This window comes from Tachyglossus aculeatus, chromosome X1 (genome assembly GCF_015852505.1).
Source record: "Tachyglossus aculeatus isolate mTacAcu1 chromosome X1, mTacAcu1.pri, whole genome shotgun sequence".
NCBI lineage: Eukaryota > Metazoa > Chordata > Mammalia > Monotremata > Tachyglossidae > Tachyglossus > Tachyglossus aculeatus.
This window is the reverse complement of record NC_052101.1, coordinates 28,252,970-28,325,058: the sequence shown is the minus strand read 5'-3', so window position 1 is coordinate 28,325,058 and position 72,089 is coordinate 28,252,970.

Below are 72,089 nucleotides of genomic sequence, written 5' to 3'. Positions count from 1 at the left end.
GCACTGCAGCACAGGTATAAATGATCATTAACTATCAAACTGTTAGAGCACCTGAGGGTGCTTTGGGAAAATACTGAAAAATGACATATTTTAAAAAATTCCGTGTATGAATCATACTCATTTTTCAGCCTTATCCATTATATAAAGGAGACATTTACATGAAAACAGGATCATCGTTTGCCAGGAATTTGTCTGTTTCCTGCTGTTCATTTTTCACCTAAAGTTATAATTCTCAGTTTTTGTTCTGATAATCCTCTCCACAGTAGCTAATTGTGAAATCATATACAGAACATTATGGCTTGAGATAAGGAATAATAAACCAAAGGTCCTATGCAATGTTTATGGAAATACACTCTACTAGGTTTTTGGGAAATACAGAATAAAGAAGTTTGGAACTGGTAAACTGGTTGAAGTGCTAAATTAAACAAACATGCCCTTTCATCACTATAAACAGTTCTAATGCTGTTAGAAGAATTTTCATCAAAGTAAAAATCTCATTGCTATATATGTAATTGACCACAAAGGTGGACTACAGAGAATCAACTCAATAGACCTAAAAAAATAGCACCAAGGACAGTTTCCCCCAGTTTTTATTTTCAGTTAATTTGGTACATGACTTAAAAATATTGATTATTGACATGATTTTCACATTATTTGGAAAATAGGCCCTTCATTTTAACATGATAGAGATTTGGTATAATGTATGCCAGTTTAGGCCATGAGGTAAGGAAAGAGAGAAACAGCTCTTAAAACAAACAAAAAACTACAACTTTGGGATGTCACATCATATCATTCACTGTGATCAGAAATTGACCTCTAAGTAGCATGTCCTGGGGAATGAGCATTGTGTGTGTGCATATGTGTGCTCAGACTTATTTGGAGAAAAGTTTGTGCTTTAAACAGCAGAGGAGAAAATGAATTCCTTGACAGCTGAGTACCAACCCTGCCTTCTGTTTAGATAATAATAATAATAATAATAATAATGGCACTTATTAAGTGCTTACTATGTGCAAAGCACTGTTCTAAGTGCTGGGGAGGTTACAAGGTGATCAGGTTGTCCCACCAGGGGCTCACAGTCTTAGTCCCCATTTTACAGATGAGGTAACTGAGGCCCAGAGAAGTTAAGTGACTTGTCCAAAGTCACACAGCTGACAATTAGTGGAGTGGGATTTGATCCCACGACCTCTAACTCCAAAGTCCATGCTCTTTCCACTGAGCCACACTGCTTCAAAATGATGGTATTTGTTAAGCTTACTATGTGCAAAGCACTGTTCTAAGCATCGGGGAGGTTACAAGGTGATCAGGGTGTCCCATGGGGGTTTCACAGTCTTAATTCCCATTTTACAAATGAGGGAACTGAGGCCCAGAGAAGTTAAGTGACTTGCCCAAAGTCACACAGCTGACAGTTGGCGGAGCCGGGATTTGAACTGATGACCTCTGACTCCAAGGCCCGAGCTCTTTCCACTGAGCCACGCTGCTTCTCCAGCTGCTTAGATGTGCTGGAAGATTCAACAGGAGATCTGAATTTTGTTGTGAAACTACACTTATGCTCGTCTGTTAAACTCTTCCAATTCAACAGTCTCTAGGCATCATCCAAAGTCCTTGACAGCCATTCAAAAATTATTGTGTGCACAAATCAACGCAGCAAGAAACCATCACTGGCTTGACAAAATGGAGTCAGACTCTGCCCTTTTCAGTGATGTGCATAAATATGTAGAGAGTGGAAAGGAAGGAAAAGGTTTTCACTGATGTTTCTTCTTGGCTTTCCCTGCTGCTTTGGGGTAAGACAAAGTGGTGTGAGATATTTCAAAATAGACCACCATCAGTCATTTAATGATAATAATTGTGGTATTTGTTAAGCACTTACTATGTGCAAAGGACTATATTAAACCCTGGGATAGATGGCTTTTGAAGATGATGGAATGAATGAAGTCAAGTGACTTGCTCAAGGTCACACAGCAGATACGTGGTGGAGCTGGGATTAGAACTCAGGTCCTCTGGATCCCAGGCCCAGTATATTTCCCTAGGCCACACTCCTTCCCTAATGATATTCACTGAGCTCCTACGGTGTGTGTGCACAGAGTTCCATAGTAAGCACTTGTATGAATGGAAGGACGTGGCCCTTACCCTTTAAGAGTGTATAGTATAATGGGAAGACAAGTGGAGACAATTATTTACATGTCGTGGAAACAGGAAAAGCCAAGATACAGCTGATAGTATCCTTAGTATGGAATGATGAACATGTGAATGAATACAATGTGTAGACCAATTTGTTCACAAACATTGAGGATGTTTGTTGGATTGATATGACCAGGAGAGGTGAAAATTAATTGGAGAAAACTGGAAGGAGATGGAATTTCAGAAAGACTTTGAAGATGGGAAAAGCTGTGGTCTGGGCTTTTTGAAATGGGCGGGGGCGAGGGCGACAAAGGAAGGTTTAAGGTGAAATAGTTGAGATCAAGGTACAATAAGAAAGCTTGGTGTGAGATGGAGTGTGGCAAATGAACAGAAATGATAATATAGGAAATAGCAGAGGAGATTGTGGAGATCCTTGAAGCCAGTTGTCAGGAATTTTGGCTGTTTGTGAAGGGGTTTGAGGAGTGAAGAGACTGGGTCTCCTATTCTTTTTTTTTTTTTTAACTCGTTTCACCCTCTGTGCTTCCATTATTACCATTCAATTGAGTAATGCCGGACATATTTTGAAAAAAGAAGTCAGTGACATGCTTTGGGAAAGACAGCCCCTAAGTTTTTCCTATATTGAGAGACTGAATGCTTCTTGAGCCCGAAGTGATTTCTTTACCCATGCCCAATTGAAACAGGGCATTTGATCTTCTTAGACATATAGGGAATTGAATGTAAAATTGACTTCATTTTATAAATGAGTGAACATGAGCTTTGTAAAAGACCACTCACATGAACAATTTATGCTGGAATTCAGAGTGCAGCTTAATTATTCCAGAGCTATCAAAATGATCTTTTCCATTTGAATCAAATACTTTTGAGGAGAGATGGGCCTCTGTGAATTGTGATGCTTAGAAACCTGTTAGGCTTTTTACTCCCCATAAATCCACAATCCTGAACTCTCCTAAGCTTCCTGAACAATAAGCAGTGCAGCAACCAAATTTAGGTAGCATCTGCATTCTGAACAAACCCAGCATATGTTCTGTAATGGCTTTCCTAGGACCATATGCCTCTAGAGAACTGTCCCCAGGCTGGTCTGCATCAGGTGTAGATTCTGCATCAGTGTGCGGGGAATTAAGCAGGTTCATCCCTCGGCACCAGAAAGCATAAACATCTGTTACAAAGAAAGAATTTTCAAGTAGAAGGCCACTTTCCAGCAGAAGAGGGATAATCAAAGGGGAGTTTGAAGTTGATAGAATTTATGTAGTCTAGCTGAGCTGTTAGCTGAGCTGTTATATTAAAAATTAAAAGGTGCACAGCATATTGAAGTCAGATCTATTGAGATTTAACTCCCAGAAAATGCCCTTCCCGTCTTCTGCAGTAACTGAACTGGCTTTCTAGTTGTGACACTGAACTAGGAGCAGAGTCAGGATCCTAGGGCTAGCTTCTTAGTGAGTCTGGAATAGAAAGTTCCTTCCTTCTTCCTAAGATCATTTCCATTGAGACTGTCCAGATTCTCCTTCAGTAGTTGTGTTTTGTTCTTCCTCCTTGGGGCCAACAAATCTACCCTTATATTTTCTAAAGCACAAAACTAAAGCTCTCTTCCATGAATGCCAACTTGAATTGTTTGTCACACTTTTTTGTTGCAGTGTTCGTGGGTCACACACAGTTTTCTGCTAAAATAGCAGTTTTGTCTGAGGAGCTTAAGATGCCAAAAAAGCATTTACTGAACTCAACTTTGCCTTATCTTGAAGGGCATTTAAGTTCTAGTGAGCAGTAAAGATACCATAAGCAAGAGCTTGGTTGTGATTGGTTTTGGTTTATTATTCCTTTGTTTCCGTACTTAATTTGTAATGAAACAGGTGCTGGGGCTCCCATGAGTGGTAGCACAAGGATCCAGACACATAATGTGTAATAGCAACCCAGAGGTGCGAGTGCTGTGAACTGCCAAGTCCAGATTCCCAGCAGAAATTAAACAATTCTTTGCTTCATACAAACCCATAGCGCTGAATTTAAACAAACCATTATGGGAGAATCAGCCCCACTGATTTATGCAGCTCACCAGAGTTCACATAGATTTGAAGCAGGAGAGCCAAGATCCTAGTTCCCCGTTTTCCCTAGAGACAATTTCCTCTGAGATTGGTAGTTGGAATAAATTGCATAAGTACTTTCATCCAGTGTAATTTTTCAAGTTAGTCTACGGTATCATAATATCCTTGACCTCCCTCTGTAATTTTGTACACAATCTGATGAATACACTTATGTTCATTTTGTAACATTGATAAGAGAAACAACAATTTCTCTCCCAACTACTCCTTCATGCCTTTAAGAAAGGCAATTTGTATTCAGGTTTATAGAGAACCTATCAGAAAAGACTTCTTCCCCTCTCTATCATTGAAGTCTGTCACAGCAGGGGTGTATTTCAGAGTGACTTGGATGGGACAAAAATCCTGCCAAATGCTTTTTGTGTGAAGCAGTGCAATCCATAGACTTCTCAGAGCAACTGTCTCCCTCATTATTTTTTCTTTCCCTTTTTTCTGTTTCATAATGTACTTTTCCAGCCTTATTTTCTCCACTCCCTCTGCATCTTACCCTTCTTTTCCCCGTCTTACCTTAGTTTTACACCAAACTTAAGGTTCCATCCACCAGGAACTGTATAAGTGTCTAAGCAAAAATAGCATGTGATTTTTGATAACATCAAGATTTTAAATGAATACCCTATGTTGATTTCTATAACCACTCATTCTGTTCCCTGAAGTCACTTTCCTTGTCCCCATCTTGCTATCAGTTATACTGTATGCACTGGTGACGCTTAGTATTTGTTTGAGCATTCTGATCTGATCTAATCTGTTCTGTCTTCATATATTGAAATTAACAAGCCGTATACCCTGAGGCATAGGCCATATCTACAACAGTGAAGCACAAATGAACTTGAACACGAGGTCAATCAACTGCGCAAAATACATCACACAGTTATTCCAAGACTCACGCTGTGTCTATAATTGCCCCTTGTTCTGTCATTAGAGCTCCCCTACAAGTCATTATTTTGAGTCAGAGCTGCAGGGAGTATTCAGCCTGATGGTTAGTACAAAACTGAATTGATAACATAAATATCTCCCAGCACAAAAATACAAGGAGCAGGTATTTAGATTAGATCTAATAAAGTGAGCAGCTGTTCAGTCTCTTTATGAATTCCAACTAAAACAATAATCACAACTTTCAATATGGGTTCTTCTTCAGTAGTCCCATGAAAAAGAAACTATGCATTTCTAAATGACTGGGCATATGCCCTATTAGGCCTTGCCAATATGTTCTCAAAACAGACTTTGGTCTGGCAGAGGTCAAAGTCATTCAAATTCCATGGGAGCTTTGCCTTAGCATCATGTAAGAACTGCTTCATTTAAAAGAAAGATTCATTTATTTTAGAGATAGAGGTTTTGTGTGTTTCTTACTGGAAAAGTATTAACAAGCCAGCAGCTGCAAGCACATTTAAGAAGGAGCACCTTTCCCGAGGAAAGGGGGAATTCAAATTCACTGCCCACATGGGACTATTACTAATAGGACTCAGCTGGCTGCAGTTACTACAAATGACTATTTGAAAGGAGACACCCTTGGGAAATAAAACTAAGGCTAGGACAATTCTGACAGAGCTAAGCACAGTGTGGGGGGAGAGAGGAAGTACAATTTTCCAGGAGTTGAAATTATCCAGGCATAAAAAAAAATCTACCCATGTGAGGTCATTAATTTGATTTTTAACAATTGCTTACATTTGCAGGAATATTTCTCCCAAGGACCCCAGATCCAGGAGTATCCACTCCATTCTCCATGCTTTATTTTTTTTTCCTGTTATGGATGAGAAGGCTTAATCAGTTCAAGTATTCAACCACACTGAAGAAACTTGGATTTTCGGTTCCATTTTCCATTCAAAATTTTACTTAACACTCCAGTCAATCAATAGTATTTATAGAATGCTAACTGTGTGCAAGGAAATAGACTAAGTGCTTGAGAAAGTGCAATGCAGTAGAGTAGGTAACATAAATCCTGCCCACAAAGAGATACAGCCCATACATATACATATATACTTATGTAACTGCTGAGGATAGGAATAAAATTATTCAGAGAAGGCTGTCTGAAGGAGTTTGGATTTTAGGAAGGTTTTAAAGATGGAGAGATCTGTGGTCTAATAGATTTAGGGGGTAAGAGATGCAGGCTGGGAGGAAAGTGTGACTAAAAATTTGGAGATGGGAGAATCAATGAGTCGGTATTTATTAAGCACTTATTTGCAATATAATACAGTAGAGTTGGTAGACATGATCCCTGCCTTCAAGGAACTTCTAATCTATTGAGGAGCCTACAATGTATTGTAAGTTGAAAGCAACATTCATTTAAGAGGAGGAATCCATTCATTCATTCAGTTGTATTTATTGAGCGCTTACTGCTTGCAGAGCACTGTACTAAGCACTTGGGAAGTACAAGTTGGCAACATATAGAGATGGTCCCTACCCAACAATGGGCTCGTGAAAAGCGCAAGCTACCAATTAGCATAATGATTAGAGAAGCAGTCTTACCTAGTGTTTAAAGCGTAGACCTGTGAGTCAGAATGACCTGGGTTCTAATCCGGCTCTGCCACTTGTCTATTGTGTGATCTTGGGCAAGTCACTTAACTTACTGATGCTTCGGGTACCTCATCTGTAAAATTGGGATAAATACTGTGAACTCCATGTGGGACAGGGACTGTATCCAACCTGATTAGCTTGTCTCTATCCCAGGATTTAGTACAGTGCCTGGCACATAGTAAGCACCTAACAAATACCACAAAAAATTACTAACTTCTAGTCAAAAACAATATAGAACCCCATGAATTTTGGGCTTCACTTATGTGTGAACATATGTGTACAATGAGGGCATTTGATAACCTTTTTTATGCAATTACAATTAATACAATTTATAGTACAATTAATTAATACAGTTAATAGTATTGTGGAATGTTATGCTGTGAAGAGGAATAAATAACTCTTATTATCTTCCATTTCAGTTTCATTTCCAACAATTTCTCAGTTCCTTTGTGCTCGAGCTTTTATTTCTTAAGAACAAGAAAGACTGGCCTTAGGTAATGAACCTTTCGTATGACAAAAGCAGTTTGCCAAGTCTTTTTTTATTAAAATTTCAAATATAAAGAAATTCTTCTCTGATTATGACAGTTTTCCACTAATCCCTTCTAGTTACTATGAAATTACAGAGCCTGTGATTGAAAGGACCCTCCTGTAATCCAGTCCTGGCTTTTGCTATCGGGTTATATAATCTTTTCTAACAAGCATCAAGTCTTTGACCATCATTTCTTTAGTAGAAATAGTGTTCCAATGCCACTTTTCATCTGTACCCCAAGGATGTTCTAATATGGATTCTGTTTTTGAACCCATAAAATGCATGAACCAAGAATAGGTCTGGTTAATGTAGCACTCCTTTGGTAGTTTTAATGTGCCTTAAAATGAGAACTTTCTTAAATCTGAGGCAATCTAGAGATATGAATTTGCTCAACATTTCTTTGTATTCATCTGTGTAGCTGAAGTCTAGCAATTCTTCTTAATCACATTTTACTACTTTAGATAATTTTAGGGATTTATGGCTAATAGCCAGAAACCAAATTTTACTGCCATCTTTTAATAATGTTGTAATATGTTATTCCCTTTAACCAGCAACAAAACATATAATGTTTGTAATGTATGCATACTGTATCACTTTGACCTTTTAAATATTCCATTTTGTATTCACCTTCACAGTTTATTTTATGGCCGACCTGAATAGCCAGCCAATCAAAATGGAGACTACTGAAAAGGTCAAAACCCTATAGTTCATTGCTATAATTTATATCTCAGACCAATGGAGAAAGTGTCTGGAAGGAAAGAGACAGTATTTATTTATTCACATGATAAAGATGGCAAAGGAATAGGAAATGATGTAAACATTACCTTCAAACTCAAATATTATTACTGCCCAACCGTCATTTTAAATATGTGGAGATTAAATTTACCCCAGGCCTCTGTCGGTAAGAACTAAAGCCATAAACATAATAAAGATTGAGCTATGTCATTTTGTTATACCTATTGAGGGATTTGTTCAAGCCTAGAAATCCAACTAACTCTTCGTTGAATCTTGAGTGTGTCTGGGTCACAGGTAAAGGAAATTGGTGTTCTAGGGGAGCAGTTTGACAGCATTTCGCTTTCTATTCCTTGGTTCTTTGTATTGTTCTCTTTGGTTTTCTCTCAAGACTTTAAGCTGTATATTTCTACATGTGCACGGAGGTTTTTCTATGTCAAGTTATTAGGAGGAAAAAAAAAGAGTGAATACAGCCCATGTAGAGAACTGAGAATCTTCTACATTTTCTTTCAATCCTTTGTGTTCATGATGAGCTAGAATAACCTCACTGAACTGAATTATCCTTCCGTAGTATGGTTCAGTGAATATCATTATATTTCAGCACAGCTTGAGTGATTTTTAATGCCAAAAACATCAGCAAGAAATACAAATGTTACAGAAATATCGAAACAATTCCATAAAAAAAGCCCAGGATCATAAATACTTTAGTTTGCAAGGTCTCCAAGGTCAACATAGCAATCCTGTGGAAAATTAAAATGCTCTCCGTGTGAGTGCCTTTGGAAAAAATACAGTGCTTTACTTTCAAAATGCAGAATGCCATTCTCCAAATCTATTTTAGGCTGATTAACAATAAAAAAGCTATTTTCCCAGCATTCTGAACTGATGAAGTTATTCATCTGTGATTGTTCTGCATGTTTCCCTGTTTGGTATTAAATACAATTTAATTAAAAGAGAATTACAGCATGTGAAAATCAGAGGAGGCTTTTGTGTGAATTATATATTTAGCCATTCAAAGAGGCATGGAAGGCAGGCGGAAGTCAACAAAGGTTTTGGCAGTGGAAATGTATCAAAACACTGTCACCTCAAAATATGGACATGCAACTTTCTTTTGAACTGCGATTGTAAAAATACACTTTTGATATGCCACACAGGTTTATGTAAAGTGCAGGATATTAAAAATTGTTCTTTATTCCCTCACATTGCTACACCAGAGTAGAATAGACAATACTAATAATAAAATTAATAGAATAAATGATCGCCCTTAGTAAAATTGCATCTCTGAGAGATGAGTTGGGTAGCTTCTCACCAGAGAGAAACTGGAAACTCAGAAATGAAGACCATAACCTTGGTGTCATCCTTAACTCTTCACTGTCTTTCAGGCTTTGTGTTCAAATAGCTGCTAAATTCTTAGGCTTTTCATCCACTTTTCCAAGATCTGATCCTTTCCTCCTATTTAAATAGTGACAACCTTGGTCCAAGTTCCTGAGTTTTCTATCAGCCTTCTCACTGGTCTTCCTAACTTCAACCTCTTTCCCCTTCAGTCTGTACCACCACCAATCAATCAATCAGTGGTATTCATTGAGCACTTATTGTGTTCAGAGCACTGTACTAGGTGCTTGGGAGAGTACAACGGAGTTGATAGACACAAACCCTGCCTTCTAGGAGTTTGTAGGTAATACATGCTACTGCCCCAATCATCTTCTTGAAAGGTAATTTGGCACACACTCCTCAAAAACCTCCAAAGTCTATCCGTTGTCCTCAAAGTTGGCATCAAGGCTCTCCATCACTTATCCCAGTCTTACATATTGATTCACTGTTCCACCATAGGTCAGTTTGTACTCTTCACTCCTCTTTCACATTCTCACATTCTATTTGAACCTCATTTTTAATTCTGTTATCTCTGTATTCTCAACTCACACTGTTTCCACAGCCTGGAGCCCCATTCACTCTGGCAGAACACAGATCTCCCCATCTTTAATAATCTTCTAAATGTTCATCTTCTTCAGGAAGCGTTCCCTGACTAATGTAACTAGTATTATGAGTATTTATATAGTTTTATCTGGATTTTTTTCCTTTGCATATTTTACTTTTTTGCTGCCTCAGGTTGATACGGCTGAACTACTTCCTGAAATAGTCTCCTACTTACTGCTTTGAAATCATTCTTCATCTAGCTCTCCCTTTAGATTATGAGCTCATTGAGGGTATGTTTTCTTTCTTCTGTTATACTCTTTGGAGGGTACTACAGTGCTTTGCACTCACAAGGAATAAAATAAATCCCACACATTTATTAATTGATTAATTCAAGCTTTTTAGTGGCTTAGGCAGTTCCTTGTACTCCCTGTAATTCTACAGTGGTTCCTAGTGCATTCTACTTCTCTAACTTTCCCTGTGAATTCTCCTGAATTTGTTTTTTAGGTACTGAATTGTGGAAGCAGGTAAGGAGGAACAATATAACTAACAGACCCCCAGTACATACCTGCCTCTGTGAAAGGTTCTGGGAGGGGAGAATGGACAATTATTTTTCTTTTCTTAGTTTTTGTGGGTGCATTATTTCACCCACAAAAGAAGAAGCTTGGCTTAGTGGAAAGAGCATGGGTTTGGGAATCAGAGGATGTGGGTTCTAATCCTGGCTCTGCCACTTATCTTCTGTGTGACCTTGGGTAAGTCACCTAACTTCTCTGTGCCTCCGTTATCTCATCTGTAAAATGGGGATTAAAATGTGAACCCCAAGTGGGACAACCTGATTATCCTGTATCTACCCCAGTGCTTAGAACAGAGCTTGGCACATAGTAAACACTTGACAAATACCGTAATTATTATTATTATTATTATTATTATCATTATCCTCAGGTACTCCAGGAAAAATATTGCATCTTTGGGCATTACTAATGCAATGATAAGGACAAAAGTGCTTTTCCAATATTTTAAAAAGCAAGTAAATTTAGTTCTAGGTATTTTATGGTGTAAAGTTGTCAACACACACAAAAGGCTAAATTTCCATCTTGCAACAATGTGGCCACGTGAATTCACATCGTTCAAAACATACATGAAATACTTTATATCACTTTGCAACTTCCAGAAAAAAGACTCCTTAACATGGAGAAGCAGAGGGTGGGGTATCCAAACCACATAAAGAGAAGAATAGCAACCCCCACCCCCCCAAGTCTGGCCAAATGTGGCAGATCAAAAAAAGATTCTTTAAAAATGGAATGGCAAGCGGCCTTCTCAGGGATGAATGCAAGCAGATGACAGAAAGCAGTGTGCCCAGGGTGGGGATGTGCCCAGGGTGGGGATTGGTGGTAAGCCATAGTGTGTAAATGGACAGCTGGGTCAACAGAAGGGGATAGGTAACACACCCAGGTGATGCGTGGCTCAGTGGAAAGAGCCCGGGTTTTGGAGTAGAGGTCATGGGTTCAAATCCCTGTGCCGCCACTTGCCAGCTGTGTGACTTTGGACAAGTCACTTCACTTCTCTGTGCCTCAGTTCCCTCATCTGTACAATGGGGATTAAGACTGCGAGCCCCCCATGGGACAACTTGATCACATTGTAACTTCCCCAGCGCTTTGAACAGTGCTTTGCACATAGTAAGTGCTTAATAAATGCCATTATTATTATTATTATTATTATGCACCCAGCCTGGGACCCAGCCTCCTCTGCCCAAAGGGCTGCAGCAGAGGCACATTGCAGCCCGCTGCTGTCAGAACAGAAGAATAAATGAAAAAAAAAAAATATGTGCTCAGCCCCCACAGAAAGTGAAGCAGGATTACAGGTGGCTCGAGGGCTTCAGTTTGTAGGACCCCCAACCCCACTTAAAGGCTTACCTCTTCCCCTTGGGCAAAAGAGGGTTTTGTCTGTCTTTTGAAATTCACAAGGAAATGGATGTCTGGCACTCAGTGAAAATGAAACCTTTTTTGTAGACAAGCTGTAAAAGAAAATTCCAGAGACCTTGAGAAACATCCTTTCACCCATTTTTTAGAGGAAAGGATGAAAAACGAGGAAAGCATTTATTAATGGTATTTGTTACAGGTAGTTCAAACTTTTGTATATGTTAAGAAGTGACTGAAAAGATGCATGTACAAGCATGTGCTTACTATGTGCCAGGCACTGTACTAAGTGCTGGGTTAGATACAAGGTTGGATATAGTTTATGTCCCACATGGGGCTAATAATTTTAATTATCATTTTACAGATGAGGTAACTGAGGCATAGAGACGTTATGACTTTCCCAAGGTCACACAGCAGATATCCCAGCTCTGCCAATTGCCAGCTGTGTGACTTTGGGCAAGTCACTTCACTTCTCTGGGCCTCAGTTCCCTCATCTGTAAAATGGGGATGAAGACTGTGAGCCCCCCGTGGGACAACCTGATCACCTTGTAACCTCCCCAGCACTTAGAACAGTGCTTTGCACACAGTAATCACTTAATAAATGCTATTATTATTATTATTAATATATTTGTCAGAGGTGGGATTAGAACCCAGGCCCGTGTTCCTTGCATTAGGCCATGCTGCTTCTCAATTGAAAACTTGTTATGGTCAGGGAACATTTCTACCACTCTGTTGTACTCTCCCAACCACTTAGAATAGTGGTCTGCACACAATATGGGTTCAATAAATATCACAGATTGAGAGATAAGAGAGGGCATGATCATTTCCCCTAATAATACAACAGTTTCAGGTGAAAATCCTTATCCCTTCAGTATTTACTTGCTTACTCTGAGGCATGCCGAAAAGAAACTTGGTGTGGTTTATCATTTGCGAGGTAAGATGCTTCTCAGTTACGGTCTGGAAAGTATCATAAACCATTTTGTTGTTGAAGAGAAACAAGTAGTTGCCTTCTCTTTAATCTCCTTGAGTATAAGTAGGAAACTAAAGAACTACTTAAAGATGAAAATACAATTCCATATGGAAAGTAGGGTGTATTAATGGTTACCATCAAATGATACAGTGTTTCTGAACTAAAAGGAGAGTCCAATCTAAGCAGATTGTTTTCACTTGATTCTTTTCATTGCTGATTTAGGAGAATGAACACTCTGAAGGGTTGACAGCCATTGACTGGTGGTCATTACTAATTTAATAAGAAGTCCTCAAAGCTCTTGCAGATACAAAGGAATCTGTCTTTACATGTGTAATATGCAGCGTGCGTGAAATACTTAGTTCTGTTCTCTTTGAAACCTAGAGGACAGTTATTAAAATTTTATGGTGCAAATTAAAATTTAAGATTAAAATACAAGATCAAAAGAATCAATTTTTTTTCTCAGTGCTATTAGGAATAAGGCTTTTGGAAGAGAGAGTCAATGTCTTAATGTCATGTCCTTTCCCTCTGGAGCATTAGATTAGAGTTAATCATAGCTGACTTGAGAAACATATCTTTCTGATTTTTTTTTTCAAGTAAGAACAAGCTTTCATTGCTTTTTAAAATATCATGTCACTGTAGTCATACAGTTGAGTATGCCAGTCAGGAAGTGGCCAGTTATGTTTTGGTGATAAAATGAAAAATATAATCCCCATTTTACAGTTGAGATAACTGAAGCACAGAGAAGTTACCCGAAGTCACACAGCTGATGATTGGTGGAGCTGGGATTTGATCCCATGACTTCTGACTCTAAAGCCCATGCTCTTTCCACTGAGCCATGCTGCTTCTCTACTACGTCCTTAATATCGAATAGTATCAATTGTTTTCCTTCTAAAACGTGGGCCATCTAGCATAACTGTGATTGGATGAGTATAGCTTTGTGTTAGTGAGCTGAGTCCATTCTCGACATTTCTCTCCTCCAAACTGCTCCTACACTAATCCAAGCAATTCTAGACAATTTCATCTGCCTCCTCGCTGACCCCCCTGCTTCCTGTCTATCTTGTTGTGGGTCCATACTTCACACTGCAATCTAGATCGTTTTTCTAAAAAAAAATCCCGAGTCTACTTCTCCCCAGTCTTAATAATAATAATAATAATGATGATGACATTTGTTAAGCGCTTCCTATGTGCAAAGCACTGTTCTAAGCTCTGGGGGTGATACAAGGTGATCAGGTTGTCCCACGTGGGGCTCACAGTCTTAATCCCCATTTTACAGATGAGGTAAGTGAGGCTCAGAGAAGTCAAGTGACTTGCCCAAGCACCAAATATCCAATGGTTGCCCACCCATCTCCTCTGCCGCTAATCTCCTCACCGTACCTCGTTCTCTCCTGTCCCACCATCGACCCCCGGCCCACGTCCTCCCCCGGGCCTGGAATGCCCTCCCTCTGCCCATCCACCAAGCTAGCTCTCTTCCTCCCTTCAAGGCCCTACTGAGAGCTCACCTCCTCCAGGAGGCCTTCCCAGACTGAGCCCCTTCTTTCCTCTCCCCCTCGTTCCCCCTCCATCCCCCCATCTTACCTCCTTCCCTTCCCCACAGCACCTGTATATATGTATATATGTTTGTACATATTTATTACTCTATTCATTTATTTTACTTGTGTATATGTATTCTATTTATTTTCTTTTGTTAGTATGTTTGGTTTTGTTCTCTGTCTCCCCCTTTTAGACTGTGAGCCCTCTGTTGGGTAGGGACTGTCTCTATATGCTGCCAACTTGTACTTCCCAAGCACTTAGTACAGTGCTCTGCACACAGTAAGCGCTCAATAAATACGATTGATTGATTGATTGATTAACTCCTTACCATCAGCTCTCCTATGCCTACCTTATCTTGCTGATTTCTTACTACAACTCACACTGCACATCTTGCTCCTCTAATGCCAAAGTACTCACGGTACCCCAATCTCATTTGCCTTGCCTGTGACCCCTTGCCCATAGCCTCCCTCTGGCTTGGATCTCTTTCCCACTTAATATCCAACAGCTCACCTTTCTCCCCACCTATGCTCTACTAAAGGTCATCCCTTCTAAGCCCTCATTTCCCCTGTTTGCCTATGCACTTGGATCTGCATCCCTTAATCATTTGACATTCATCTTCCTGACCCCCTAGCCTTACATCGGTTTTGAACACATCCATTTCTCAGTCTGTAATTTATTTGAATGTCTGTCTTCCCATCTAGACCGTAAGCTCTTGGTGGGCAGAGATTTTTCTTACCGACTTGATTATATTGTGTTCTACCAGGGTCCAAGACAGTACTAAGCCCAGAGTAAGTGCTCAATATATACCTCTGATTGCTTGAACCTCATTTTTAGTTTAGTTTTTTTAATCATATTTGTTAAATGCTAAACTATGCCAGGCACTGTACTATGCACTAGGGCTTATGAAAGCTAATCACACAGTCCATGTCCCATATTGGGCTCTGAGTCCTAATCCCCATTTTACATATGAGATAACTGAGCCACAGGAAGTGATTTTTTTCAAGGTCAAACAGCAGACATGAGGAGGAGCCAGGATTAGACACCAGCTCTGACTCTGATTTGGTGGGTACTGTTGGGGGAAGGCACTTTGGACTTCCCTTTACTTTACTATTAATGAGAAAACTAAAGGAATACAGAGGCAATGCAGAGTTGACAATTCATTTACTCTTTCCCTACCTGTTTCTATGCAGCACTGTGACTCCTTGAACTTGCAAAAAAAAAAAAAGACCCATTTTCCAAAAGCAAGAATCACAGAACTGCCCTGTTGTAGTTCTTCAAATGATCAAGCGACTACAGCTAACCTTAAAAAGGGCAGTCTCTTCGTATTTTCCTTTTCATCAACATGTTCAAGTTGATTCCTTCCTGTTTGCATGCAGATGGTTTTCACAAAGTGCAACCAGGACTGAAGCTTAATTCTATTGGTGGTAAAGATTTAAACCCTATGGCTTATTTCTTTTCATCTTATTTCAAGGGTTGTAGAAATTGCTGGATTATCATCAAGAAAATGAAAACAACACCACAAATACTATTCTTGTAAAATAAAGCCTTTGAAAGCATCCTTCTCTTTTCCAAAGCTATGTATTACATGATTAAATCTCCAAGCTATTCAGCAAAAATCTTAAAAAGATCTGCCTGACCAGCATGAGATGTGATAGAATATTAATTGAACTGATGTGAAGTATCTAGTTTTGCATTTAAGAACAAACTAAAGGCCAACACCCAAATTCTATTGGTGCAACAGCTATTGCAAAGAGCACAGATTTTAATAATAAAACTACATGCTGCAGAATTCATTGATAGTTCTTATAAGAATGAGAAATAGGAGTTTCTTTCTTATTTTAGAAATCTGAACCTGATAGTCTGCAGTTTTCAGGTTTGTGGTTCTATTGAAGCAAAACTGATGAAGGGATAGGTTACTGTAGATTGAATACAGAAAATTCAATTTTATAATACAGGTCAAAACCAGGAATGAGATCAAATGAGATCAAATGAGAAAAAAAGGAGATGGTAGGAAAAAATGGAAAGGAAGATGTTATTACTTTATCTGCAAAAAGAGGAGTGTGAGATTAGGCAACTGGATAGAGACAGTTTGCCAGGATAAGCAGCCAGAAATCAATGCCAGAGGCATATCATATACTGATATGGTTTGAACTGATCACAGGGCTAGCACATTTTGAAATATAGATTACCACAGCATTTTAGTTGGTAATTGTTATAAGCAGTGAAAAATCTGCTTAATAGAATGTAAGGGCTAATATCTGCAAGCTCTAAGTAGCTTTTTTCTCTCCCTTTATATTTTTGTCCAGCACTATTACCATAAACTCAGCACCATTTTTAAAAAATAAACAGTAAAAGGCCTTTCGGAAGTCCATTTTCATTGGTTACCCACAAGAATGAAAAAGTGATCAAACTAGGATATTGAGCAAAATTTCTCTCTCTCGCTTGACCCTACATGGGGAATGTGAAAGACTTGCCCTTGAAGATATACATTTAGATTCATTTGGCGGAAGGCTAGATATTGGGGTAGAAAAAGGGGTACTGGTGGCCTGACAGCAATTATCAATACAGCAATTATCAATGTGGCTATTATGGTGCATTATGACATTTCCTCAAAATGACTGCCACCTATTCATCACTTTAAACCACAGACTTAAATAGTTCAGTCAGTAGTATTCATTAAGCATCTCCTTTCTACAGAAGCAAAATATAAGAGATCTGGCTAAAAGTCACATCTCCTTCTTGTGTCTTCACCTGACTAAACCCTTATTTCCCCTACTCGTCTGTACATATCAAAGTGCATAGGTGAGTAGACGATCAGCCTTTTTCTGTGTCTCTTGAGGACTTGATATTCACACCACACCTAGCCCCACAACACTTTCGTACATACTCATTTTAGACTTTTAGACTGTGAGCCCACTGTTGGGTAGGGTCTGTCTCTATATGTTGCCAATCTGTACTTCCCAAGTGCTTAGTACAGTGCTCTGCACATAGTAAGCGCTCAATAAATACAATTGATGATGATGATGATGGCTTCAAGACCTTACACTGTAACAGAAGAGAACAGACACATATAATTTACAGAAGGAGGAAAAAAGGATGGAAAGATGGATAGGTGAGTAACTAAAGGCTTAAATATTAGAATGTGTACATTGATATGTGTGCGTTTGCTATTGGAGCTGTGAGTATATTAACATGGAAGAGAAGAAAAAATTTAGAAAAAGCCTCTTGGAAGAGGTGGGGAGTCCTGAGGTCTGGAACCTTTGAAGGTGAGGACGAATAAGGTAAGAGAAAGGATGTGAGCAATGGATCAAAAGCAGATGAGTCATCATGAGAAGTTTGGCTTGAAAGAAGCATTTAATGTGAGCTGGAGTATAGAGTGGGAAGATTGTTGGTAAGTAATAGGGAGAAAGCTGACAAAGTACCTTATTGTCGATGTTTTGATCTTATTCAGAGAGAAATGGAGTAGTCCTTGAAGTTTTTCAAAGAGTAAATAAATATAAAAACTCAATCTGCTTGCCCTCTTGTATTTTACCTCACTGATCTCCTAGTACAACTCAGGCCAGCTTCACTATTCTATTGCCAGCTCACTCACTGTGATTGCTGACCCCTTTCTCGCATCCTCCCCCTAGCTTGGAACTCCCTCCCCATCCATGTACTCCAGACCACCACTCATCCCACGTCCAAATAATAATAATAATAATAATGGCATTTATTAAGCACTTACTATGTGCAAAGCACTGTTCTAAGCGCTGGGGAGGTTACAAGGTGATCAGGTTGTCCCTCAGGGGGCTCACAGTCTTAATCCCCATTTTACAGATGAGGTAACTGAGGCACAGAGAAGTGAAGTGACTTACCCAAAGTCATACAGCTGACAATTGGCGGAGCTGGGGTTTGAACCCATGACCTCTGACTCCAAAGCCCGTGCTCTTTTCACTGAGCTACGCTGCTCAGAGAAAGCATTATTAACATCTCCTAGAGGCCTTCCCTGATTAAACCCTTATTTCCCTGGCTTCCTCTCCCTTCTACGCCATCTATACACTTGGGTCTGTGATCTTTAGTCATTTGATATTTGCCCCACCTTTAACGGCACAGCACTTGCATGTATTTAAATTAGATATTATGAATTATTTATATGTCTCCCCCTTTAGACTGTAAGCTTATCGTGGGCAGGGAACGTATCTGCCAACTCTCTTTTTTCGTACTCTTCCAAGCACTTTGTACAGTGCTCTGCACATAAGCACTCATTAAATATCGATGATGATGATAATAATAACATACATCCAGTAGTCTTCTTGGAATATAATGAATGCCTGGACTATGATGGTAGCTTTGTGGTTGGAGAGGAAGGGGCTTATATGGGAATAAAAAAAATTGGAGAGTTAAAGAGACTAACAAGACAAGGATAACACCAAGGTTGCAGACTTTGGAGACAGTATGATGATGTTTGTTGAGGACTTTCAAAGCCTAATCAGGTAATAAATTTACCTAACCTTTAACCCAAAATAAGACCACCAAATCTTCATATCCTGGCAGACCTTGGTATTCAGGTTATTTAGTTTAGGTAGAACCCTACTTAACAAGTATCAACATGGTTTTCCCATTTTGAAAATGTTCCCGAAGGAGTTGTTACTTTATATTTGTAAATTAAGGTAATATATTACAAGAATCTAGCAAAATGGATGTTTTTTTTTCTATTTTGATGTACTATGTAATGGTTACACTCAAACATTTCACTTAGGTTTAGTAGTTCTGGCTCATCTCAACAAACCATAAAGACTTTAGCACCCTTTAATTCATTCATTCATTAAGTCGTATTTATTGAGTGCTTACTGTGTACAGAGCACTGTACTAAGCACTTGGGAAGTACAAATTAGCAACATATAGAGATGGTCCCCACCCAACAGCAGGCTCACAGTCTAGAAGGGGGAGACAGACAACAAAACAAGACATATTAACAAAATAAAATAAATAGAATAAATATGTACAAGTAACATACATAGAGTAATAAATATGTACAAACAAATATACATATATACAGGTGCTGCGGGGAGGGGAAGGAGGTAAGATGGGGGGATGGGGAGGAGGGGGAGAGGAAGGAGGAGTTGAGTGAGTACATGTACGCCTCTCAGGATCACACCTTGAGAGTTTCCAGTACTCTACCACTCTCAGACACGGGAGAGAGCGTTAAGCAGAGGTATATCCGTTCCATTCCTAGAAGGCGATCTGCTGCTACGAGTCAAAACTCACCCCTGCTAAGTATCAGTGGCCTGGGAGAGAGTCAAGGGCATGGATTCAAGTTTACTGATACACTACCAGAAAGATTGCAGATGGAGGATGGGTGTTATAGGATGCCTTCCCATACCGAGCCCCCTCCTTCCTCTCCCCCTCGTCCCCCTCTCCATCCCCCGCGTCTTACCTCCTTCCCTTCCCCACAGCACCTGTATATATGTATATATGTTTGTACATATTTATTACTCTATTTATTTATTTATTTATTTTACTTGTACATATCTATTCTATTTATTTTATTTTGTTAATATGTTTGGTTTTGTTTTCTGTCTCCCCCTTCTAGACTGTGAGCCCACTGTTGGGTAGGGACTGTCTCTGTATGTTGCCAACTTGTACTTCCCAAGTGCTTAGTACAGTGCTCTGCACACAGTAAGCGCTCAATAAATACAATTGATTGATGGGAGTGATGTGTCCATAGAGTCTCAGAGACGGCTTGTCAGCGTAAGACTAGACAAGAGTAGGGGTAATTCATTTACTTAATCATATTTATTGAGTGCTTACTGTGTACAGAGCACTGTACACAGAGAAGCAGTGTGGCTCAGTAGGAAAGAGCTCAGGCTTTGGAGTCAGAGGTCAAGGGTTCAAATCCCGGCTCCGCCAATTGTCAGCTGTGTGACTTTGGGTGAGTCATTTAACTTCTTTGGGCCTCAGTTCCCTCATCTGTAAAATGGGGATTAAGACTGTGAGCTCCCCTGTGGGACAACCTAATCACCTTGTAACCTCCCCAGCACTTAGAACAGTGCTCTGCACATAGTAAGTGCTTAATAAATGCCATTATTATTATTATTATTATTACTAAGCGCTTGGGAAGTTCAAATTGGCAACATATAGAAAGTCCCTACCCAACAATGGACTCATAGTCTAGAGAGATAATGATGATATTTGTTAAGCACTTACTATGTGCCAAGCACTGTTTTAAGCGCTGGGATAGGTACAAGGTCATCAGGTTATCCCATGTGAGGCTCACAGTCTTCATCCCCATTTTACAGATGAGGTAACTGAGGCACAGAGAAGTGAAGTGTCTTGCCCACAGTCACACAGCAAGTGGTGGAGGCAGGATTAGAACCCACGACCTCAGACTCCCATGTCTGTGCTCTTGCCAGTATCCTACTGCCTTAAATCTTCTTGTCTATACTAAATAGGTGAGTCCAGTTCTTTATTAATTTTACGGCATTACTGTTATTGTCATTGCTTTAATCAGTCAATCATATTTATTGAGCACTTATGGTGTGCAGAGCACCATATTAAGAGCTTGGGAGAAGACAAAGAATACAAGCATGGCCTAATGGATAGAGCACGGGCCTGGAATTCGTAAGGACCAGTGTTCTAATCCTGGCTGTGCTGCTTGTCTGCTGTGTGACCTTGGGCAAGTCGCTTTACGTCTCTGGGCCTCTGTTACCTTCTCTGTAAAGTGGGAATTGAGACTTTAAGCTTCATGTGGGAAAGGGACTGTATCCAACCTGATTTGCTTGTGTCTATCCCAGCATTTAGTACAGTTCCTGGCACATAGTAAGCACTTAAATACCACAATGATTATCATTATCATTATTAATTAATTAATGAATTATTAATGGAACAGAAACATTCCTGTAGAACCTGTAATGATTAGTCTTAGAAAAGCTATTAGCACCACAAAAACCTGGAGACCCAGACATAGCCTTCCTGCAAATAAACAGTATAGGATTATGATTATAGCTTTAGAGATTATATGATTGAATGAATGAATGAATTTAAATAAATTACAGGTAATTTGGGAAGCAACCGAGGATAAGGATAGGTACATAAGTGGAACGGGGGTTGGGAACCTACTTGAATATTACATCCAAAATGCTGTCGTAATTTCCCACCATCAGTATCATCATTAGTTGACTACAGTTCAAAAAATCCAGATCATAGAATGACACACTGAGTCACATTAATGGTCTACCCAGTCCAGTAGCCTGCCTCCATTAGGGATACTAAAAATTAATTGAAGATCAAATAATGTTTGTTCACCCCACCCTCATCCCCATGGCATTTATGGACATATCTATAAAATATTTATTTATTTTAATATCTCTCTCCCCCCCTAGAATGTCAGCTTATTATGCACTGGGAGTGTGTTTGGCAACTCTGTTGTACTGCGCTCTCCCGAGTGTTTAGCTCAGTGCTCTGCACACAATAAACCCGCGATAAATAGAATTGATTGATTCGAGTCTTTTCCTCTCCATTCAGAAGAGAAATAAAAAATAATAATTGTGGTATTTATTAGATGATGAGCAATGCTGGGATAATTACAAAATTATAATCGGATTGCCCAGATCACAATTTAAGGGAGAGGGAAAAACAGGTATTTAATTCTGATTAAATAGTGAGGAAATTGAGCCACACAATGTAGTTGGGCAAATTTAGGGACTTGCCCACCAAAGCAAACAAAGGGCAGAACTGGGATTAGAACTCCAGACTCCCAGTTATATGCTCTTTCCACTAAGCCATGCTGCTTCTCCCTGGTTCTTCTGGCAGGAAAATTACCCCAGTGATTTGAGACTTCATAGAGAGCTAACTAGAGATTATAGAATATTCCAGAACTTTATAAATTACGTATTTTTTTACACATATTCATTTTGATCATTCTTTATCACTTCCAGATTGGGGGTGGGGCGGAATGTCAGCTTGTGATTTAACTTGAAATTACTTGTACATTCTCTTATTCTACTTATTGCCAGGTCTAAATGTCCTGCCCAAGGATAAATGCTCAAAGTCTGCAATATTTATCCCACACCCAGCCCCACAGCATTTATGTACAGAACTGTAATTTTACTTCTACTAATGTCTTTCTCCCCCTCTAGACTGTAAGCTTGTTGTGGGGAGAGAATGTGTTTGTTATATTGTAATAATAATAATAATAGTTCAAACACCGGCTCATCAGTTGTCAGCTGTGTGACTTTGGGCAAGTCACTTTACTTCTCTGGGCCTCATTTACCTCATCTGTAAAATGGGGATTAAGTCTGTGAGCCCCTGGTGGGACAACCTGATCACCTTGTAACCTCCCCAGTGCTAGAATAGTGCTTTGTAAGTACTATTAGTAAGCACTTAATAAATGCCATTATTATTATTATTATTATTATAGTTCAGTGCTTCATATGTGCCAAGCACTGTTCTAAGTGCTGGGATGGATACAAGTTAATCAGGTTGGACAGAGTCCCTGTCCCACATGGGGCTCACACTCTTAATCCTCATTTTCCAAATGAGGCCCAGTTGGGCAAGTTAAGTGACTTGCCCAGATCACAACTGCAGACGTGGTAGATCGGGGATTAGAACTCACATCCTTCTGACTCCCAAGAACAAGCTCTATCTACTAAGCCATTCTGCACAGCATTTAGTACAGTGCTCTGCACACAGTAAGCACTCAATAAATCCAATTAACAGACTGACCTCACCACCTTCCCATCCCATTGGTAGCCCCTGTCCCAAGAAGAATTTCATTCCTTGAGCAACTATGTGAGTGCTGACTCAGTTGCCTCCTAAAACAAGATGTGAGATAATTCCAAATTCTGGGAGAACAAAATGTAAACTTTGAGGTGACAAAATAATCAGGATAAAGGTTGGAGGAGATTCAGAAAGAACAAAGGAAGATGTATTTAAATTGCAGTCTTTTGATAGGATTCTAAGTCCTGCTGTTAGTCCTGACAACATAAGAATGGTAGTAATTAATGTAGATCAAACAAATAGTGGGGCTTGATACTGAGAAATAGCTGGTCCTCTAAACTAATATGGTTGTTATAAAGTTAATGGTGCCTAAATCTGATGAAGCAATTGCCATGTATAGAAAGAAAATGACCAGATAGACAGATGCACCACCATGGGCTGGCTAACGAGTTTAAGATTGGATAAACCGTTCAATCTGTTCTTGTCATGGCTTTCTCTGTAGAAGTCAGTAATAGAGGAAGAAAAGCTAGAGATAGGCGGGAAATTACGACAGCATTTTGGATGTAATATTCAAGTAGGTTCCCAACCCCCGTTCCACTTATGTACCTATCCTTATCCTCGGTTACTTCCCAAATTACCTGTAATTTATTTAAGTTCATTCATTCATTCAATCGTTATTTAATGAGTGCTTACTGTGTGCAGAGTGCTGTACTAAGAGCTTGGGAAGGACAAGTCGGCAACGTATAGCGACGGTCCCGACCCAAAAACGGGCTCACAGTCTAGAAGGGGGAGACAGACAACAAAACAAAACATGTAGACAGGTGTCAAAGTCATCAGAACAAATAGAATTATAGCTATATGCACATCATTAACAAAATCAATACAATAGGAAATATGTACAAGTAAAATAGAGTAATAAATCTGTACAAATGTTTATATATGTTGATATATTTTATATACAAATGTATAAATGTTTGTCTCCCTCTAGACTGTATAATCCTTGACGGTAGGGATCTCACATCTACTTTCTTGTAATGTTGCAAGTGCTTAATACAGTGCTCTGCACATAGTAAGTTTTCAGTAAACACCACTGATTGATAAATTGATTCACATGATATTATTGAACATCAATTTTGGAACTGCCTCTACTATTTTGTCCAGCATCTATGTATTAATAATATAGTAGAGAAGCAGCGTGGCTCAGTGGAAAGAGCCCGGGCTTGAGAGTCAGAGATCATGGGTTCGAATCCCAGCTCCACCACTTGTCAGCTGTGTGACTTTGGGCAAGTCACTTCACTTCTCTGAGCCTCAGTTCCTTCATCTGTAAAATGGGGATTAAGATTGTGAGCCCCACATGGAACAACTTGATCCCCTTGTACCGCCCCAGCGATTAGAACAGTGCTTTGCACATAGTAAGCACTTAACAAATACCATCTTTATTATTATTATTATGTGATATTTGTACATTTTTAATTATGATGTACCTGCTCAATATGTTTAATGCTTCTATCTCTAAAATAATGTCAAGGATCGTATCTTTCGGCAACAATGATGTCTGTTGTACAAAATTAAGGTATTCTTTTTCTAGGGCAACAAAGGTTTAGTATTTTTCCAATAAGCTGATATTCAGCCAAATGGCTCTTTTGGATATATTCCACACAGAAACAAATGGGGCCTACCTTGAATGGAGAGAAGGCCTTGGGGGCTATAGTGAGTAATGGACAACCCCAGGCAGGCTTTCATTTATTTTAATTGCTACAGAGGCACTCGGGGCAGTTCAGTCAACTGCTGTATTAATGGCTAACAGTTATGGTTACCTGGAAGCAACAGATATGCCCATGGAAAGTTATTACTCTTTATTAAGTTCATCTCTTAGGCTCTTTAGGATATTATGAAACACTTAGGTCCTTGGTTATGTCTCGGGAGCATAAAGGGAAGATAGGTGATATACTTCAAAAATGCAAAATATCTGGATTTCCAGGAGTTGTGCAAGTAATATGTTATGCTGCTGTCTGCCCCCATACAACACCACATTTGTATGTATTCACCTTAGGGATTATTTCTCTTCCCAGTACAAATAAAAAAAGATAAATTGGGTTCATTCATTCAGTCGTATTTATTGAGCGCTTACTGTGTGCAGAGCACTGTACTAAGCACTTGGGTTGGATGGGACTTAACAAACAGATCATCAGATTGGGAGGTAGCTGTAAATGAGGTGTAGAAACCTTTAATCATCCTTGTGACTGTTTCCATCAAGAAGAGATATTTTCGTAAAGAAATTTTCCATTATACATTTAAGGCTCAATTTCCATTCTGTTGTGGCTCAGCTTCAGGGCCAGCGTCAACTTCACATTGATGGAACTCAGGCTGGGAAAATGTAGCTCACACTGTTATCCATTTCTCACAGCCCACCCCGGCATCCCTAATGTTGCTTGTGCCACTAATAGGGAATTTGTAGAAAGTTTTTTCTCCCCGTCACCCCCGACCCCATCAAGCGCTTAGTACAGTGCTCTGCACATAGTAAGCGCTCAATAAATACGATTGATGATGATGATGATGATCAAGACTGCTGCTTGGCCTTGGGAGCTGGTTGCCAGCTGCTTCTGGGGATATGTTCAGCTCCCCTCACCCTGCTGCCACCCTGCCTAGAGTTTGGGAACTGAGGAGATAGAGAAATCTGGAAAAAAGTGCTGACAATCAGGGGAATATGTTGATAACAGACTTTCCAGGTGGGCTCTGATATGAGCGTAGAAGTATAGGGCTATCCAATGTTTGTCTGCCTTGGTTTAGAGTTGAGAAATAGATGCCAATTGACAGAAATACAAATTGTCAATGGAGAGAATTATCTCAGATGAAACATTTTACATATGTTTATTTTGGCATTGACGTAATTATCCTGTCCCTCTCAATTCCTTCCATGTGATGAAATGCAGGTCTGTTAGAATGTAGGCCACAACAAACCGAACTGGTTAAACCATGAGATAAAACATGTGAATTATACATAATTTTGATCTGTGGTTAATACAAATAAACCCCTATTTGGAGGAACACATTTGCATTTAGACCCCAGTTTTGTGTGGCAAAATAATAAGGTGTTATAAAATACTTGTTTGGGTGTATGTGGGTATACACTCTTAAACATGGAAAGAGTTATAAATGACATTAGAGCCCTTAAGGAGGTTATTTGTCATTGAATGTTGAGTGCACTATTTCAAAGAAACTGGTAGTTGAAATGAAAAGACATGTTTGATTCTTTTGTTCCAAAGGAGGCCAAATGAATGGTAGTTTGACTGGGAAGACAATTTTAAGATTGGTATTGCGACTTAGAGCATGCAGCTGTTTTCATTCTTTGGGAACAGAGAAATGATAGCGATGTAGAATGTTTATCTCTCCTTTTTCTATGGATGATTATTCAGAAAGTTTGCTGTCTCTGGCATTATGTCTTGCCTTCTTACTCTCCACATCACTGAGAGAGGAGGAAAATGTGTTATTTATTGAGACTGTGGTTTGGGATCTCCAGTCACTTTGCCTATATAAGCATAGTCTTAAGGAGCCCCTAAATATACTGAATTTCCCAGATTTTTTTCTTTAAGGAAAGAAGACAAGGACCCAGGGATTATGTCTAGAAAGAGAAGAGAATTCATGTGGCAAGTATTATCAAAAGGCTGGGTCGGAATAGCAAGTAAAAAGATTTCATACATTTTTACTGGTAGAATGGTCCTCATTGAAAAACATGGGTAGAGAAAAATGTTGCTGGAATTAAACGTGTTTCTAGCTGATACAGAACCTTGGCCTGGCAGAAGGCTTCTAAAGAGAACATTTTTGGTTGGCTATTTGTTAATCATTTAACTATGTTCCAGGCACTGCCCTAAGCACTGGGGTAGATACAAGTTGATTAAATCCCTGTCCCACATAGGGCTCCCACCATCTGAACCCTCATTTTACAGATGAGAGGACTGAGGCACAGAGAACTCAAGTGATTTGCCCAAGGTCACACAGGTGACAAGTGGCAGAGCCCCATGTGGGACATGGACTGCGTCCAACCTGATTAACTTGTGTCTACCCCAGGCCTGCATGGCACATAGTAAGCACTTCACAAATGCCATTAAAAAAAATGTTACTTGGGTTCCTTGTTGCCCCAGGCGATTGTATTTAGTTAGAAGCTTCCCACTTCTTGTTATTATCTACCCATGTATTGAACTTGAGGCCCAGAAGTCTACGTCAAATAGCCCTGGATAATGAGAGTCAGGTTTGACGTTCCCCCTTCTGATAATGTTGATAAATGCGGCATACCACCAAATGTTAATTTCTCCAGGTTTCCCCACTTTTTTCTGGTATTTATGCTATCTGACCTTGGCTTCACAGACTCCGTCCTCTCCTGGTTCTCCTCTTATCTCTCCGGTCATTCTTTCTCAGTCTCTTTTGCAGGCTCCTCCTCCCCCTCCCATCCTCTTACTGTGGGGGTTCCCCAAGGTTCAGTGCTTGGTCCCCTTCTGTTCTCAATCTACACTCACTCCCTTGGTGACCTCATTCGCTCCCACGGCTTCAACTATCATCTCTACGCTGATGACACCCAGATCTACATCTCTGCCCCTGCTCTCTCCCCCTCCCTCCAGGCTCGCATCTCCTCCTGCCTTCAGGACATCTCCATCTGGATGTCCGCCCGCCACCTAAAGCTCAACATGTCGAAGACTGAGCTCCTTTTCTTCCCTCCCAAACCTTGTCCTCTCCCTGACTTTCCCATCTCTGTTGACGGCACTACCATCCTTCCCGTCTCACAAGCCCGCAACCTTGGTGTCATCCTCGACTCCGCTCTCTCATTCACCCCTCACATCCAAGCCGTCACCAAAACCTGCCGGTCTCAGCTCCGCAACATTGCCAAGATCCGCCCTTTCCTCTCCATCCAAACCGCTACCCTGCTAATTCAAGCTCTCATCCTATCCCGTCTGGACTACTGCACTAGCCTTCTCTCTGATCTCCCATCCTCGTGTCTCTCTCCACTTCAATCCATACTTCATGCTGCTGCCCGGATTATCTTTGTCCAGAAACGCTCTGGACATATTACTCCCCTCCTCAAAAACCTCCAATGGCTACCGATCAATCTGCGCATCAGGCAGAAACTCCTCACCCTGAGCTTCAAGGCTCTCCATCCCCTCGCCCCCTCCTACCTCACCTCCCTTCTCTCCTTCTACTGCCCAGCCCGCACCCTCCGCTCCTCCACCACTAATCTCCTCACTGTACCTCGCTCTCGCCTGTCCCGCCATCGACCCCCGGCCCACGTCATCCCCCGGGCCTGGAATGCCCTCCCTCTGCCCCTCCGCCAAGCTAGCTCTCTTCCTCCCTTCAAGGCCCTGCTGAGAGCTCACCTCCTCCAGGAGGCCTTCCCAGACTGAGCCCCTTCTTTCCTCTCCCCCTCGTCCCCCTCTCCATCCCCCCGTCTTACCTCCTTCCCTTCCCCACAGCACCTGTATATATGTATATATGGTTGTACATATTTATTACTCTATTTATTTATTTATTTATTTATTTTACTTGTACATTTCTATCCTACTTATTTTATTTTGTTGGTATGTTTGGTTCTGTTCTCTGTCTCCCCCTTTTAGACTGTGAGCCCACTGTTGGGTAGGGACTGTCTCTATGTGATGCCAATTTGTACTTCCCAAGCGCTTAGTACAGTGCTCTGCACATAGTAAGCGCTCAATAAATACGATTGATTGATTGATTGATTGATTGATTAAGTGCTTTCTATGTGCCAGGCATTGTACTGAGCACTGGGACAAATAAAAGATTATCAGGTTGGACACAGTCCAGGTCCCTGTGAAACGCACAGCTTTAGTCCTCATTTTACAGGTGAGGGAATCGAGACTCAGAAAAGTTAAGTGATTTGCCCAGAGTCGCACAGCAAACAAAAAGTGGAGCAGCAATTGGAATCTAGGTTTTATGACTCTCAGTGCCATGCTCTTTCCACTTGGTCATGCTGCTTCTCACTTTTTAGTCTTGTTAAAATTGTTTACAAAACTCCCAGTCTAACTAAATCTGGACCTCAAATGCAGGTCCATGGGGCCATCTTGGGGAATTTTATTCATCAAAATGTCTCTCATAGGAGGTTTAGTAGGTATCTCTCATTTACAACAGATGACCCATCACTACGTTATAGTCATGTCCTCAAAAGACAAAGGTCAAAATGCAATCATCAATATTTTTGTTTTTGTTGTACACTCAAAAATGTTTTTAGGGAGAAGGTATTTAAAATAACATTAACCGTGCACCCACACATTTACATAATGTTCCTTTGCAACCTAAAAATAATTTCAGTGGCTCCCAGTGAAATGAGAAATGGTCCACATGAGTTTTTCTTTTTTTTTTCCAAGTCAAAACTGATTTATTGTGCTGCAGTACAGTGCTTGATAGCCAATTGCCACATGTAGGGTAGAATACATTGGGTTGAAAGGCACAAAATTTGTTTTAATGCCCAGACTACTCACAACTGAGCCAGAAGGCAGCCTGCAAACTACCCAAACACATCTCTGCTTATGACCAGTATAATCACAGCTTCCAGTACCATCAGGCAATTCACAAACAGTGTGAAGCTGAATCCACTGCCGAGGAATTGCCGATTGCCATACGGTCACTTTATTATTCATATGGACTACACTTTAAGTTGGTTTTAAAACTTCACTTTACCTTCACTAATGCATTTCACAGCTGATTACACTTCTAACACTTGCCTCATTTTTTTTTTTACCAACAGTAAGTTGCTCACCAGGATTTAGGAAAACTATTTTGCTTTACTATAAGATCATTTGATGTTTAAAAAAATCCCCAATCTATTTTTATTTCATTTTTTGTGAGGAAGTATTGTTATATATGTGAAGATGATTAATTACTATATTACACTGCAAGCTTAGTTTAAGAGTACTCACCGACCAGAATCAATTAGCTTTAATACAGTACTGTAACAACTCATCAGGAAAGTGAAATGTTACTTTTCTTATCTCCCCCAAATCCTTAACTTAATATTCAATTATTTCAACTTAATAACAAATCTTTGACTTGAGTGGTCCATTTCTTTTTTTCTTTCTCCTTCTGGTTTGAGTCTGTATGGTGAATTGTATTACAGGCAATTTTCTCAGGTTTTTACAGTAGGATTATCACACATGACCGTGAAATAAGCTTATTTCATTTTTCTTTCGGCAGAACAGTTCATTGTAGATTCTTAACTATATTTAATAAAACTGAATTCCATAGGACATTCATTTATAAGGCTATAAAATTGGTAACTTAAAAAGAGTAATGTGTGATCATAAAATGTATGACTGTTAAAATTCTGTATTAAAGTCTATTCTATGTTCATGAGTATGTATCAAAAGAAAAAAATCTATTCTATGTAGGATGCTTCTAAATTGCCCCATATTCTCACTTAAAGCACAGACTAGGTTTTTAGAATGATTTTTAATTCTCTCCTCAGATTTCGTCTGTTTTGGATTTTATTGACTAGTGCAGAATTGCTTTTCCTGTTTCATTAACCTCTTTCTCTCTACCTTGCACTCTCATAACAACAAAATAAATGAACAGCCTCAACCAAAAAAATTTCCCTAATTAGAATTTTTTAGACCGTCATATATTCTTCAACCTGTTTGGCCAACATGGCATGAAAAAATAAATCCTAGACTTTTCAAAAGTCATTTTGTTACCTACGAAGAATAAAAAAATCAGTAGTAAAAGACTAAAACCTTATTGAAGCTGTTGGGAGACTATCCCTAGAAAACCTTTAATCAATTACAATGAGGGAATTCATTGTTCAAGTTTAATATGTTATTCCCGAATAAGAATATGTCACACAGCTACATTGAACACAGACATGAAATGAGAGATTGTTCATTAATGAAATGGTGACTTTCCAAATATTCACTTTATATTGTGGACCTTGGATTCTCTGTCGCTGTTACGCCATTTCCCAAGGCAAAATTTGGAGCATGATTTCTTGATAACCGTCGTAATCGTATGGGCAGCCTTGATTGGCACAGGGGAAAGAGAGGAGGAATAAGGATAGGGACTTTCCTAGGATAATGACTTTGGGCAAATGCTTTGAAAATAATTTATTTACTCCTTTTGCATTGATTCCTATACTTGGAAGTTCAGAAAGAGAGCTCCCCATGGCTGAAGGGAGAAAATATGGCTTTCAAGCTGTAAACTTTCTTTGAGCAGATGGAGTAGGTTCCCATCTAATGAGAACTAGCCTCTCTGGCAAATCTATTTCCAGCCATTTCCCAAGCCCTGCTGGAATGAAGTATTTCTCCAGAAGGCTGTCAATACTCCTTGAATTTTGAATAGTGAGTAGAAATCACTTCTGCATTTCAGAGGTTAATTTAAATCTCATTTATAATTTAGAACTTCTTAACTGTAGTTCTTGAATATTGAGAACATTAAGAAAAGGGAGTTGCTCTTGGCCACAAAGAAAATTGCCTGACACTTTTACAAGCTAAAAATTTTTCAAAATTTAAAAATAAATGGCTCTACCATGTTAGTCAATTGAAATTCCTCCTCTCACCCTTTGCTTCCCTCTGCTGTTCTCCCAATCTCAAGGCCAAATGTTGCATATACTTGGATATACTTATTACATAGCTCTTTAAAAACTACTTTGGGTACATGACAAGACCAATTTGGTGGTCCATTTCTCTCAGCTAATTATGGTTGGTTGTAGGAAGGGGGACAGTTGTAGTAAAAGTTTCCCTAAAGATCGCCTCTTTCACTACAATTAGTTTTCTATTGAAACTGTAACTGACAAGACTTTTCCTGTCAGTGCAAAAACAAACAAAAGGTGCGAAACCACAAAATAATCAACCACGTTGTTAGTAAACATCAGGCCATTATGTGAAGATGAAAATAATTATCCAATAGGAAAAACAGCTTCTGCACATATTAGCCAGTCAGATATGAAGGTGACAAATCAATAGTCTGAAAAATAAGTGTCTCTGATGGACAACTCACTGATATTGATGCCTTATAAACCTTTTTTGCTAGATATTTTTTTCCCTCTTCAGAAAAGATGACTTACAGGGATAAGCTTCGGATCAGACAACCGCTTGTCACAATTGCTTCTAAATCTTCTCAGAGGCATTAATGTCTACATTATCCTACTCCAGCTTATAAAATTATTTTATACAATTGCTCTGCTATGATCTCTAGAACATCTGCATCCATCAGGAATGACAGCAGTGAGGTCAAGGAAAGATTCTATGGAGATGTAGAAGACTCATCATAGCTGTACCAATAGTTTCTCGTAAGAGATTTTGATTGCTAGGGTTGACAGTAATACCGAAACATGAAGAAAAACCCTTGAACAATAGGGAATTGACAAATTAAACAGCAATGACCTTCTCCTGCTTGGTGAATGTACTAACAAATGGCCTATCGTTTACACAATTCATTATTTTTCAAAAAAAGAAAGACATTTTTGGTAGTGGTACTTTCTTGACTATATAATCATTGCACACAGACTTAAATTTAGTCTTTCTGTTTTTACTGCTCCGTGGTAAAGGGTCTTTAACTGATATCTGTCCCATATGTTCAGAAGTTTCAGTAACAAAAGTACAAGATAAAATACAAGTATTCAAACCGTAACTGAATGACAGTGTCCTGGAGAATGAAGATACAGGAATTCCAGTACACTGTCATTCAGTTATGGTTTGAATGAAGATACAGGAATAAACTTTGTGAAAATATTAAAGCAGGCATTAAGGATAAGAACTTCCATCTGTTTCTAACAAAGTGATAACTGATTGAGAATGTCTATAAGACAATTATACTGAGAAGTCTTTATGTCTGTGGCTACTTAGCCCACTGTTGGGTAGGGACTGTCTCTACATGTTGCCAGCTTGTACTTCCCAAGCGCTTAGTACAGTGCTCTGCACACAGTAAGCGCTCAATAAATACGATTGATTGATTGATTGACTGGTTTGATGAAAATGAGGCCACAATGCGAGAATTTCTTAAAGTATCTTAAAGTATTTCTTAATAATTCGTCATCGGTAAGTAGAAGATATTTATGATTCTGCTAAAGGGATGCTTATGATGCCTAAATCATATAATTCAGAACAAGCTGAGATATATGTGTGCTACGTATTGGAGCGGATGATTATGCTGGCAGAAAACAAAATGGATATTCTCATAATTGAAGAGTATATTTGGACAAATGCAGGCTAAAGTGTATAGATGATTCCACCCCCATCCTGGACAAAGAAATACTGATGAAAAAGTGTTCAATGATCTCTTTAATACATTCTTCCTTCATCAATGATGATGAGATAAGAATAGTTCACCTACCAGCTTCTGGAGTAGTGGATTCTGTTCTCATCCTCACTGGAGTCACCATGATAGTTAAAGCCATGAAGAATGGCAAAGTTCTGGATGTGATAGCATATCTAGTAAGAACAACAAGTGGAGAGGTGATCTTTTGCTCAGTTACCTGCAGAAACTTTTCAAATTATTGAATATGAAGGAAATGCCTAAAGAACAACTTCAAGAACAAGGGAAGAGAGCTATCTTTTAAAATGATTCTGGGATCCCAAAGCTCTCTTAACCGGAGTCTTCTTGGGCTGACTATAGAACAAGTTCATTAACTACAAGGCTTTCATATGACCAAGATGGCTTCAGCCCACACAAAGAAACAACAGGCATGACTCTTGCTACACTTCAAACTCAAAAGGTATAGTTAAAAGACCTCTCCTAGTATTCATGTACAACCTCATCTCTAATCTGTCCTCATTCCAGTCCATACTTCAATCTGCTGCCCATTCATTTTTCTAAAATAAAATTCTGCACACATCTTCTAAAACCACCAAGGTTGCTCAAGAATCTCCTCAGTGTGTTTAAGGGGTATAGAGCCAAGTGCTTAGGTGAGATGGAAGGGCTGGTTCATAGGTTGTTGAAAAAGGGAATTTAATCTGAGAAGGCAGTATGATTTTAGTAGGACATGAAAGATGAAGAGAGTGGTGATATGTTGGATGGAAGTGTGAAGGGATTGGTGGCAAGAAAGATGAAAGTGGATAGAGCAAGATCCTGGGAGTCAGAAAGTCATGGATTTTAATCCTAGCTCTGCCACTTGTCTGCTGTGGGACCTTGGGTAAATCACTTCACTTCTTGGTGCCTCAGTTACCTCATCTGTAAAATGGAGATCGAGACTGTGAACCCCACGGGGGACAGAGGCTAGATCCAACCTGATTTGCTTGAATCCATTCCAGTGTTTAGCACAATGCCTGGCACATAAAAAGCACTTAAAATACTATTATCATCAAGGTTCAGTGAGTAGGTTGGTGTTTGCAAGATAAGCTGGGTGAGGAGTGTAGAGAGTTGATTGAGTGCTTTATAGCCAGTGACAAGGAGTTTCTGTTTGCAGTGATGCATGGGCAACAATTAGAGGCTTTTGAGGAGGGGGAGATATGCACTGAGTGTTTTTTTAGGTAGCAGAATCAAGCCAGTGAGGAGTCTAACACAGGATACAGTAAAGACAGGATATAAATGCTTGGATCATTGTGTGGTGGCAGTTTGGGTGGAGGAGAAAGGAACAGATTTTAGAGATATTGTTAAGGTAGAACCAATAAGATTTGGTGAGACAGGAGGTTAGTGGTGTAGATATATAGACAAATAGGAGGATAGATAAATGTAAACTGTCTTTTTATGTTCATCTTATCCACCTGTGCAATGAATGAATGCTGTTTACTGAGTGCTAACTGTTCATATGTGGGTGAAGAACCCTATTTATAATGATGCACAGTGTGAACATGATGGTAATCCTTTGCTTCACTTATGCATTTGTTACTTACATAGCCTGTCTTGATTTTTCCCACGGAGAGCTCCAGGAGATCAGTGTCTCTCTTGAATGCTGGATGGCAAAATGGAAAGCGGCTAAAGTTGTCTCCCAGTAGTCAGCTGACATGCCGTATGGTTCACAGTCATTTTTCAGGTCTTTAAAAATGTTTGTCCTCGCATTCATGCATTTATCTTCCCCCTTTAGTACTCTATAGAGCAGTTCCTTGAGTATCAGAGTATATCATCCAATCTCCTTACATATCGTCCACTGAAGTTGTTGAACAATCTCTCAGGTTTGATGAACTCATTGTGTTTTAGGAGCTCAGTTTTGGTGGTCATGCCTTGCCACTTGATGTTGAGTATGACTGATAGGTGATACTGAAGAAATTGCTTAAAAAACCAAATATCTGGTCTGTGATAAATACGGGTCTCAAAGCCATAGAGATGTTGGACATAACCTCAGTTGGACATAACCTCTGCTGTATACTTCTCTAATTTCATATAAATCCTGTTGCTCCATTATCTCCAGATTCTGCAGTCAAGCTTTTGATTTTATCCATGCCTTGCTGGGTAGTTTATTTCTTAGGGAGAAAAATTGGGCAACAATAACAAGTCCCAATGAACTTTTTTCTTTTTTGGTATTTTTTTTGCTAAGTATTTTTTTTTTTTGTGCCAAGAACTTTTCTATACACTAGAGTAAAAAGAAGTTAGGTGAGACACTGTTCCAGTTTCACATGGGGCTCATGATCAAAAACATCATTTTATTCATTTTCAAAACGGTTTTTCCTCTGATCTCTTAGTGGACTGTCAGCAAAACATCAGCCTTAAATGAGTGATCAATTGATCAATCGTATTTTTTGAGCATTTACTATGTGCAGAACACTGTACTAAGTGCTTGGGAGAGTACAACACAATAATAAAACAGATGCATTCCACAGTGAAATTATGGTCTTGATGATGAGTTTACAGTCTAGAGTAATGATTATATAACTTATTTTCTAGGTATAAAAACATTTAAAGAGAGTGGATGCCTAAATCTCTTAGAAATGCATTACTGTTGCTAAAAATACTTGCAAAGCAGGGTAAGAGATACAGCATTCTCAGACCTACATTTTCTTTGACAAGCTTAAGATTTTTTTTTTCAATGCCTCCACAAAAGCATTAAGTAGGAATGGCCTTGGGACAGGAATTGAATCAATATGCATGAGTAAGTTTGTGAAATCAAATTTATTTTCTCCTCACATTCATGAAAAGTGATGCAGTCAAAGCTCTGTAATGTCTTTTAATTGCCCACGGTGACGTAAAATTTATCTGTTACTTACTGACTTATTTTGAACCATGGAAAAACTGAAAGTTAAATGTGTACAATAAGGGCTACCCAATGATTGACCACACAAATAGGGGCAAAACATATACTGTAGAGTTCAAAGGCATGCATAGGTTCATGACTGTAGCGGATAAAGATTATAGCATATTATTCATCAGCAGATTTGTTAATTCATGTGAGTCCAAATCAATCTGATTGCTTTTACTGTAGTGTACACACCATTATGAATTAAGCCTCACTTTTCAAAAACCTTTTTCTATTGGTTCCTTTGTACTTACTATCCTGTTGTTGAGTGTCTGCTTTTTTGAAGGATCAGACTGCAAATTATTGCTTTGATTTTGTTGGATGTTTTTAACCATAGGAAATACATCGTCCTTGGGCAGAGATCTGGTTGGTCACAGGTAAAGGGTGTTAATTATCCAGCATAACTGGTTGACTTTGGCATCAGAAAACTCAAAATACCAACCGATTTCCTGTGCAATAGACAAGTTTGGAAGTTTGTATGTGACTGCAACATAGTCACTGTGTTACCTTCTCACTATATTTGAGAAGCAGCATGGCCTAGTGAAAAGAACATGGGACTGGGAATCAGAAGACCTGGGTTCTAATGCATGTCTGCTGTGTGACCTTCGACAAGTCACTTAATATCTCTGTGCCTCAGTTTCCTCATCTGTAAAAAAGGGATTAAGACTGTGATCCCTATGTGGGGCAGGGACTGTGTCCAAATCAAGTATCTTCCATCTATCCCAGCACTTGGAACATAATACGCACTAAAAAAATAATATTATTATTATTATTATAATCTGGAGGTTACACCCACCAATTGAGTAACATTTTAAATTTTTGCTATTTGATTTTCAATTTGCAGCTCTATTAAAGTACTAAACTAAAAGAGAAATCCATGTGAAAATAAACAGAGCTTCATTAAGCCTAATATTAAAGCATTAAGCACATTTGTAAAGGTTATGAATTCAGATTAAACACAACAGCATCCACAGGTTTGAGAGAGCCCTAGTCTACAGTGTTGTCCTGGAGATTCATGAGAACTGCATTGCCATTGTTTCACTATTGCCATTGTGATTCTAGCTGAAATTATGAGATGAAAACATATAACCTAAGAATTAGAAAGGAATATTCTTTGGAAATAAGGGGCGAAGATAGTTTTCAAGTTCATTTGTTGAGCTCCTAATTTATTAGATTGATGAAAATGAGTTAGCCTCATACAATGAAATAAATGAAATTCAGCATGCAGAGATGGAACAGAACTGGACTCACTGTTTCGCTAATTAGCCTGTATGTCAGGAAAAAATAAAATGTTTAGATCTGGGTGCACTGAAGGTTGGTGATAACCAAAGAGCAAATTGCACAAATACTGGGCAAGAATTGGCCTCTTTGTGTATATGACATAAGAATGCTCATTAAATTCTCATGCCAAGGGATAAAATTCTGAAGAAACAAAAATGGAAAAGGTCTTTGGAGGAGTGCATAAACAGACTTTCTAGGACATTATCTGAAATTTCCATAAGGTGACATTATGGAAAAAGAAAATTCAGCATTTAAGGTCTAATAAACTTTCAGGTGCAAACAAACATATCTGGCATTACAAAGAGAAAACATAAGGGATGTTTTCCTCTAATATATTAAGGCAGTTGCACGTTAATGGGGCTGATTTTTCAGTAGAAAATTATTTAAATTGGTAATCAATTTTACTCTGCATTTTTGGTCTGAGGTATTTCTCTTTTTCTTTCTCAGTGCAGCCAGAAAACATCATTTATCATCCTTTGTGTCTAGCTAATCTTCTCCCTTTTATCTTTAACTCCCTTCTAACACCCTTTTGAGGTACTAAATCTATTTAATACCTTCAGTGTGGATGTAGAGTTACACCTTGCAAATTAAGTCCATCATTCTGTTATATTTTACTCATTTTTCATACTTCATAGTGTGTTTAGGCTAAATTTCACAAATTGATTGAAACGTAATCCCAAGTAACAAGATTTTAATGGTAACAAATTACATCTGTAATACTCCTATATAACAGAAAAATCATCAACACTTAAGTTTAGGGGCCAGAAGGTGTAATGTATTCAAGAGGAAATTAAAAACAGCTATTTTGGGATACTGTTCCCTGGTAATGAATGAAATGCATAATGCATGTGGAAATCATTGATTAAATTAGTGCTTAGAGGAAAGATGAAGACAGAGTTAAATTTAAGCCCCTTGGAGAGAAAAAAAAACTTTATTTAAAAGTCTTGAGAATATCAAACGAAAAGCACAATCAGTAATTTAAAATAACATCAATATGAAGAATACTGAATAAAGGTACATTAGGTAAACTAAATCCACTGTTTTAGACATAAGTGAAAATAAACATAACGTCTGATCAATCAGTAATATTTATTAAGCATCCGATATGTGCCAACTATTGTACTGGACACCTGGGAGAGCACAGTAGACTTAGAAGATACAATCCTTGTCTTTAGGAAGTTTACAGTCTAATGGAAGACAAACACAAATCTAGCTGGAAGAAGAGAAGGAAAAATTGATTTATGAGTGTGTTTGTGTGTTTGTGTGTGTGTGTGCATATATATATATATATATATGGATCAAAACTGAGCCCTATGTGGGACAGGGAATGTGCCCAACCCGATTATCTTGTATCTGGCACATAGTAAGTAATAATTACCGCAGTTATTATTATTATAAAGTGGTAAGAGTTCATATTGATATGGGCGGAGGTGCTGGATGTGGGTGTTAATGCATTAGAGTGTAGAGTTGCGGCAAATATGCTGAGAATGTGGTTTGGGGATGTGACCTGAGGAGATGTATTAATCGGGCTGTTGTGGGGTGTGATTTCAGGAAGACTTTGAAATGTGCAGATCTGTAGTCCGAAAGATTTGAAGTAATAGTAATAATACTTGTTAAATGCTTCCTTTATGTAGAGCACTGTACTTAGTGCTGGGAAAGAATATACTGTTGGGAATTATATATCCAGTTTGTATTTCCCATGTGCTTAGTACAGTGCTCTGCACACAGTAAGCACTCAACAAATACGATTAAATGAATGAATCTGGATCCTGTCCCTCAAGGTCCCCAAATCGATAAAGGGAAAGAGAGTTTCTGGAAGGGAGAAATACGTGAGCAAGGGGTCAGAGGAAGAGAAATGAGAACAGGGCATGGTACATACGGAAGCGTGAGGGGGGAATAGTGGATTTATAGGCATTGGTAATGAGTGTGAGAAATGGATTTTCTGTCCTATCAGTAAAATAGAACTTCAGCTCTTCAGGTCAGAATAGGCAATGGAGAATAGAAATTAAAAGGCTTTATGAGCCCTTATTGCTCATAAAAGTATTTTTTTTGAGAAGTAATGTTAAAATTATGTGATTCTTTCCTCTTGGTAACAATCTTATTGATCTTTTAATTTCATAAGTGCACTAAGCTACAGAACTGCTTTTCCATCTAGTTCTCCTTAAAAAAAATCCCTACATCAGTTATGATAACCAAAAATGTGCTGAAATAGGTGATTTTAAATGGTAGCCCGTTTCTAAGTCATCCACATGTTCCCTAAAAGGCCACCTCCTAGTCTTCTAGGGTTTATTCTTACTCCTTGTCATAGCCTGTAATGATTGAATCATGGTTATTATGGATTTTTAGGTTCAGAAAATAACAACATTTCTTATCTGTATTACCTGAGGTTTAGCTGATTCAGCATGCATAAAGAATCAGAAAGGAAAAATCTATAGTCTGATAGACACATTATGCCGTGTCCACAGACTATAATATTATTAGCATTAAGGGTTATACTTTTATGGCTTAAATGCTGATATTTTGAAAATGTGATTCAGATTGAACTTGACTCTTCTGCCTTCAGAAGGGGGAGTTAGTTGTAATAAACCTCTGCAGGAACAGTATGTGGATTTATGTGGGTGGGGTAAAAGTACATTTGTTCCCTGTTCCCTGTGTCCTCCCAACAGAGTTGCTTATGTTCAGCAAGCATATTCAATATTTATACCCCTGAGCAACCTCTTTGTGAGTTAAGTGAATTTACAGAATAGCCTAGGAATACTTTTTTTTTTGTATGGGGAAAGGGAGTTTTCCTTTTCTGTCACTACTGCTCAAGAAATATAACCAGCTGTTTTCAGCCACTAGCAGGGTTATGAAGAGAACTTTTCTTTTCTAAGTTTTTTACGGGAAAAAAATCATAGTAATATTTTTTTTTGAGCATCTACTATGTGTAAAGCACTGTATACTAAGTACTGGGTGAGAATGCCTGGCTAAGAATTAGACACCCTACCTCCATGCTCTCAGCCCCCATCCACCACAGCCTCGTGAACTATCAGGGCCCTTCTCCCCACATCTTACCTCCTTCGCTTCCCCACAGCACCTGTATATATGTATATATGTTTGTACATATTTATTACTCTATTTATTTAACTTGTACAAAGCTATTCTATTTATTTTATTTTGTTAGTATGTTTGGTTTTGTTCTCTGTCTCCCCTTCTAGACTGTGAGCCCACTGTTGGGTAGGGACTGTCTCTATATGTTGCCAGCTTGTACTTCCCAAGCGCTTAGTACAGTGCTCTGCACACAGTAAGTGCTCAATAAATACGATTGATTGATTGATTGATTCTCCCAGCATACCTCCCCTCTGACCCACCACCCCGCCACCGAGGAGATCCTATCCTATCCTGCTTTCCACCACCCCAGCAGGAAAGAGGAGAGAACATGCCTCATATAACCTCAAGAAGACTAGTAGCTGCAGGAGTCATTGCTGTGGGTGCCCATGGGTATACTGTAGACTCTGAATCATGAGAAACCTGAAATTCTACTCCTCTAGTAACAAGTCCCTACTGGCTTTTGTTTTTATTTTGTGAACTGTGTATTTTTCCTCGTCTCTTAGGCTGTTGTAATGTTTTATTGTTTCATTGCTCCTGATGTGTCTGTCTCTAGTCCTCTCTGACCTCTATTAATAGATTGTGAGCTTCGGAGAGGCCTAGACGGTGAGCCCACTGTTGGGTAGGGACTGTCTCTATATGTTGCCAATTTGTACTTCCCAAGCGCTTAGTACAGTGCTCTGCACACAGTAAACACTTAATGAATACTATTATCACTACTACTACTACTACTACTACTACTACTACTATCCTGGCTCCGCTAATTGTCACCTGTGTGACTTTGGGCAAGTCACTTAACTTATCTGGGCCTCAATTACCTCATCTGTAAAATGGGGATTAAGTGGTTCCCCCATCCCCCCAGCCCTACCTCCCTCCCCTCCCCACAGCACCTGTATATATGTTTGTACAGACTGATTACTCTATTGATTTTACTTGTACATATTTACTATTCTACTTATTTTATTTTGTTAATATGTTTTGTTTTGTTGTCTGTCTTCCCCTTCTAGACTGTGCTTAGTACACTGCTCTTCACACAGTAAGCGCTCAATAAATATGACTGAATGAATGAATGACTGTGAGCCCCCTGTGGGACAATCTGATCACCTTGTAACCTCCCTAGTACTTAGGACAGTGCTTTGCACATAGTAAGTGCTTAATAATTGCCATTATTATTATTATTCATTCATTCATTCAATCGTATTTATTGAGCGCTTACTGTGTGCACTGTACTAAGCGCTTGGGAAGTACAAGTTGGCAACATATAGAGACGGTCCCTACCCAACAATGGGTTCACAGTCTAGAAGGGGGAGACAGATAACAAAACAAAACATATTAACAAAATAAAATAAATAGAATAGTAAATATGTACAAGTAAAATAAATAAAGTAATCAATCAATCAATCAATCGTATTTATTGAGCGCTTACTATGTGCAGAGCACTGTACTAAGCTCTTGGGAAGTACAAATTGGCAACACATAGAGACAGTCCCTACCCAACAGTGGGCTCACAGTCTAAAAGGGGGAGACAGAGAACAGAACCAAACATACCAACAAAATAAAATAGGATAGAAATGTACAAGTAAAATAAATAAATAAATAAATAAATAAATAGAGTAATAAATATGTACAACCATATATACATATATACAGGTGCTGTGGGGAAGGGAAGGAGGTAAAATGGGGGGATGGAGAGGGGGAAGAGGGGGAGAGGAAGGAAGGGGCTCAGTCTGGGAAGGCCTCCTGGAGGAGGTGAGCTCTCAGCAGGGCCTTGAAGGGAGGAAGAGAGCTAGCTTGGCGGAGGGGCAGAGGGAGGGCATTCCAGGCCAGGGGGATGACGTGGGCCGGGGGTCGACGGCAGGACAGGCGAGAACGAGGTACAGTGAGGAGATTAGCGGTGGAGGAGCGGAGGTTGCGGGCTGGGCAGTAGAAGGAGAGAAGGGAGGTGAGGTAGGAGGGGGCGAGGTGATGGACAGCCTTGAAGCCCAGGGTGAGGAGTTTCTGCCTGATGCGCAGATTGATTGGTAGCCACTGGAGATTTTTGAGGAGGGGAGTAATATGCCCAGAGCGTTTCTGGACAAAGATAATCCGGGCAGCAGCATGAAGTATGGATTGAAGTGGAGAGAGACACGAGGATGGGAGATCAGAGAGAAGGCTGGTGCAGTAGTCCAGATGGGATAGGATGAGAGCTTGAATGAGCAGGGTAGCAGTTGGGATGGAGAGGAAAGGGCGGATCTTGGCAATGTTGCGGAGCTGAGACCGGCAGGTTTTGGTGACGGCTTGGATGTGAGGGGTGAATGAGAGAGTGGAGTCGAGGATGACACCAAGGTTGCGGGCTTGTGAGACGGGAAGGATGGTAGTACCGTCAACAGTGATGGGAAAGTCAGGGAGAGGGCAGGGTTTGGGAGGGAAGACAAGGAGCTCAGTCTTCGACATGTTGAGCTTTAGGTGGCGGGCGGACATCCAGATGGAGATGTCCTGAAGGCAGGAGGAGATGCGAGCCTGGAGGGAGGGGGAGAGAGCAGGGGCAGAGATGTAGATCTGGGTGTCATCAGCGTAGAGATGATAGTTGAAGCCGTGGGAGCGAATGAGGTCACCAAGGGAGTGAGTGTAGATTGAGAACAGAAGGGGACCAAGCACTGAACCTTGGGGAACCCCCACAGTAAGGGGATGGGAGGGGGAGGAGGAGCCTGCAAAAGAGACTGAGAAAGAACGACCGGAGAGATAAGAGGAGAACCAGGAGAGGACGGAGTCTGTGAAGCCAAGGTCAGATAGCGTGTTGAGGAGAAGGGGGTGGTCCACAGTGTCAAAGGCAGCTGAGAGGTCGAGGAGGATTAGGACAGAATATGAGCCGTTGGATTTGGCAAGCAGGAGGTCATTGGTGACCTTTGAGAGGGCAGTTTCCGTGGAATGAAGGGGACGGAAGCCAGACTGGAGGGGGTCGAGGAGAGAGTTGTCGTTGTCGAGTTGTCGAGTAATAAATATGTACAAACATATATACATATATACAGGTGCTGTGGGGAGGGGAAGGAGGTAAGGCGGTTACTATGTGCAAAGCACCACTCTAAGCGCGTAGGGGCCTGGCGAAGGGTTTGGGGGTGAAGCCTGGGAGCGAGGAGGTGAGCGGAGGGAAGGAAAACTCCATCATATGCTCCCAAGCCTATAGGACAGTGCTCTGCATATAATAATAATAATAAATGTATTATTATCACTACTACTACTACTACAGCTACACCACGAGGGACTCACAGTTTAAGAAAAAAGGGGAGATGGGACTGGTGATGGGCACATAAGGAAAATATAAAACCATGAGGACACAAAATCAACATGAAACAAAGACATGGATAAATACAAAAATAAAATTAAAGCTGTAGGGTACTGTGGTTAGAAGAGCAGAGGTTTGGGCTTCTTGCAGTTCAAGTCTGATTATCATAACCACAGTCACAATCACGATCACAAGCTAAGGGCTTCCCACCTTCTACATTATATGGCCATGGCAGACGAGTTGCTTTTGTTCTTCCCACCAGGATGGAGCAAAGTGCCACATGATGTCACCGGGTGTGGGGGTGACTTGGGTAACCAGGTAAGCGGGTTGGCTCTCCTTTAATCTGGTTGACGATTCTGAGTAATTTGGGTAATTTTAAGGACGATTCTATGAACTTCCACCACTGACCCAGTGGACTAAACGCTATTGAGATTACAATAAAGTTCGTAGAAATAATCCCTAGCCCTTAAGGAGTTTACAGCAGTGATTCAATATGGATGATACCTGCTGATGCAGTAAGGATGAGATAATTTACTATAATAATATTACTACTTCCAGAGCAGGATAAACTGCTTTTAGGAAAAGGAGACTGGATTTCTGTAATTCATTCATTCATTCAATCATATTTTTTGAGCACTTATGTATGCAGAGCACTGTACTAAACACTTCAGAGAGTACATTACAACAATAAAGACATATCCCCTGCCCACAGTGAGCTTACAGCCCAGAGGGAGATAGACATTAATATAAATAAAATACAGATATGTACATAAGTGCTGTGGGACTGGGAGGGTGGATGAATGAAGGGAGCAAGTCAGGACAATGCAGAAGAAGTGGGAGAAGAGGAATGTAGTGTTTATTCTGAGAAGGCCTCCAATAAGGCTTTGAAGGTGGGGAGGGTAATTGTCTTTCAGATCTGAGGAGGGAAAGCATTCCACGAGAAGCAGCGTGGCTCAGTGGAAAGAGCCCGGGCTTGGGAGTCAGAGGTCATGGGTTCAAATCCCAGCACTGCCATTTGTCAGCTGTGTGACTTTGGGCAAGTCACTTAACTTCTCTGTGCCTGTTACCTCATCTGTAAAATGGGGATTAAGACTGTGAGCCCCATGTGGGACAACCTTATCACCTTGTGACCTCCCCAGTGCTTAGAACAGTGCTTTGCACATAGTAAGCACTTAATAAATGCCATTATTATTATTGTTATTATTATTCCAGACCACAGGCAGGATATAGGTGGGGGTTTGGTGGCAAGACAGATGAAATCAAAGTATAGTGAGAAGGTTAGCATTTGAGGAACTAAATGTGTGGGCTGAGTAGGAGAATGGTGAGGTAGGAGCGGTCAAGATGATGAAGCGCTGCTCAAATGCCAAGGGTGAGGAATTTTTATTTGAGGAGATGGATGGGCAACCATTGGGAAACCACTGTTATGAGCCTCCAGGGAACATGCCTAAATGAGGGGATGAGATCTGAAATGAAGAAGTATCAGGGATATAGCAATAGAGAGAAAAAGCAACAGGGAAATGGGAAATGGGGAGAGAGGAGAAACCAGAAGAGGGGAAATGGAAAGGAGAGAAAAGGGTGCTCTGAGCTTATGAAGGTCTCAGATGCTGATTCAAAACCATAAGGTTATTATTGTTAATAATAATAATATGACATTGAATGAAAGCTATTTTACCTGGGTTAGTGGTGGAAGTTCATAGAATCATCCCTAAAATTACCCAAATCTCAGAAGCAAAAGTCTGGTTTAATATCCAGGGAGACAGAAAACATAAAACCATACCAGATTCAAGAGAACACATTCTACATGATGAAGCCTCAACCCCCCTCCCTCCTAATTGTTGCCATTCAGGCTGATTCATCTGGTACAATGTCCTCCCAGTAGGCCACTGCTGTATCACATTGTTTTGAGATTGTATTTTACCGTCTTAAAGTCATTTATTCTGTTGTCCCATAGATGCCAGTAATTATGAATGAGAAAGAACACTAATTTTAGAATGGAGACACATATGTAGTATGCTTTCTATTACAGGAAGTTGTTCATTTTCTAAATGACTGTAATGGTAAAGCTTCCTAACCCTATTGTTATAATAATAATGATGGCCTTTATTAAGTGCTTACTAAGTGCAAAGCACTGTTCTAAGCGCTAGGAAGGTTACGACGTGATAAGGCTGTCCCACGGGGGGCTTACGGTCTTAATCCCCATTTTACAGATGAGATCACTGAAACACAGGAAAGTGAAGTGACTTGCCCAAAGTCACATAGCTGACAAGTGGCGGAGCAGGGATTTGAACCCATGACCTCTAACTCCAAAGCCCGGGCTCTTTCCACTGAGCCACGCTGCTTCTAGTAGTGATAGTATTTATTAAGTACAAAGTACAGTGTATAAAGCACTCTACTAAGAGCTGGGAAAGAATATACAGGTAGTAATTAGACATGATTCCCTGTCTTCCTGGTTGGAGGTGGGGGATTCATTCTCTCAAGCATTTAGCACTCTGTACTCAGAATTCAAAAATATTTTTGATTGAATAATTGATTTAGGCTTGCACCCTGATGTTTGCTGGACTGAAACCTTTAGAGCATTTTGAGGTCTGACTTCAGTTTATACATCCTGAGACTTTCATTAGAGCCCTGAGCTCCTCAGTTGCCCACTCCACAATAGAGGGTGTTTCTCCCCCTCTCCATCACCCTCATCTCACCTCCTTCCCTTCCCCACAGCACCTCTATATATGTATATATGTTTGTACATATTTATTACTCTATTTATTTATTTTACTTGTACATATCTATTCTATTTATTTTATTTTGTTAGTATGTTTGGTTTTGTTCTCTGTCTCCCCTTTTTAGACTGTGAGCCCACTCTTGGGTAGGGACTGTCTCTATATGTTGCCAACTTGTACTTCCCAATTGCTTAGTACCGTGCTCTGCACACAGTAAGCGCTCAATAAATACAATTGATTGATTGATTGATTTCTCAGATACGGTTCCCTGGTATGACTGTGAGCCCCACGTGGGACAACCTGATCACCTTGTATCCACCCCAGTGCTTAGAACAGTGCTTTGCACACATAGTGCTTAACTAATGCCATTATTATTATTATTATTATTACTTATTATTTTCTGCCATTATTCATTGATTTTAACTTAGTTCCACTATCATCAGTAATACAATTAGTTGGGTTCACTCATTTTACTTCTCTGGTTGTAAAATAGCTGCTTTCTTAAGGGATCTTAACATAATAATAATACGTGCTTACTTTGGGCCAAGCATTAGGGGAGATACAGAATAATCAGATAGACTTAGTCCCTTTTGCATGTCAATCAATAGTATTTATTGAGCGCTTACTGTGTGCAGAGCACTATACTAAGCGCTTGGGAAGTACAAGTTGGCAACATATAGAGACAGTCCCTACCCAACAGTGGGCTCACAGTCTAAAAGGCTTGTAAGGCTTAAAGTCTCAGATGGAGGGAGAACAAGGATTCTGTCCCTATTTTATGTGATGAAACAGAGGCACAGAGAAGTTCAGTGAGATACCTAAGGTCGCACAGCAGGGAAGAGACAGAGAAGCAGCGTGGCTCAGTGGAAAGAGCACGGGCTTTGAAGTCAGAGGTCATGGGTTCAAATCCCGGCTCTTCCAATTGTCAGCTGTGTGACTTTGGGAAAGTCACTTAACTTCTCTGGGCCTCAGTTCCCTCATCTGTAAAATGGGGATTAATGTGAGCCCCCTCCCCCCCACCATGGGACAACACGATCACCTTGTAGCCTCCCTAGCGCTTAGAACAGTGCTTGGCACATAGTAAGCACTTAATAAATGCTATTATTATTATTATTATTATTATTAGTGGAATCTCTACATTCCCAGTCTTATACTTCTTCCACTAGGACTAGCTGGCTTCTGTCCCTTCTAGGTTCTGTGGTCCAAGTGGTTACATGGACATACATAAAATGAAACTTACAAGTATTGGAAGCAATACAACCTAGTGGAAAGAGCACTGGCTCAGGAGTCAGAGGACCTGTGTTTTAATCCTAACTGTGCCACTTCCCTGCTGTGTGATCTTGGGCAAGTCACTTAACTGCTCTGTGCCTTTTCTCCCTCCTACTTAGACTGTGAGTCTCATATGGGACAGAAACTTCGTCCAACCTCATTATCTTGTATCTACTACAGCATTAAATACAGTACTTGGAACATAATGAGTAATTAACAAATACCATTCAGATGATTTCTTTTTGATTGTATGAATAAAGAACAGATACAGTTTGCTAAACTAAAGGACGGTCTGAATATTAAAGCACAGTATTGAGCAATTTACAAGATCTTGAAATATAAAAGCATTAGTATTTAATTAGGACAAAGAGATCAAGATCAAATCCAGTTTTTTGCTGCAATCTCCTTCTTCCCCAAACATTTCCTGAACTATGAATCTATAATGTTATGGATTTTTAAAGAGACATCTTCATCTATCCAAATCCAGTGTAGACCTCTGTGTCTTGCATTATACGCTTTCAGTGCTATGTGGCTTTCCCAAGTTCACAGCAGCCAGCTTCTTGTCTGTCTACTTTTGCCAGCAAAAAGACATGGCCATTCCTGTTGTTTTTATTTAACTCTTTCCCTTGTTCCTGAATCTCCAAATCAGATTCTGAGGCAGGATTGATTTCAACCCTCTGCAACTTATACAAGTGGCAGAGTCCTCTCTAGGGGATCTTTAATCCAGGAGTTGGAACAATGCCAAAGGATAGCCTTAGAACCTCATAGCTTTCAAATGGGGTATTGAATTTCCATAATTTAAAGCCTTCCTCAGTCAGCTGCCAAAATCCTAGAGGCATCTAATTTTGCTGAGAAGCTTTTGTGGTTACAAATTGGGTCATGATCCCTTCTCCATAGGCATTTGGATATGTTCCTTTTTTGGTGATCTTGTTAAAGACATTAGAGTTCAACTATATGTAAAATCATGATTTTAGTTCTATTCAGTGTCTTGTGAGCTCTTTTATTCCATTCATTCCTGCATTTTCTGAATAACTCACGTCGTATCCATCCTTGAGAATAACTCCTTAAATCCTGAAGAAGAGCAATTCCCTTTTTTCATGTATGTATAATGGAAGGGAATCCATTCTTTATCTGGATCCACCAGGCAAACATCTTATCCCCCCTCAAAATAATTCTTATATGCACAATGATTGGTTCATCTTCTGGGCCAGCTAGATCTAATACGGTGACTGCTCATCTGACCAGAGTAAGTTTCTGAGACTTCTTAACTCCAAATCGGAATCATTATCTTAGGCACTACAATTCACTGAAAGTTTTTCTCGAGTTTTAAAAACCTGACGGGAGATGAAGGTGGTGATGATAACAGATTTGAGAAGCAGGGTGGTCTAGTAGTTGGAGTCAGAGGACCTGTGATCTAATCCCACTCTGCCACATGTCAGCTATGTGACCTTAGGCAGGTCACTTCACTTCTCTGTGCCTCAGTTTCCTCAACTGTAAAATGGGGATTAAATACCCGTTCTCCCTCCTACTCAGACTATGAGCCCATAGGGAACAGGAACTGTGTCCAACCTAATTAACTTGTACATAGCTCAGTGCTTAGAAAGTGCTTTGCACATAGTAAGTTTTCAACAAGTACCACTGAAACAAACAAAAAAACCTAGCAGCTATTATAGTTACCGGACACCGTCACAACTGGCCTTTTCAAGCTATTTTGGGACTTCCCAGCGTAGCTGGATGCTGTCTTTTCAGTCACAGTAGAAAATTCCAGGAGCAATCAGAACAAGGGACATTTCAGCCAGGGTGATGGAGGTGAGGTGGTGGTGGTGGTGGTGGTAGTGGTCACAGTTCATACTGTTGCCACCACTAAACTAGAAGATGAGGAAAGTTCTGAGTAGTTCCTCCTCTCTTTCAGTTCAGTCATAAGCTTCCTCCTCGTGGGCAGGAATTGTGTCTGCCAACTCTGGATTGTACTTTCTCAAGTGCTTAATACAGTACTCAGAGAAGCAGCGTGGCTCAGTGGAAAGAGCACGGGCTTTGGAGTCAGAGGTCATGGGTTCAAATCCCCGTTCTGCCACTTGTCAGCTGTGTGACTTTGGGCAAGTCAATAATAATAATAATAATATTGATGGCATTTATTAAGCACTTACTATGTGCAAAGCACTGTTCTAAGCACTGGGGAGGTTACAAGGAGATCAGGTTGTCCCACAGGGGGCTCACAGTTTTAATCCCCATTTTACAGATAAGGGAACTGAGGCACAGAGAAGTTAAGTGACTTGCCCAAAGTCACACAGCTGACAATTGGCAGAGCTGGGATGCGAACCCATGACCCCTGACTCCAAAGCCTGGGCTCTTTCCACTGAGCCACGCTGCTTCTCTGTGCCTCAGTTCTCCGCCACTTGTCAGCTATGTGACTTTGGGCAAGCCACTTCACTTCTCTGGGCCTCAGTTACCTCATCTGTAAAATGGGGATTAAGACTGTGAGCCCCCCCGTGGGACAACCTGATCACCTTGTAAACTCCCCAGCGCTTAGAACAGTGCTTTGCATATAGTAAGTGCTTAATAAATGCCATCATTATTATTACTCTGCATACAGTAAATGCTCAGTAAATACTATTTATTTTTCTCTGCTGCTCTCAAGCATTCTCCTGCCATTCTAGCTGAAGGGGAATCTTAAAAATTCCAGCTCTATGGAGTCTCGGATAGCCGGGCCCCAGCTTGCCCCCTTCCCCTCCACCCACAGGGGCAGGGAGGAGGTATGCTGGTTTTGGGGAAAAGGGGACCCGGTGTAGAGAGTCGTCCATCTTGGGGAACCCGGGAGAGTGACCAGAAAAAGTAGAAAAACAGCGTGGTTTAGAAAAGTAGAGAAACAGTGTGGTTTAATGGAAAGAGCACAGGCTTGGGAGTCGGGACCTGAGTTCTAATTCCAGCTCCGCCGCTTGTTTGCTGTGTAGCCTTGGGAAAGCAACTTAACTTCTCTGTGCCGCAGTTACCTCATCTGTAAAATGGGGATGAAGACTGTGACAACCTGATTACCTTGTATCTACTTCAGTGCTTAGATCAGTGCTCGGCACATAGTAAGTGCTTAACAAAGACCAGAATAAGAATTTATTATTATTATTAAAGGCTTTAAATTGGTGCCCCACTTTAAGAGACAAGCAGCATGACATAGTGGATAGAGAATGGGCCCAGGAGTCAGAAGGTCAGGGGTTCTGATCCCAGCTCCACCACTTGTTTGCCATGTGACCTTGGGCAAGTCATTTTACTTCTCAGTGCTTCAGTTACCTCATCTGTAAAATGGGGATTGAGACTGTGAGCACCATATGGGACAGGAACAGTGTCCAACCTGATAAGCTTATATCTACCCCAGTGCTTAGTACAGTGCCTGGCACACAGTAAGCTCTATTTATTTTACTTACTATACTTTACTTACTATATCTATATCTATTATATCTATTTACTCTATTTATTTTACTTGTACATATTTACTATTCTATTTATTTTGTTAATGATGTGCAAATAGCTGTAATTCTATTTATTCTGATGGTTCTGACACCTGTCTACATGTTTTGTTGTCTGACTCCCCATTCTAAACTGTGAGCCCGTTGTTCGGTAGGGACCGTCTCTATATGTTGCCAACTTGTACTTCCCAAGCGCTTAGTACAGTGCTCTGCACACAGTAAGCGCTCAATAAATACGATTGAATGAATGAATAAGCAATTAACAAACAACGTAATTACTATTATTATTATTATAAAGCAGGACATTAATCCATAGTAGTATGTGTACTTATTCTGTGTACAGCACCATATTAAGCATTTAGAGGAATACGTTAGAGTTAATTGATACGATCCATGCTCTCTAGGAGTTTATAATCTATCCAGCAGAGATAACACTAAACTAAATTACAGCTATGGGAAGCAACTGAGTTTAAGGATAAGAACATAAGTGCTGTTAGAGGATGGGGTGGTAAGAGGTTAGGGGGTGAAGACTTGAGAACACAGTGATCTTCCTTACTCCTAATCTATAAATCCAGGTGCTACAAAACAATTATTAATTTCTCGCACTGTCAACTTCAGGTGTCAGGCTACAGTTACCTGTGGGAAACTATGAACTGAACAAAAAAGCCTGGACATTTGCAGGAGCTTAAGAGCACATGGAAGCCAAAAGAGTAAGAGGAAAATGTATCTTATTGATGAAGGGGAAAAAGCTGTCTTTAATATTAATACAAATAGATAGTACATGTGTTTGAATTACCAGCCAAATATTTGTGGAAAATGTTAAAAATTGATTTCTTAATATTGATTACAATGAGCATCCGATTACATTAATTAGGAATGTAATAACCAAAGTCCACTGAACATAGAAAATGTCATATATAATTTAAATAATTTCAAAAAGAATGATTTCTGCCTGTCTCAGTTGAGCACTACGTGTAATTAAGCTACAGTAGGGCAAATAATTTCTGTTTGCATCATGTTTAAACATGGTTCCTTCTTCCCAACTGTAGAAGGCTGCCTCGTGGATTCAGCCCTTAAAATGAAACGCAAATGGAAATCAGCCTTTGTTCTCCCTTGGACACTGGCTTGAATGTTTTATCTCTAAAAATATGAAGTCTTATTTTTCATATTCAATTAGAAAAACTTTTTTAGAAGGGACTTAATACTGATAATTAAGAACGATCATATTTTCAATCATCCACTTTTCTTTTTTTGCTTACCTACCTTTATGCTAATTTTATCCCCAAACTGAGCATTACTATAGTCATAATTGAAGTCTGAGAATCATTTGATTCTCAACTTTCCTATGCTGGCAAATTAATTTCTAGTCGACGAAATCTCAGTTTCCATGAATGTGAAAACTCTCATTTGGTCCCTTTTTGTACCTAAATAATTCTTTACAGAAAAATGTGTCCACAGAGTATGTGATGCATACTCACTATCCTTTAGGTAGGATTTAATAATTTTTTAAGAGGGAAAATATGAAAAGGCAAAAGTTATCACCTAAAGATAATGTGGATATGTGGATATAAATGTACATTTATATACCACATACATATAAATCCATAACTATAGATCGATCTATAAGCTACAGATGTTTTTAACGGACATGGTCTAAGGCAGGGTTCTTGGGGCTGTAGCTCTGGGCACTGGGCTAAGGGCGAGGGGGATCACAACTCACATTTACCAATGACACTGCAGAAATGAGGCCTGACCCTACATTCATTCATTCATTCAATCGTATTTATTGAGCGCTTACTGTGTGCAGATCACTGTACTAAGCACTTGGGAAGTACAAGTCGGCAACCGGTAGAGACGGTCCCTACCCAACAACGGGCTCACAGTCTAGATGGCCAGTACTTGGGACATCGTAAGGCAGACTTTACTATGGTGGCTGCAGTACATGCATCTCATTCATTTATTTAATCATATTTATTGAGCTCTTATTGTGTTTAGAGGACTGCACTAAGCACTTGGGAGAGCACAATAATATAATAATGATGGCATTTATTAAGCGCTTACTATGTACAAAGCACCGTTCTAAGCACCAGGGAGGTTACAAGGTGATCAGGTTGTCCCACAGGGGGCTCACAGGCTGAATCCCCACTTTACAGATGAGGTAACTGAGGCACAGAGAAGTTAAGTGACTTACCCAAAGTCACAGAGCTGACAATTGGCAGAGCCGGGATTTGAACCCATGACCTTTGACTCCAAAGCCCGTGTTCTTTCCACTGAGCCACGCACAATACATAAACAGCCACATTCCCTCTCCACAATCAATCAATCAATCAGTCGTATTTATTGAGCACTTACTGTGTGCAGAGCACTGTACTAAGTGCTTGGGAAGTACAAGTTGGCAACATATAGAGATGCTCTCTACCCAACAGTGGGCTCACAGTCTAAAAGGGGGAGACAGAGAACAAAACCAAACATACTAACAAAATAAAATAAATGCACTCACATTCCAGAGGGGAGCACTGGAATTAACTAGTTCCAACCCACTCCCAGCTCCCACTGATGCTACCCATCTGCCTGCCTTGGTCTGGCTCCAGTTCTGCTGCTGTTATGTCCATCCCTACAGCAGTCAATCAATAAAGAGTCATTATTATTGACCATCTACTTTTCACTGTACTAAGCACTTCGGATAGAACAATAGAATTCGATAGAAATGATTCTTACCATCATGGGGCTTTTAGTCAAGTGGGAGAGACAGACCAGACACTAAAATAAATTACAGGTAGAAAGTATTAAGAGTATAAAGATGTTTTCCTTAAGTACCTCAAGACAGGTGGAATACTCAGTTACTTAGGTGGAGTGGAAGGGCTTAAGGACGGTCAAAGGATGGGGAGTTGGGAGATTCATCAGGGAAGACTTTCTGGAGGAGATGTGACTTCAGACTTTCAAGTTGGGAAGAGCAGAGGTCTGCTGGAAATGAAGTTCCAGCAGGAGAGAAGGGATGTGCTAGCGGTCAGCACGGGGAAAGAGGAAAATGAAGCACAGTAAGTGGGCTTGTGGGAATGAAGTGTAAGAGCTGGTGTGTACTGGGAGAAGAGAATGGAGAGGTCAGAAAGAGAATACTTTTAGGGTATTTTAAAGTTGACAGTCAGGAGTTTTCACCTGATGCAAAGAAGAATAGGTAATTATCTTCCCAGCTGAAGACAAGGCAGGCTATGTAGCCTGTTCATTCATTCATCCATATTTGTTGAGCATTTACTGCATGCAGAGCACTGTACTAGATGCTTGGAAAATGCAGTTCAGCAATAGAGAGAGACAATCTCTTCCCCCAATGGGCTTACAGTCTAGAAGGGGGAGATAGGCATCAAAACAGGCAAACAGGTTCCAGATAGCTGTTATCTATCTAAGCCCCTATAAGTTGCCCAGTGGGCTTGGGGAAGATTAAAAGAAGAGCAGGAAAAACAGAAAGGTAAAGAGAGATTTATTTCCTTATGGCTTTATTTGCATCTTTCTCTGAGCTATCTAATAATTGTCCCCTTTAGATTATATAATAAATAAAAAAATGGCATTAATTAAGCACTTACTACTTGCAAACTGTTCTAAGTGCTGGGGAGGTCACAAGGTGATCAGCTTGTCCCACAGGGGACTCACAGTCTTAATCCCCATTGTACAGATGAAGGAACTGAGGCCCAGAGAAGTGAAGTGACTTGCCCAGAGTCACCCAGCTGACAATTGGCAGAGCCGGAATTTGAACCCATGACCTCTGGCTCCAAAGCCCGGCAATTTCCACTGAGCCTTGCTGCTTCTCATATTCTCTTCTTATATGCTCCAAGAAGGTAGGTGCTCAATGTTAATAATGGTTAATTCATTTCCGTGGTGTAACACTTCTTTGAATACTTCATTGGGATACTGTTTCTCTTGAACTTTTGTGTACATATTCAGTGTAATTAAATATAAGGCATGAAAAAGAACTGTGGCTTAAATAAAATGTCCAAATTTGACTTCTTTTTCTTTTCCTTACTTGAGCTCATGATCATTTGGGTTCAAATTTTGGCAAATATGCAGGTAATCCCTGAATAGTTTTCCCATCCAGATTTTCCACCCTGAACATTTATTTACTTTCGGTTTTATATCTTTGAGAGCAAGGATAAGATCTATAATAATAATAATAATGGCATTTATAATTACTTGATTGAGTTTTCCCAAGCTCGTGTTACAGTTCTCTGTCCACAGTACGTGCTAAATAAAAAACACTGTTTGATCAATCCCTATGTTTGTGATTTCTGCTCTGCCATTCAGTATTCATATGTTTTACTTTATATGTCCTATAGGTATATATTTTCTCTATATATTCATATGATGACTATAAATAATAATAGTATTTGTTAAGCGCTTCACATTGTTGGGTAGAGATTGTCTCTATCTGTTGCTGAATTGTACCTTCCAAGTGCGTAGTACAGTGCTCTGCACACAGTAAGCGCTCAATAAATGTTTAAATGAATGAATGAATATGCGTTAGGCACTGTACTAAGTGCTGGGGTGAATACAAGTAAATCAGGTTGGACCCAATCCTTGTCGCTGTCCCAGAGGGGGCTCACAGTCTCAATCCCCATTTTACAGGTGAGTTAACTGAGGCATAGAGAAGTTAAGTGACTTGCCCAAGGTCACACAGCAGACAAGTGGCAGAGCTGGCATTAGAACCCATGACCTTCCTACTCCTGTATTCCTGTATTCATTTTTAAATACGTATATTAATTTCATTTGGGTTCAAGTTCATTTCCACTACCCATCCTACTCCTACCCTTTAACCTTCCTGTTATGTAATTCCACTTGTTTAAACCACCTTTCTACATGTGGTTTTTCTCAGTCCTTTGCTATTCTTATTGTTTCTTAATAAAACACTTGCCTTTGTATTTCTATTCTGGTGTTTCCCCAATTTTTTTTTGGCTGTGTACCCTTTACTTCTTTGCAAGACTAGCCATGGAATACAGTTTTCTTTCAAATTTAGAATAATATAATGTTAATAGGTAAATTGGAATGTAATTGTATAATTGTAATGTTTGTTAATCAGCTAATTATTGGTTGCATATTGTCATTTTGTACCAACATAAAACATGAGTGTTTGTGAGCACAGTGAATGCATGCAGTCCTTAGTTGCGGAACTGTTATATTTTCTTTCACCTTGTATTTTCCTACATTAGAGAAAAAGAAGAAGAAAGGGGAATAAGAGAGGGAACTTATGGGGGAAAAGCCAATTAATGAAAACAAATAATTGGAAATATTGATCTTTGAAATTCTGAGCTTTTTTATAGGTATGAGATACCGATTTAGAATGAAAATAAAATGTGGAGAGAAAGCAGATATGGAGGAGAAAAACAATAGAAGAATAAAACTTCTCTGAAAACATAGAAAGAAATAAAACAGAACCAGGGCTGCTATTCTCTCCTTTGTAACCATACAAAGGCTTCTGTATACAGACATAGCCAGTGATTATAATTAGTTGAAGACTTTATTCCCATCTTTTAAATGCAAATTAATGGTTTCTGTGACAAAAAAATGTCCTTGACACCTCTTGAAAAGGGATTCAAGCAAAATGAATAATCAGTGGAGATGATGAGCAGCCAAAAGTTATCAGGAGGAGATAGAACCTGCTCTCCAATAAAACTGAGAAGCACTGCTGAAAGATAACACTAATTTTAAAGGAGCTATTTCATTATGAGTAGGTAAAATAATAATATCTAATCATTGTCTAATGAAATATAATGCCTGAGTGAACATGGACTCAATCTGGGTTCCACATTGCCTGCTTCACCCTTTTATCTCAGAACGTTTTATAGTGATTTGGAAGTAGCATTAAAAAAAATAAATCCCTGAAATACTGTAACATGGAATTAGTTCCCTCATCATATCTTTCAAGTACTCGCGGGGGATAAAAAAGTAGACAAAAACCTTTGATTTAATTGCTTTTCTAGGCAGATAATTATCTTCATGGACCCATCCAACTTATGTTGGATGCTAATTTGATTGAAATATTTGCAAGGCTTATTTTCTAATTCTTCTTTTTTCATTGCATCTGTGTCAGATTACATTTCTATGATTTATCTTTGTTTTCCTTTTCCTCTTTTATGCTAAATTCTTTTTCTCACAGATGTTTCAAGTAAGAATGGAAATATTTAAGAACTTTAAGAAGTTTCGTTCTCAGAGGCTGTGGAGTTATACTTTTGGAAGGCTAGTAAGTTTTCCAAAACTAATCCAAATTGGCCCAAGAAGCAGGTCTAAAATCTCTCAAGATTTCACTATTTTAAAAAATACTTCCTGATTTGACAGTTTCAAAATCTTTTTTTTTAAAATCTGACTCCTGAGTTTATCTTTGCTATCCCAAGACATGAAAATGGAAAAAGCAAATAGCACAAATATGTGCCTACAACACAATTAACGAACACATTTATACAGGTACCTAGTCTCTTCAGACAGTCTCTTCATTGTTAAAAATGGTATAACAGTGGTGAAATTTTATCAATATATCCTGTGGCAGCTGAACTAACTGATATCCAATTGATCTTCTCTTCCATGGTCATTACGTCTTTTCTGCTCTGTTGAATTTTTTGCTTGCAATCCTGCAGTACCCATATTATAAGTAATTCTGCTGGACTGCTTGTGTACCAAGATGCTACTGTTTATGGTACCAAGTGTAGAGGTCCAAATTGTAAATCCCAAAAGTCTGATTTAAGGGGTAAGGTTAGAAGCCAGTTTATTTTATGATCATGGTTTTTGTTAAGTGCTTACAAAGTGCCAAGCACTGTTCTAAGCACTGGGGTAGATACAAGATAATCAGGTTGTCCCACGTGGGGCTCACAGTCTTCATTACCATTTAACAGATGAGGGAACTGAGGCACAGAGAAGTGAAGTGACTTGACCAAAGTCACACAGCTGACAAGTGGCAGAGGCGGATTAGAACCCATGACCTCTGACTCCTAAACCCTGGCTCTTTCCACTAAGCCATGCTGCTCCTCTAACTTCCAGTCAAGTTGATCTTCAATTTTCCCGGAGGGTATTGAGTCAGGGACTCCACTTGGTTAATCGAGTGGCCTACAAAGTCATTGTATTGCAAAGCCCAATATTATTTTGCAGCTAGGACACTCAAACATTGCAGTTCAAATTCCCTCTAATATTTCACCACTAAGCCTGTTCTTTTCCCACAGAGGGCAATCAAGGAGAGTCTGTTTATCTGGGGAATCAAGACATATTGCTTTTGACAATGGCTGTGAATTTGACTATTCAGCTGGTAGTCTGAAAGCTGAAGTCCAATTCTCAAGAGCAGTGGAACTGTGTGTGCTAATATCATAGCTCAGTGAACCATTACCACGGCTACATATCTATATGTTTTGTCATTTGTTTAAAAAAATCATTTTTTTAATAACGGGCCAAACTTCATTGTGGATATATATGTTAGGGAAATAAAATAGATGGGAAAAAAAAATTTCTCCCCTATTTTGCTCAGTTTTCTACCCAGAATCATGACATTTAAAGATGTCCAAGTTTATTCCACTTTTTCCAGGCAAGATTACATCCACTGCTGCCACTCACTCTCATTCTGAAAATGGTGTGTTTGGGAAGCCACTACAATCTGAGGAAAAGCTACCAATTTTCAAAATGAGAGTGAATAGCAGAAGCTCTATTCTAAAAATTGCCCTGGAAGCACTCCATAAGGTAGCACTGTGTATCCTTTTAGAACAGAGACTTTGAGAACATCATAATGCTTAGTACAGTGCTCTGCACACACTAAGTGCTTAATAAATTACATTGACTGATTGATCAGAGCACCTAATTTCAAATTTAAAAAGGGGCAGGACATGAAAATAGCACACATAACAGTGTGGACAATCTATAGATACACGCTGTTGATCAAAGTTTTGATTATTCCTAGATCTTTCCAGCCTCACCAACAAATGAGGATAGGATCCTTCCAGAAACAGTGTGAAGCCCAAATATGAAAGACAGTGATCCACTGATTTGTAATGAGCTTGGCCTTATTTCTTCTTTGTTCCATTTTAGTGTCTGAATGCTTCCCTTTTCTCCTTTCCCCTAGCAACTACATATAATCTGCCTGATTTTCCCTTTACTTTGAGTATATGGAGAAGGAGCTATACAATTATGGAGTCACTCTGTAGAGGAGGAAATATGATCAGTGAACCTAGTCCCCTCAAGTGTGACTTGTTCTGATCTTTAAATGTAAAAGGTTTGGTTTCCTAGATGTATATTCTTGAACAAAGCCCAGAAAACTTGTTTATTGAAAGAGGCTCTAGAACAAAAGGTTAGATAACCAATAAAGCTTTAAGTTTTCTTAGTGTATGTTTTGAACCATAAGTCCAGAGATAAACTTACTTTTCTGAATTACCCAATTAGGTGAGAAAGGAGATGTTCCCATGGTTGGTGTTTTTAAATCCTTTGGCTGGTGTGACTGACTTGTCAGTCATATTATTTCAAGCAAATTTGATATTGACTTCTTTTTCTTCTCGCTTTTATTTCATCCCTCTCAGGATACTACTGAATTTTTTTTTTTTGTGTGTGTGTGTTTATGTTTTCCCAAAGCAAGTGCAAAGAAAGAACCCCTTGGATATAGTTGTCCTAGGAGCGTCAACTTTTCCTTAGACTAGGCCAGAGACTGGACTTTCAGAAGCAACTGTAACATAGTTTATTTCAGCACTGAATCCATCTGCAGACTATCATCATCAATCGTATTTATTGAGCGCTTACTGTGTGCAGAGCACTGTACTAAGCACTTGGGAAGTACAAATTGGCAACATATAGAGACAGTCCCTGCCCAACAGTGGGCTCACAGTCTAAAAGGGGGGAGACAGAGAACAAAACCAAACATACTAATAAAATAAATAGAATAGATATGTACAAGTAAAATAAATGCCCACTGCAGGCCGGACAGAGCAGGGGGGAGGTAGGGAGGGTCCTTAGATTGGGGTTGGCTTTTATTCTCTGTCAAGGCTAACTTGGTTGAGATGAGAAAATGCTGCTGCCAGTGCTAGGTGTGTGCCTCTTTTCTCCTAAACCCCCCCAGGTGCAGCATTTCCACTTAAATATGACCCTCACCCCTAAATTCACAGGCAATTCCCACTCCCCACGACCCTCTCCGGGTAGGGAGAGAAGCAGAGTGGCTCAGTGGGAAAGAGCCTGGGCTTTGGAGTCAGAGGTCATGGGTTCAAACCCCGGCTCCGCCACTTAGCCGTGTGACTTTGGGCAAGTCACTTAACCTCTCTGTGCCTCAGTTACCTCATCTGTAAAATGGGGATGAAGACTGTGAGGCCCCCGTGGGACAACCTGTTCACCTTGTAACCTCTCCAGCGCTTAGAACAGTGCTTTGCACATAGTAAGCGCTTAATAAATGCCTTTATTATTATTATTATTATTATTATTATTATTATCGGCTGTGGACGCCCACGATTTCTCACCTGACCCACTGTCGACTCCCAGCCCACGTCCTTCCCCTGGCCCGGAATTGATTCAATCGTATTTATTGAGCGCTTACTGTGTGCAGAGCACTGTACCAAGGGCTTGGGAAGCACAAGTCGGCAACATCCAGAGACTACAAGAAGGTATGGAGTTCTTAAGAATTTAATTTTCAGATGACCCCCCCCGATCATGATGTCAACACTGATGCCTACTCATTTGTCCTCCAGGTGGTACTTTTACAGTACACGAGTAACGTGTTCATATCTGTTATGTACAACTGATGTGATCACGCGTATGTCAGGTTACCTGCAGTGTGCCTAGAAAGAGCACAGACAGAATCAGAGGATTTGGTTTTTAATCCGGCTCTACTGGCTCTATCTTCTGCATGACCTCAGACAAGTCACTTCATTTCCCTGTGCCTGTTTCCTCATCTGTAAACTGGGAATTCAGTACCTGTTCTCCCTCCTATTTAGACAGTGATCACCTCATGGGATGGAAAATGTGTCTGATCTGAATATCTTATATCTACCTATCCCAGTGCCTAGTACAGTGCTTACAGCATAGTAAGCCCTTAACAAATACAATTTATAAAATATCTTGTTGCTCACCATCCTGTCTGTTTTTTTTTAAGCCTTTCCTCTGCTTGCTTTTGTCTGGTTGAATAGGCAACTTTGACAAATGGATTATCTTAAGTATGCAAACCTCACAATCAGGGATGCCTCAAGATTTCATCCTTTTGTTCCCTAAAAGTGACTATGCATCACTTTTTCTTATGATCCGTATTCATCAGACAAATATGAATAGAAGTGAATGTCTTAGCACAATCAATCGTATTTTAATCAGTTACATTTATTGAGCACTGTGTGCAGAGTTCCTGTTTTGGTTTAATATAGTTTCTAATGCCATATATGAAAAGAATTAAATTGGAAGAATATGATTGTACCCCAAAATGCATGATTTGAAATTTGTATTTTATCCTTACTTTTAGTACAGATTTGCTTCTGATTTCAAGAAGATCAAGTGCTGAGTTTTAGGGCCTCCAAGTTAACTACCAAATATGCTTTTTAATGGACAATTCAACTCTCACTCATTAGTTAAGTAGAACATATTTGATTGTCATAACATTTTAAAATTGTGTTATCTGACATATTTAGCATAGAATACACAATCAGATTATGCTATTTATTATATTGAAGACTATATTTGCAAAAGCTGACATTTGTGTTAGACAAAGATTTAATTTTTTTATGGCTGTGTTTGACAGGGAACATTTTTTATCCTGTGCATAAATCTGTCTTGGACAATTCTTTATGTTATAGCTCAAAGCTGGTATGTTAAAATTCCATTTTCAAATATGACTTTGAGTATGTGTTATTTGAAAAATGTAAATTTTTCCCCATATCTCTAATTACTATTTCTTTATCATGAAATCACATTTATACTCTACTACCAGCCTACCAACATGCAAAATAGTGCCCTATGAAATGGCAGTGTTTCAATCAGGCTTGAACATGAAGTGAAATGGCCAATCATGGATGTATAATAAGAATAGGATAAATGTTGAGTAAACTGAAATGTGCATCAGTTCATTTCAATTAGATTTCCTTGTGTCTTGTCAATAAAGGTAGAATGGGATGGTGATAGGGAACTGATGAGAAGCTTGGTCTGCCTCTCACAGTGAACTCAAGCGTACAAAAAAATTTCCTTCGTTTGTCTATCATTACTAAAGAATAGTCATAGCAATCAATCAGTGGCATTTATTGAGCGTTTACTGTGTGCAGAGCACTATACTAGGCACTTGGGAGAATACAATAGCATTGGTTAACACAATCTCTGCCCCAAAGGAGTTTATTTTCAGTTTAGAAGGATTTTACAATTTAGGGGATCCTTCAAGTATAGAGTAAATGCCAATTTACCTTTGCCATATTTGTGATGAAATGTGCTTTGGAATGCCTGGAAACAAATCCCATCATTTAATAGTGCTTTATTAAAGGAGTAACCATCCTTAGTGAAGGGGTTATTATTAACAAAGATTCATTTTGCTAAGGGGAAGCAGCATGGCTTAGTGGAAAGAAAAAGGGCTTGGGAGTCAGAAGTCGTGGGCTCTAATTCCTTCTCTGCCACTTGTCAGCTGTGTGACTTCGGGCAATCATTTAACTTCTCTGTGCCTCAGTTACCTCATCTGTAAAATGGGGATTAAGACTGTGAGCCCCACCTGCGACAACCTGATAACCTTGTATCTACTCCAGTGCTTAGAACAGTGCTTGGCACATAGTAAGAGCTTAACAACTATCATCATAATTATTAATAGTAATAATGGCATTTATTAAGCGCTTACTATGTGCAAAGCACTGTTCTAAGCCCTGGGGTGGATACAAGGTGGTCAGGTTGTCCCACAAGGGGCCCACACTCTTAATCCCCATTTTACAGATGAGGTAACTGAGGCACAGAAAAGTTAAGTGACTTGTCCATAGTCACACAACTGACAAGTGGTGGAGCAGGGATTTGAACTCATGACCTATGACTCCAAAGCCTGTGCTCTTTCCACTGAGCCATGCTGCATTATTATTCACAAAAATCACATGGACTGCCTCTGAGGAAGATCTAATGAAGACTAGATTGTAACTCCTTTTGGGCATGGACTGTATCATCAAACTCTATTGTTTTGTTCTCTCCCATGCACTTAGTACAATGCTCTGCACATGGTAAATACTCAATAAATAACTTTTATTGATAAAGACTTCACAACAACATTAAAAGTTATCCAACCTTGGATTCAGTGGCACTATCCTCTCTTGGTTCTCCTCCTACCTCTCTTACCGCTCCTTCTCAGTTTATTTTGCTGGCTCCTCCTCTGCCTCCCACCCACTGACAGTAGGGATCCCTTTAGCCTCAGCTCTCAATCCCTTTCTACTCTCCCTGTACACCCAACCCTCATTCACTCTGCTGGCTTCAATTACCACCTCTATGCGGATGTTTCCCAAATCTACATCGCCAGCCCTGACCTCTCTCTTTTTCTGCAATCTCACATTTCCTCCTGCCTTCAAAACATATATATTTAGATGTCCCACCAACACCTCAAATTAAATATGTCTGAAACTGAACTCCTTAACCTCCCAGCCAAACCCTATCCTCCCCTTGTTTTTCCCCTCACTGTAGACGATACCACTGTCTTCTCACAAGCTCATAAACTTGCCGTTGTCCTCAACTCACCTCTCTCATTCTACCCTCAAATTCAGTCTGTCACCAAATCCTGTCAGTTCCACTTGTACAACATTACTAAAATCTGCCCTTTCCTCTCTTTCCAAACTGCTACCGTACTAATCTAAGCACTCATCCTATCCCTCCTTGACTATTATATCTGCCTTCTTGCTGACCTCCTGGACGCCTGTCTCTCCCCACTCCAATCCGTACTTCGCTGTGCTACACCAATCATTTATCAACAAAAACATTCAGTTCATGTCTCCCTACTCCTTAAGAACCTCCAATGGCTGCTCATCCACCTCTGAATCAAACAGAAATCCCTTACCATTGGCTGTAAAGCATTCATTCAATCATATTTATTGAGCGCTTATTGTGTGCAGTGTACTAAGCACTTGGAAAATACAATTCAGCAATAGAGACAATCCCTGCCCACAGTGGGCTTACAGTCTAGAAGCACTCAATCAGTTCACCCCACCCTAACTCACTTCACTAATCTCCTAATATAGCTCAGACTGCGCACTCCTCTCCTCATGTCAGTTTACTCACTGTGTCCCCATCTCATCTATCTCACTGCCAACCCATTTCCCACATCATTCCCCCTAACCTGGAACTCTCTCTCCCTCCATATACATCAGGTCACCACACTCTCCATCTCAAAGCATTACTAAGTACTGTGCTCTGCACTCAGTAAGCACTCAATAAATACGATCAATTGATTGATTGATTGATCTCCCAAATGGCTTCCCAGATTAAGCCCTCTCTTCCCTGGCTCTCTCTCCCTTCTGCATTGTCTGTGAGTTTCAATCTGTGACCTTTGGACACTTTATATTCACCTCACCTCCATAGCATTTATATACATATCTTTCAGTTATATATTAAAAAATGTTAATATTAATGTCTGCCTCCCCCTCTAGACTGTAAGCTTGTAATAGGCAGGGAATGTGCCTGCAAATTTTGTTGTAATAATAATGATGGTATTTGTTAAGCACTTACTTTGTGCAAAGCACTGTTCTAAGTGCTGTGGGGGGGATACAAAGTGATCAGGTTGTTCCATATGGGGCTCACAATCTTAATCCCCATTTTACAGATGAGATAATTGAGGCACAGAGAAGTTAAGTGACTTGCCCAAAGTCGCACAGCTGATAAGTGGGGGAGCGGGGATTAGAACCCATGACCTCTGACTCCTAAGCCTGTGCTCTTTCCACGGAGCATGCTGCTTCGCTTGAAGCAGCATGTTGTACTCTCCCAAGTGCTTGGTGCAGTGCTTCGACAAATGTTAGGGCTCAGTAAATATGCTTGATTGATTGAGTATCATCAGGCTTAGGTAGATCATCCTGTTGATAACATTAAGAAAATTGTCTTAATAACTTTTCTCTGCCAAAATACACAAAGCTCATGGATAGAGACCAGGAAGAAAGTTTCATATCAAAACACATCCACCAAAGGGAAACCCTATTCATTTATATTACACAATTTGAGAAAGGATAATGTTTAAGACAGGGGCACCCTACTGTTTTTTGTTGTTTCAGAGAAGAGGTGAGATGATGTTGCTGAATCAGCTTCCTGGTTTGTATTTTCAGCCCAAGTAGTGAAGGGGAAAATCCTACAATGGATGAAATAGCAGCGACTAACTTCATCTCAACTGCATCATATATGGGAAACTCCCATTTAATCAACAACAGAAAGAAGAAATAGATTCTTTGGGAATATATCTTAAAATAGTTAGATGTCATCAAAATCAGCTGCTCTTAAAATTTATTACTTGATCATCTAAAGCATGGATATTTTATTATATATATATATATCCTATTTAAAGTTTGTACTGCTTGGTATGGTAGAATTTAATGAATGTGCATTTTTCAACACTTCCACACTTTTACTACTTTAGTAAAAATGCAGGGGAACTGTATTCTCACAGGTGTCAAGCCAGTGCATTGGGAAAATTGTTTTAGTTGTTCTTAGAATCACTAGTTCCATTTCTCTTCTTTTAATGAACATTTCTGGGCTTTTTTTTTTTCTCAGGATAACTCCTAATTTGCGTTCCTGATTTTTTGCAACTATTTCCTTTTCTCGTGAGACATAACTTTACCATCTTTATGTATGGGAACCAATGACAAGGGAAACAAGAAAGGTAGACTGAAATTATGAGATGAAGAAAAATCAGCTCTTTCAAACAGCATGTGCCTGAAGGGGGCTTGAAATGTGAGCAGGTTTGTTGCTGATTATAATTTCAGCCTACTGAAAATAAAATGAGACACATAATTATATTTACCGTTTGCGCTGCAAACTTTGGAATTCTTATAATGTCATTTTCTAAGCTGGGATTTCTGGGGCCCAAGGATTTAGGAATTCATGATGCCAAATGTGCCATTATTATATGACCCTCTTTTGGAAAAGTACAAAATATTTGACTTTATCCCATTGTCTAAACTCTCTCAGGGGTAGTCTAACCTTTGCTGTTTGATAGGAAAGACTGTAACCTCCTTGTGGGCAGGGAACAGGTCTACTAACTCTGTTGTACTTACCCAGCACTTGATACAATTGTCTGCACAAGTAAGCTCTCAATCAATGCCATTGATAAGACTAAATACAATTGATTGGAAATTATTGAGTGCCTACTGATGCAGTAACGCTCTGTACTTCGGTTCCTGGGAAAACACAATGGAACTTGAAAACACGATCCGTGCTTTCCATTCTAAGGCTTAGATGAGAAATTATAGAAATAGTCCATTCCATAAACCTTTTTGCTTTTGTATATATTAAACATAACCATCCCATAATATGGTATACTCACCTACAAAATAAACTTATTAACTTCTTCTCGTTGCTTAAGAGACTCTCACTTTTCAAATTGGGGAAGTTTGTGAAGAAGTCATGGTGACTTATGTATGTGACCAGAATTTTAACTCTAAACTTGAATCTTTTGTCTTAACCCTAAAAATTTTTGAAAATTGCCTCCACCCCCTAACAGTTATAATCTTATATCATATCTTTAATCTTCCTGTTCCCTGTATAAATTTGCTCTTATAAACATATCCCACTAGGTCGTTTTTGTTGCACTTAGATTTTTTTAAAGCCCTGCTTGAGCCAACATATGTTAAATTTTCGATTTTTAATGCCTTGCCATACCTTCAAAAGATTGAAGCCTTGCAGGAGCATAAATGACAAGAATTCAATTAGCTCACAGTTAACAGAAGTCCAGTAGTTGAATTGCTCGGAGCATTATTTGGTAGTATTACAGAAACTAAGCTTTAAACGCTTCAAGATGAAATGTACGTATTCCTATCTATTTTCATCTATTTTAATAGATCCCAAGGAACAGTATTATTGATCACATTAGATTAAAACAATTCTAAAGTTTTCTTTAAAACTATACTTCTTGGTCCAGTAATATTACTAAAATACTATGTCTTTCCGCTCTTTCAGTCCCACCATAATTATGCTATTGAATGATCATAGATGACTTGACTTTCCAAGACACTGGGGCTATGAGTAAAAACAAAACGAAACATTGTTAGAATTCTATGAGACTTAAAATCTCATTTTAGAATCAATACTTCCTTCATGTAGTTAAGTACCTGCTTGATAATATTTAAACTATGTGTGAGCAGAAAACCTAGTAAGATTTTTTTTCAGCCATCAGCTTATCTCTAATATAAAAATAGGCCACAGAATAAATTCTTAAAAAAATGACTTTCCCCACACCATTGATCTAATTCTTTATCACAGGATAGCTTTATATTGGGTACTTTGATTTGGTCAGAAATGCCAGGCAACATCTCCCAAAGTCTAGACTACAGACTGTGACCCATATACACCTGTATATATGTATATATGTTTGTACATATTTAATACTCTATTTATTTATTTATTTTACTTGTACATATCTATTCTATTTATTTTATTTTGTTAGTATGTTTGGTTTTGTTCTCTGTCTCCCCTTTCAGACTGTGAGCCCACTATTGGGTAGGGACTGTCTCTATATGTTGCCAACTTGTACTTCCCAAGTGCTTAGTACAGTGCTCTGCACACAGTAAACGCTCAATAAATACGATTGATGATGATGATGATATTTATCTTATTCATTTGTAATTTTTTAAAATTGAGTTTTTTATTCATAAACGCAAATCTGTGGTATTTATTGAACATTTACTTTGTGCGGAACATGGTGCTAAGCACTTGGGAAAGTACAGTAAAATAGAGTTAGTGAAAACAATTCTGTCCACAAGGAGCTTACAGTCTCTGGGTGACAGAAATTAAAATAAATTACAGATAGGGGAAATAATAGGAAGTCAATTTATGTACATAAATGCTGTAGAGCCGGAGTGAGCATCAAAATACTTAAGGAATACATAGCCAAGTACGCAGCTGATGCAGATGGGAGGGCAGATAGGGGTAATGAGGTCCGTCCTGTAGTCAGGGAATCCTTTTTGATGAAATGTGATTTTAAGAGGGTTTTGAAGGTGGGGAAATTGGGTCGTATATGAAGTGAGAGGGAGTTCCATGCCAGAGGAAGAAAGTGGGAAAGGCATAAGTTTTGAGAGAGACAAGATTGAAGTACAGAGAGTGTTAGAGGAGCAAACTGTGTGGTTTGGGTTGAGCATCCATTTCACCTCCCTTCATAGCCTTCACTTATCCTCTGTGCTTTCCAGTATGTGATCCTAGTGCTGGAATGGATGGATGTCACTGAAGTACATCTCCCAGATTAGGAAGATCCTCTTCAATATAAATGAACCCAGGAAGGAAGTGTGTATAAATATATATAATCCCATTTTTTATAGTCATACTGTTATCAATATTTGGGAACGCACTGATGTATATTACATTATTTTCTCTGGGAAATACCTCATTTTATTGTTTAAAATTCTGGACCTATTTAAAAACACTAACCAGGTTATAGCATTACCAACAGCAAGCCTGAGAAGCAGCGTGTCTCAGTGGAAAAGAGCACGGGCTTTGGAGTCAGAGGTCATGGGTTCAAATCCTGGCTCTGCCAATTGCCAGCTGTGTGACTTTGGGAAAGTCACTTAACTTCTCTGTGCCTCAGTTATCTCATCTGTAAAATGGGGATTAAGACTGTGAGTCCCCCGTGGGACAACCTGATCACCTTGTAACCTCCCCAGCGCTTAGAACAGTGCTTTGCACATAGTAAGCACTTAATAAATGCCATTAAAAAAGCCTGGTAAGTCCTCTGTAGATTGTCTTTCTTCATTACTTTCAACTACTTTCATTTCATTTGCTGCCTTTATCTCCCCATATGTACCTCAGGTTCTACCTCTCGCTTTTGTCAACTTGCCATATGCATGGAACAATTTTCTCTTTACATATGTGCTTAGTACAGTGCAAGCGCTTAGTACAGTGCAAGCGCTTAGTACAGTGCTCTGCACACAGTAAGGGCTCAATAAATACGATTGATGATATGCCCCATATTTCACCATCATTAGGAAATGGTTACATTTCATTCTCAGGATGAGCAAATTATTAGGATTTCAGAAGAGAGGAAGACTGAGAATAGACAGGATTAAAGTTTATAAATCAGCCAGAGTATGAACAAAGGTGAATATGGATTTGTTTTCTATTATATTTTTCAACACTGGGTTTAAAGGGCAAACATTAGGGTCTTGAAGGTGGTAGGTTCAGAGCAAATAGTAAGAGTAACTGTGGTTATGTGTCAGACACCAATATAAGTGCACAACTTGTAAACAGCCCCGTCCCACATCGGGACTCAGTCTAGTAAGTGGGAGAAAAGGTAATCCCCATTTTACAGATAAGGAAACTGAGACACAGATATGTTAAGTGACTTGCTCAAGGTCACACAGCAGTTAGGCAGTAGAGCCGAGAGTAGAACCTAGGTCCTGTAGCTTCCAGGCCTGGGCCCTTTCCATTTGGTCTCTCTACTTCTTTTTTTCACACAGGGGATAGTAAGAACATGAAATACAGTTTAAAAGACCTAAAGTTCTGGAGAAAGAGAAAAAAAGGCATTTAGACTATATCAGATTTAAACCCACTGAATTCAAGCATTCTTGATTGAGGGAAAATACAGGTCTCTATTGAGTTGACATCGTTATAAGACTATTGTATGTCTTGGTTGGGTTCAGCATTCAACAAGCCAAGAGTCTCAGAAGTCTACTTAACATTGCTCTAATTTATTCTTTCTAGTGCAATTACTGATTATATTGAAAAACATGCTGTATTCCACTTGACACTCCAGTGAGTTAGACAGGTCCATAAACAACTGGAACCGAGAAGAAAAAAGATTGAACAATGCCCTTTCCAAGAGATGTGCTTTGATAAATTTCCTTCAAACCACTAAGAGCCATAAGGAAAGAATTTTACAGGAGATGTGATTAAATACAATAAATTAGTGAAGCTGTACATCTGAAATTTCTCAGCAGCAGGAAAGGAGATTTCAAAACTCACATTAGAGCTTGCCTGATGTTCAGAAAGGAAATGGTTTTAATTCAAAGTTAGCAAACAAATATGATAGAGTTGAACCTTTAGATGAACTTTATAATCACAGATGGGATTTTCTGGTTCTCATTATGTGCATGAGATAACCATGAGTTATTTCCTATTATCAAATCAAACCTTCCTGAAAGAACAGGCTGAAAAGTCACAACAATTTATACAATTGACTACAATTTTGTATCATTTGTACCAGTCTAATGTCACTGTGGATGCTTATCACCGATCTATGTGAGATCAGACATGATCTGGAATTTTTTTAATGAAATAGAATGGATAGGAGCCTCATGTACTATTGAGACTGACAACAAAATAATTTCTGCTTTGCCAAGTGAGAAAGGTTAATGTTTCGCAAACCTAATGTGTATTCCCTATCATATACCTGAGGTTCAAATCAGTCAGTGGTATTGCTTTCTTCCTGTGTGTACAGAGCACTGAACAAAACACTTGGAAAAATTTGATAGAGAAGATAGGCATAATATCTGTCTACAAGCATCAGTGGTTTTTAATCAATCAGTTAATGGTATTTATTGAGCAGAGAACTTTACTAAGAGCTCAGGAGAGTATAGTACAACAGAATAGGTAGATATGTTTCTTGCCTATAAGGAGTTTACAATCTAGAGGGAATCAATAAATAGCATTTATTGAGCAGTTACTGTTTGGGGAGCACTGTACTATGCACATGGGAAAGTACAGTGTGACAGAGTTGCTGGACATGTTCCCTCTCCACAAGGACTTTCCAGTCTAGAGGATTCAAGGATTTTACAATGTAGTATGGAATATATGCTTTAAGATAAATTACAAGCAAGGGAAGCAACAGAGCATACATATATGTACCCAAATGCTAGGGGTCTGGAGATGGGCTAAGTAACAACTTGCTTCTGGGGTAAGAACTTAAATTTGTAGGTGACATAGGAGGTAGGAAGAATGGGGTGGGGACGTGAGAGATTAGTAAGGAACAGCCTTTTTTAAGGAGATAGGATATTAGTATGGCTTTGACTTTGGAGACTGTGGCGGTCTTTCAGATATGAAGTGGGAGAGAGTTCCAGGCAGAGGGAGGGCTTGGGCGAGTGAGAGAGATGAGATCCAGGAACAATAGTTAGGTTGGTGTTGGAAAAGCTGTATGTATGTGGGGGGTGGGATTATAGTGGGACAGAAGCAAGGATAAATCCAATTATGAGGACTTTCTGTTCGATGTGATGGATGGGCAAGCATCGGAGGTTTATCAGGAGTGGAGAGACATGCACAAAGCAAAGTTTTTTTTATAAAAAATGATCCAGGCAGTAGAGTGACGTATGGACTGGAGAAGGGAGGGACAGGAGGCAAGGAAGTCCGTGAAGAGGCTGATGCAGTAGTGAAGGTGAGATAGAACAAGTGCTTGGATCAGCTTCGTAGCAGTTTAGATGGAAAGAAAATAGTGGTTTCTAGAGATGCCATGAAAATAGAACTGACAGGATTTGGTAACAGACCAAATTTGCTGGTTGAAGGAGAAAGATGAGTCAAGGATTATGTCAAGATAGAGGGTGTGTAAAACAGGGAGTATGGAGATGAGAAAGTCATGGGGAGCAGAGAGTTTGGATCAGAAGGTGCACAGTTCAATTTTTAGATGGAGATTGGTATCTGGATATCATGAAAAAAATGTACTTTTAAAAGCCTGTATTCTCTAGAGAATTGCCTAGATTTTCTTTAACGCTTTACCTTTATCCGCACTA